Raw genomic sequence first — 58,854 nt, forward strand, 5'->3', positions numbered from 1 at the left:
TGTGTATGTGTATTTGTGTGTCTGTATTTGTACTTTTCTGTGCCATCCTTTCACTAGACCCTCAGAGAACTTCACGTAAGAGATCTTTTCAGTTGTTGGTAGCCTTAGCACCTGGACTTATCTCATCAATCATCCCTATGTGCCTTTATTTTAAAATTTGTCTTCTGTTTACCCTCTTTAGTGTCGTGCCAAGGCCCTACTCCACTTTCCTTTGTTCCCATCAAGACACATCCCATCAAATATTTATACGCGTAGACAGGTAGCTGTAGGATAACTTCCAGACATTTGACTTGGATAACCAGAAGGATATGGTGTAGTGGATATTTATTTGTCATTATTTCAGATGTATGGCAACTGAGCCACTTTCCTCTGCTGAGGCTGTTCTTCGCCACACGAGTCCAGAAGGCAGGTAAGCCTTTCTCCATTGTAGAAACTAAAAAGGTTTCCCTTTCCCAGCTTCCCCTGGAACTGAGGATGCTGAGGAGCATGTGGGATATACCCAGTTAGAGGCACCCTAGTCAGATCTTGAGTAGGGAGATATTTATGCTCAGAAGCATTGGATATGAGGAAGTCAGTCTGGGGTAGGGGTGGGATCATAAATATTTAGATTACAGAGTATTCATGGAGTCAAAAGTGTTTCCATTGGTGCTAGCAGTTTCTTCTTGCAGCACCTGAGATCAGAAATTCAGAAAGAACATAGTTGAATAATAGAACTAATTCATTTTGGGGCACATTGGCATTAAAGTTCCTCTGAACATCTAAGTAAAATTGTCTAGTAGGCATTGGTATACACAATTTCAGATTGTAGGGAAGCAATAAAGCTAAAGGTTTGACATTGTCCATATATATGAGGCAATAGAAACCATAGTTGAATTTTTAAAACAAAACATATTCATCTCTTTTAAATTTTATTTTTTTTAAATTTCTTTTCAGTGTTCCAGAATTCATTGTTTATGCACCACACCCAATGCTCCATGCAGTACGTGCCCCCCCCCCCAAATATTCACCAGGCTCACCCAACCTTCTACCCCTCTCCCCTCTAAAACTCTCTGTTCCTCAGAGTCCACAGTCTCTCATGATTCGTCTCCCCCTCCAACTTCCCCCAACTCCCTTCTCCTCTCCATCTCCCCATGTCCTCCATGTTGTTCCTTATGCTCCACAAATAAGCAAATCCATATGATAATTGACTCTCTCTGCTTGACTTATTTCACTCAGCGTAATCTCTTCCAGTCCCGCCCATGTTGATACAAAACTTCAGAATTCATCCTTTCTGGTGGAGGCATAATACTCCATAGTATATATGGACCACATCTTCTTTATCCATTCGTCCATTGAAGGGCATCTTGGTTCTTTCCACAGTTCGGCAACCGTGGCCATTGCTGCTATGAATATTGGGGTACAGATGGCCCTTCTTTTCACTACATTTGTATCTTTGGTAAATACCTAGTAGTGCAATTGCAGGGTCATAGGGTAGCTCTATATTTAATTTTTTTTTTTAAATCATTTTTTAAAATTTATTTTCAACATAACAGTATTCATTGTTTTTGTACCACACCCAGTGCTCCATGCAATCTGTGCCCTCTCTAATACTCACCACCTGGTTCCCCCAACCTCCCACCCCCCACCTCTTCAAAGCCTTCAGATTGTTTTTCAGAGTCCACAGTCTCTCATTGCTCACCTCCCCTTCCAATTTCCCCCATCTCCCTTCTCCTAACTCCCCATGTCCTCCATGCTATTTGTTATGTTCCACAAATAAGTGAAACCATATGGTAAGTGACTCTCTCTGCTTGACTTATTTCACTCAGCATAATCTCTTCCAGTCCCATCCATGTTGCTACAAAAGTTGGGTATTCATCCTTTCTGATGGAGGCATAATACTCCATTGTGTATATGGACCACATCTTCCTTATCCATTCATCCATTGAAGGGCATCTTGGTTCTTTCCACAGTTTGGCAACCGTGGCCATTGCTACTATAAACATTGGGGTACAGATGGCCCTTCTTTTCACTACATCTGTATCTTTGGGGTAAATACCCAGTAGTGCAATTGCAGGGTCATAGGGAAGCTCTATTTTTAATTTCTTGAGGAATCTCCACACTGTTCTCCAACAAGGTATATTTAATTTCTTAAGGAATCTCCACACTGTTTTCCAAAGTGGCTGCACCAACTTGCATTCCCACCAACAGTGTAAGAGGGTTCCCCTTTCTCCACATCCTCTCCAACACTTGTTGTTTACTGTCTTGTTAATTTTGGCCATTCTAATTGGTGTAAGTGGTATCTCAAAGTGGTTTTGATTTGAATCTCCCTGATGGCTAGTGATGATGAACATTCTTTTATGTGTCTGTTAGCCATTTGTATGTCTTCATTGGAGAAGTGTCTGTTCATATCTTCTGCCCATTTTTTGATGTGATTATCTGTTTTGTGTGTGTTGAGTTCGAGGAGATCTTTATAGACCTCAGATATCAGCCCTTTGTCTGTAGTGTCAGTTGTGAATATCTTCTCCCATTCTGTGGGTTGCCTCTTTGTTTTGTTGACTTTTTCCTTCTCTGTGCAGAAGCTTTTGATCTTGATGAAGTCCCAAAAGTTCATTTTCACTTTTGTTTCTTTTGCCTTTGGAGACATATCATGAAAGAAGTTGCTGTGGCCATTGTCGAAGAGGTTACTGCTTATGTTTTCCTCTAGGATTCTGATGGATTCTTGCCTCACATTGAGGTCTTTTATCCATTTCGAGTTTATCTTTGTGTATGGTATAAGAGAATGGTAGTGTTTCATTCTTCTACATGTAGCTGTCTAATTTTCCCCAGCACCATTTATTGAAGAGACTGTCTTTTTTCCACTGTATATTTTTTCCTGCTTTGTCAAAATTTAGTTGTCCATAAAGTTGAGGGTCCATATCTGGTCTCTCTACTCTGTTCCACTGGTCTATGTGTTTGTTCTTCTGCCAGTACCATGCTATCTTGGTCATCACAGCTTTGTAGTAAAGCTTGAAATCAGGCAACGTGATGCCCCCAGTTTTGTTTTTCTTTTTCAACATTTCCTTAGCAATTAGGGGTCTCTTCTGATTCCATACAAATTTTAGGATTGTTTGCTCTAGCTCTTTGAAAAATGCCAGTGGAATTTTGATTGGAATGGGATTTAAAGTGTAGATTGTTCTAGGCAGTATAGATATTTTAACAATGTTTATTCTTCCAATCCATGAGCAGGGAATGTTCTTCCATTTTTTAGTGTCTTCTGCAATTTCTTTCGTGGGTGTTCTGTAGTTCCTTGAGTACAGATCCTTTACCTCTTTGGTTAGGTTTATTCCCAGGTATCTTACGATTCTTGGGGCTATACTAAATGGAACCGATTCTCTAATTTCCCTTTCTGTATTTTCATTGTATAAGAAAGCAACTGATTTCTGTACATTGATTTTGTATCCTGCCACATTACTGAATTGCTGTGTGAGTTCTAGTAGTTTGGGGGTGGAGTCTTTTGGGTTTTCCATATAAAGTATCATGTCATCTGTGAAGAGAGAGAGTTTGACTTCTTTATTGCCAATTTGAATACCTTTTTTCCCTCTTTGTTGTCTAATTGCTATTGCTAGGACTTCTAACCTATGTTGAATAAGAGTGATGAGACAAGGTGCATCCTTGTCGTGTTCCTGATCTCAAAGGAAGGCTATCAGCTTTTCCCCATTAAGGATGATATTCACTGTGGGTTTTTCATAGATAGATTTTATGATGTTGAGGAATGTTCCCACTATCCCTATACTTTGAAGTGTTTTAATTGGGAATGGATGCTCTATCTTGTCAAATGCTTTTTCTGCATCAACTGAGAATACCATGTGGTTCTTCCCTCTTCTCTTATTGATTTGTTCTATCACATTGATTTGCGAATGTTGAACCACACTTGCAACCCAGGGATAAATCCCACCTGGTCATGGTGTATAATCTTTTTAATGTACTGTTGGATCCTATTAGCTAGGATCTTGTTGAGAAACTTAGCTTCCATATTCATCAGGGATATTGGTCTGAAATTCTCCTTTTTGGTGGGGTCTTTGCCTGGTTTGGGGATCAGGATAATGCTGGCTTCATAGAAAGAGTCTGGAAGTTTTCCTCCTGCTTCAATTTTTTGAAACAGCTTCAGGAGAATAAGTATTATTTCTTCTTTGAAAGTTTGGTAGAATTTCCCAAGGAATCCATCAGGTCCTGGGTTCTCGTGTTTTGGGAAGTTTTTGATCACTGCTTTAATCTTGTTACTAGATATTGTTCTATTCAGGTTGTCAATTTCTTCTTGATTCAGTTTTGGAAGTTTATAGATTTCTAGGAATGCATCCATTTCATCTAGGTTGCTTAACTTATTGACATATAACTGATGATAATAATTTCTCATGATCGTTTCTATTTCCTTGGTGTTAGTCGTGATCTCTCCCTTTTCATTCATAATTTTATTATTTGGGGTCTTCTCTCTTTTCTTTTGGGTTAGTTTGGCCAATTGTTTATCAATCTTATTGATTCTTTCAAAAAACCAGCTTCTAGTTTTGTTGATGCGTTCTACTGTATCTCTAGTTTCTATCTCACTGATCTCTGCTCTAATTTTGATTATTTCCCTTCTTGTGTGTGGGGTTGGCTTAATTTGTTGTTGATTCTCCAGTTCTTCAAGGTGTAAAGATAGCTGGTGTATTCTGGATTTTTAAAATTTTTTTGAGGGAGTCTTGGATGGCTATGTATTTCCCCCTTAGGACTGCCTCTGATGTATCCCATAGGTTTTGGACCAAAGTGTTTCATTCTCATTGGTTTCCAAGAATTGTTTAAGTTCTTCTTTGATTTTCTGGTTGATCCAAGCATTCTTAAGCAAGTTGGTCTTTAGCTTCCAGGTGTTTGAATTCTTTCCAAACTTTCTCTTGTGGTTGAGTTCCAGTTTCAAAGCACTGTGATCTGAGAATACGCAGGGAATAATCTCAGTCTTTTGGTATCAGTTGAGTCCTGATTTGTGACCCAGTATGTGGTCTATTCTGGAGAAAGTTCCATGTGCACTCGAGAAGAATGAGTATTCTGTTGTTTTAGGGTGGAAAGTTCTGTATATATCTATGAGGTCCATCTGGTCCAATGTGTTGTTCAATGTTCTTATTTCTTTATTGATTTTCTGCATAGTTGATGTTTGAACAACTTGTTAAAATTGCATGGGTTCACTTATATGTGGATTTTTTGGATAAATGATATAGTACAATACTATAAATATGTTTTCTCTTATGATCTTCTTAACATTTTTCTTTTCTCTAGCTTGCTTCATTGTGAGAATACAGTATATTATACATATACTTTTTATGTTTATCAGTAAGGCTCCTGGTCAACAGCTGGCTAGTAGTAGTTGAGTTTGAGAGGAATCAAATGTAAACTGGATTTTTGACTGTGCAGTGGGTCAATACCCTTGACCACCATTATTGTCCAAGGGTCAACTATACATACAGATAATGTATGGAGTAAGAATACATATAAAGGATGAATAAAATTTTTATATAGGGATATCATATTATTCATGATATTTTATAATTGACTCTTTTTTCAAAAACTTTGCTTCATTCTTAAAAGAATATTCTTCATACACTTTCCCTAATATATTGCAGAGACTTATTCTTTTGTCTATTTTTCTTCATTCTTCCTGTTTTTTTTAGGCAATGTGGCTTCCTTCTTTCTTGTGGAACCTGGGTCCCAGACCAAAGCTCACCTCCACTCAGCAACAATTCAATTCAGTTCAGTTATTTGTACAAATTGAGTCGTTCTTTATAAATAAATTGAGCCAACTGCTAAGAAGAGCAAATATCTTATTATTACATTTGTATTTGTGGGTGCTGTGGATTCTTTCAAAACAATAGCATATAATGAAAGTTTAATCCTCATTGAGAAAAGTCAATTTCCACTTTGCAATATAACAAATATAACCTCTTCATTTTGATAGAATATTTGTAATTTTGTGTCTTTAACAAAAGTTATATATTTACTTATTAATGTGGAATTAATTATTTGTATAGATGAAATTTTTCTAATTTTAACTTTTACTTTAAGAATCAACATATATATAAATAAATGTCTCATGTGCAATTTTGTAAAGGTAAGATCTACTGCACTGCATTTCAAACTTCAATATAGAATGTGAAATAATTAATTTTTTCTTTTAGCCTCAAATTTATATTTATGAGTACTAATTTTTCTTTCCCTTAGCTTAGTGTTAAGACATTTGATATGTGGAGGGCTATTTGCTAATTCACCTCCACTAGATTGCTTGATTGACATAGTTGAAAACAGACAAAAACTAGTTTAATTTTTATTTATTTATTTTTAAAAAGATTGTATTTATTTATTTATTTATTTGGGGGCGGGGAGAGGGAGAAAATCCCAAGCAGACTCCACATTGAACACAAGCCCTACAAGGGGTTTGATTTCATGACCCTGAGATCATGACCTGAGCCAAAAACAAGAGTCTGACCCGTAACTGACTGAGACAGCCAGGTGCCTCTCATTTTTATTTTTAATGTGTTTATTTTCTCATTACAAAAGTACATGAGATATTACCTCTTTAGTACAGGTGCTGTGCGTTCCTTTCTTGATGACATTGATCTCTGGGTAATTCAGGATCCAATCTTCTATTTTTGTGATTGGAGATGCAAGAATGGGGCATGTGAGTTCTGAATCATTGTGAGAGGGGGAGGTGTTGTCTACACATGGAGTTTGTGTCAGCTGGCATTATTCTACCAGATAATTTATACTGTTGGCAAAGAAAATACAGACATATGAGTTCTTCATGGAAAATAACCAGCACTTTTGCCCTTCTTGCTATTTCCATCACCTTGAGCTTCTTCATACCTTGCCTCTGGGCCAAGGGTATAGCAGATGAATGTCTTTTCCTTTCCCAGAACCTGTTTTCACCAGTATCTTGGTGTCCCCAGATTCAGGCACTGACGTGCATCTTGGAGGGACAGGGTAGGGTTAAGACTCTGCTCTGGTGGGGCCTTCATTTGCTGTTGCAGTTTTTCTTTGTTATCCCATTTCCATTTTTTCCTGAGGGGAGCAGATCTTAGCCATGGATCATAATTTATCACCTTCTCTAAAATAATTGCTCTTCTAATCCAGACCTAGGCAAATATCACAGCCCCCTCCTTTTGGAATAATTATGGTTATGTCTTTTTTAATTAATAGAAAAGTGAGAGGCCCAGTTGGATTGCAAGTTTACATTGAGAAGTGGTCAATATTATTAGAGGAATAAGATGGTCCAGATGCCGACAGGGTTTCCAAAAACAGTGAAAAGATTCTCACACCTGTACTTTTTTCTTTTCTTTCTTTCTTTTTTTTTTTTTTTGTCTTTTGTGAATTTTGTTTTATTTCTTCCATCTTCCTCTTTTCCAAAAAGGAAGAAAGTTTGAGGTAAAAGTGTGGCATGTAACCCAAAACCTAACAAAAATTTGTCAAAGTTTTAGAAAAATACAAATTGTTTTCCCATACATATTTGATCCTCATGAAACTTCTGTGTTTTATAGGTAGAACATTTTTTTTAAAGATTTTATTTATTTATTTGACAGACAGAGACCACAAGTAGGCAGAGAGGCAGGCAGAGAGAGAGGAGGAAGCAGGCTCCCTGCAGAGCGGAGAGCCCGACGCGGGGCTCGATCCCAGGACCCTGGGATCATGACCTGAGCTGAAGGCAGAGGCTTTAACCCACTGAGCCACCCAGGCACCCCAGAACATTTTTTTATGATACACATTTTGTAGGTCAGGAATCAAAAGATTAAACTACTTGGTATGACACAGCTAAACATATGTTGTCTGATTTCAAAACTCATGTTTTTTTCCTATTGCATTTCACTTCAAAAGCCAAATTTCCTTTTGAATATTTTATATTTCCTTGGGGGAAAAAAGTCTCTGATTCAAAAGGTAAAACCTGGTGACCTATGGATGGGATTCAGTCTTTATACTTCCTTTGTTTGCATAAACAATGTTTCAGAAAAACATTGTGCCATATTAGATGACACTTGAATGTCATGAGCTGTTACACAAAAAATAAGGTTTCCCGAAATACAGGAATATATCATCATTGGGTCTATAATCATTTTTAGTAACAACCTCTGTGGGAGCTGAGGGCGAGAATGGAAGATGACAGGGTTCTCAAACCTGAATACATTAGAAACACTTCGATTTTAAAACACACAAGCCTGGGTCCCACTTGTGACCAACTCAACTGTAATCTTTGAATGGAGGCTCAATCATAGTAAATTCTATATGCAGGCACTGACATGGGGTATGAGGTGGGGTACATGCTCTTTGGTTTACCACTAAACCAGTCCTCACTTAAACTTCCATACTCACATGATCTCTTGACCTTTGTAGAAGTTTGAGTTGTCAATTCTGTATTATCACATTCTCAACTCATAACTCATCCGGCAATTTGAACTTCTGTGTTCAATAATCAAAACTTACTTCTTTTAGTTTTACTTGTTCTCAGAAAATTGTGCCATTCTCTTTCAAATGAGGGTTATCAAATTAGAAATAATCGATGCATAGTCTAAGAGTCTAAGAATGACAATACATGAACCTTTTTACTATAATCCTCTTTATAATACAAGCTGCAGAGAAGTATTTTCTGTTTGTTTTTTGTTTTTGTGGATGATTGCTAACATGAAACCTGGTTGTATCTTGTTTCCAGAATGTACCTATTACACTGAAATCTCAGGAGAATGCTATCGTATTTTTATGATATTTTTTATTTTATACTTTCCTCCTTCCACGAAATTCTTCCAGAACACCAAAATCTGTACTGTATGATCACTACATCCTACTCCTTTCCATATTATTTTGGAAAACCAGGTTCATTTTATGTTGATGTCAGGAAAGCAAGTCATTGCAAAGATAAATAGTTTTATTCCACTTTATTTTGGAATATTGATGGGCTTTGCGATATGCAGTCCTCGGATGCTGATGCTATAGGATGAGACCTCTGCAGTGTAGCTCATATTCAATCATTCTCTGAATTAGAGGGTGGGTAATATAAAGCTAATGTGCAGATTTGAAGGGAGGGCTTTTCAGACTGAGGACTCTGGTGAGAAGGTAAGTCTATTCTTGACCGAATGGTCCTTTATGAATGGAGAAGCTGTCTCTCTCAGCATTTCCCTTTTCGCTCCCATGAGAACAGGGACTTTCCAGAGAAACTGGCAGTTTCTGTCTTCCATGCAAGAAGTGAATTAGAAGTTTATGTTTTTTAATGTTTACATAATTTTTAATACTCAGCTACAGAAATTAGAAATCCATCTTTTAAAAAAATATTATTTTATTTTTTCAGTTTAATATTCAGCTACAGAAATTAGAAATCCAACCTTTAAAAAAATCTTATTTTATTTTTCAGTGTTCCAAGATTCATTGTTTATGCACCACACTCAGTGCTCCATGCAATACGTGCCCTCCATAATACCCTCCACCAGGCCCTCCCAGCTTCTCACCCCCTTACTCTCCAAAACCCTCTGTTTGAGAAATCCATTCTTTTAAACATCCCATACCATCCTATCATTTCCTCTCATTTTGAGTCCACTTTCTGGTTTAATAGAAATAAGGACATTTGGTTCAGGGATCCTTAAGTTCTTGCTACCTTATCTTATAGCTTCATGATTAGGTAATTGGATTGGTCTAAAGGACATTATTTTATTTCTTGAATAAAAAGGAACCAGTTATAACCAATATGCCAATACAATTTGTAAATTTGGAGGAAGGTTCTTTATTTTATTATACATAAGATGGACACAGAGTTGTTTCTCAATGTTATGAGATCTGAATGTTTGCAGTCCCCAAAATTTGTATGTTGAAATCTTAACACCAAGTGTAATGGTATCAGCCAGTGGGGGCTTTGGGAGTTGATTAGTTCTTGAGGGTGAGGCCCTCATGAATGGAATTAGTACCTTATAAAAGAGACCCCATACAGCTCCTGGCCCTTTCTACCATGGGAGGCTACCACTGGAGGTCCACAGCCTGGAAAAGGCTCCTCACTCACCAATGCTGGCATCCTGACCTGGACTTCTTCCATGCTCCAGAACTATGAGAAATAAATTTCATTCAGACTGTGATATTTTGTTAACAGCAGTCCTAACTGACTAAGACACTGTGTCCTGAGAATCTTCTGTGTTCCAGAGAGATGTTTCAAGACAACCATGGGCAAAGAATGAGGAGGAGGAGGAGCCACACCTAAGACATCTTGCAATCTATACCCACTTAAATCAAAGCACTTTTGTTTTTTATGCGTTATACCTATTGGTATTCCACGTGGGTTTTTGTCTCTAAACAGGATTCCGTTACTTAAAATATTCGAATATCACTGAACCAGAGGGAAATTCTAGAGGCACTAGAGGTGAAAAAAAAGGATCAAGTAAAATTTCAATCGAATTTACTACATTCTTATATCATGCAGGGTCTAAGCAAGGGATTGGAATCCACAATAAGTTGAACTGGGAAAATTTAATAAAAATATTAATAGAGGATTAAAGTTATAGGTTGTTGGTTAAAAGGAGGTAAAGAAAACTCTAAAGAATATAATATCAGACACAGGAAGCAGTCATCCACTAGTGCTTGGGCTGGGAGAGAAGATGGAAAGAAGAGCCTCCGTCCAATGCCACACTACGGATTGAAATCCTGATCTCAGCAGAGGGACACCAGCATGGCTCACCAGATGACTGGAACACTTGGAAAGGTGCCAAGTCAACAGGAATCTGCAAATATTCTGGGTAAAGTATCCACAGGAAGGTGCTACCATTAGGAGTTCACTCCAGAGCCACCAGAGCACATGGGGGGGGGGGGGGAAGTCCACCATCAGGGTTGCCCTGCTGGCACCACTCAATTTTGAAGGCACCTGAAATAGTGTCATCAAATTTTCCTAGGGGCAGGTGCTCCGTGCAGCTGGCCTTTGGGTACTGAAGAAAACCCAACTGTGTTACAGTCTGGTGAACCAAGTACACTGGAACTAGGAAGAGAAACTCCTTTGTCTTACAGAGTTCTTCCGGTACCCTCAACTGACAAAACTTAACTCTGTGCCATCTGACATGGCAGAAAAATTTACAGTCCATCTCCATGACAACAGAGCAGGTAGTGAATGATGGGTCTGGCGTGAAGTGGCAATCAATTGCTAGGCCAATTATTCATGTGAACTCTTGTGAACTAGGACTCTTCTGATAGAAACTTGAGATAAAACTGAATCCTTTGAGTTCATAGGTTGCTACCTAGACCCCAAAGAAAGGAGAGTTAGAGACTTGACTGGTGTTTCCAAGCTCCTTGAGAATGAAAATTTTGACTTCATTCACTCATTTATTAATTAATTCATTCAAATGACTACTCTGTTCATAGAATTGGGGTTGGTGGTACAGAAGAGGCAGAATATGTAGTTCCTCGAGGGACAGGAAGTGATACAGGTAAAATAAGACTCTTGGTCTTCAGTAGCCTAGACTCAAATTATTCTGGAAGATATTTTGGTGTGAATGCAAATCCAGACATCTACTAAGAGAAGAAATATCCTGGAGTTGTCTTGAACACAATAAATAAAACAAAAATAAATTTATTTCTACTAAAATTTATTTTAAAAGCTTTTGAGTTGATTTATAAAAATACATACACTTAAAGAAATATTCACTCATTATCAGGAATGAAAGAAAGGGACGAAACTTAATATACTACTGTAAAACTAGGCAAAAGCTATGATTTTTCAATACTCAATCTAACTCTGAGCTTTCTGATAGCCAGAACTAACTTTGAGATTTCAGGTAGCTAAAAGTGAGAGTGAAGCATGATTATTTATACAGTTCTCACTATTAAAATTATGGAGCATATCAATTCCTTAGGGGTTGTAAAATTAATTTTGTAGTACTCAAAAGTGTATCTCTTACATGATCTTTTCTGTATTGAGGCATATTAGATCAGAGGCAAACTTTTATTTTGTTGACACACTATTGCCAAAACACAGGTGGTTCCTTTAGAACTAAGAGAATTAATGATTGATGTTGTTAATATTTCTGGGCTAAGACATATGTGTGATGTTCATAATCAAGTTTATTTAATACTGGTCCAAGGGAGACTTCATATCATGGACAACCATGGTATTTGGTTTACAATTATAGGATTTTTGTCGCACAGGAGGTTTAAATAGAAAATACCAATACCAATTTTGAAGGGCCACCCAAGTTCGCCACAGACCCCACAGCTCTCATCTTCACTCAGCTAACTTTCCCATCTGGCTCTTAGATGCAATATAACTGAATGGTTAAACATGGACTTTGAGATCAGATTACCTGAGATTAAATTTCCACTCTATCACTTACTAGATGTGAGATTTTGTAAAATTTACTCAGATTCTCCAGAAGGATAAGTTTTTCCATCTGTAAAATGAGAATCATAACCATGCCTACCTAGCAGTTAAAAAAAAAAAAAGATTTATTTGTTTGAGAGAGAAAGAGTGGGGGTTGTGTAGGGGCAGAGGGAGAGAGAGAGGGAATCTCAAGCAGACTCCGTGCTGAGCATTGAACCCAGTGCGGGGCTCAGTCTCATGACCCTGAGATTATGACCTGAGCTGAAATCGAGAGTTGGATACTTAACTGACTGAGCCACCCATGTGCCTCTACCTAGCAGCCTTTTGATGAGGTTCAAATATATTTAAAATTCTTAAGTACCTTAGAACTATGTTCAACAAGTAGTAGCTACTATTTAAGTGGTGACTTTTTAATATTCAAGTTGGGGACCTAAGAGAGTGAGGTGTTTAAAGCAAATTTGGGATGATTTTGTATGATTACCTTCGAATTGTTCAATTTATATCAGAGATCCTGTTCATTGAAATGATCCTGTTCTAAGCATTCTGATGAAAAACTCTAAATCATACCTCTGTAGTCAATTTTTTTTCACAGAGCATCTGATTTTTAGTATTCATGTTGATCTTGTAGTGCCCTGATTTTTGTTTTCTTTTCCCCCCAACTGGTATATTTCATAGTTTCTGTCCAGATTCTGTTGCCACCGTTCTTATCAAACAGTCTGTGTCAGTTTTATGGTTCACTTCTATATTTAGAGTGGGGTGGTATGGTTCTCTGGTTAATGGAAACTGCAAAAATGAGATGTATCGATACTGATTTACTTACATGTTTTCATGTTTTCTCCCCCTCCCCCGAAATTTAAGGCTAATTTAACTATTTGATTGGGCTGTACAAGGAATCAGATGCATGGTGGAGATGAACAAAAAGTGATCTAATGATTCCTTATGAATCATAGCTCAGCTTTCAGTTTCTGGGTACAGATTTTGTTCCAAAGACATTGGTAGACAGCTTGCCTGGCTGCAGGAAACTTGAAACTTTCTTGCAGTCTCCTCCCACCCTCATTCCCTAGGAACTGCCCCCACATGTCCCTCCTGTTATTCTTGAGAATCACTGGAGACCACAAGGTGTCACTGAGCTCTGCAGAGGAGTCAGCTCTTACTTGGATATTCTTGTCTCCCTATCAATTTGTTCCTGCTGTGGTCAGGGTTTTCTCTCATTCCCTAAGTTTGTTGTATGGTGTCTACTAATTGCATTTTTTTCTTTTTTCCTTTCTTATTGGTAAGCGGCAGTAAGTCAGTCAGTTACTGATGTGAGTAGTTGCTGTCAGTATCCCAGAAGACCATAGAGAAAAAGGGCGAAGTTTTCTGGTTCCATCTGCTGGAGAGAGTCTGTACTGCTTGTTTTTGTTACTAGATAAAGTTGTCTGAGATAAGCTAGAAAAGATCCCAGGTACAGCTGGACATTTTTCAGGAATTTGGCCTAAAGATAAAACTACTGTTAGCAGCATTGTGAGGGACTGAGTAGAGGGAAATTCTGGATTTTCAGCATGCAAAATGTCTTTTGTTAAAGTTGAGGGCATCAATTGGGAAAGACTGGGATCTTGAAAACAGGAATGGGGACATATGGAAAGATTCTAATCAAGCAAGCTAGGGACATGGAACCCTAAATTCTATTGAGTTTCCCCCCCCCCTTTTTTTTGCTAATTAATGTAGTCATTTCACCCATCCGAAGAGGTTAACCTTGCTTTGCTTGAAGCACCTGTAATGCCCTCCCTTAAGTAGATGGATTCTAGGTCAAGTGAACAGAAGTCTAACCTGAATTCTATAAATAAGAGATCATGTCCCTTCAGTCAATTTCCTGACTTGAAACATTGTACAGGCCCAGAATTTCTTTAATTAAAACTGGGAGGCAAGCTTTTGAGAAAGAACTCTATGAAACAAGAAAACAAATTATATAGTTAATTTTTCCCCATTCTTCCCCAAAAGGATCTATGACCATTATCCTGAATGACTATGCATTAAGGAAAGGGAAATAATTAGACTTTTGAGGAGTTGCTGGGCAGTGGCTCTGAATGGACACTAATTTCAGGAGACCCAAACCGTCATTGTATTATACTGATCAGAGTGGGGGCATAAGGAGTTCAAATGATGATTGAAGTTGTGGCTTAGGTCTGCTCATAGGTCAGCCTATTTTCTTCATCCATCAGAGACTTCTTTCTGGGAAGACCCTTCAGCTAAGCCCGTAGATGTCGGTAGCTTCTATCTCCTGAAGACTATAATCCAAGAACTCCTGGAGATATATATGTGTGTGTGTGTGTGTGTGTGTGTGTGTGTGTGTGTGTGTGTGTGTGTGTGTGTGATACATATATATGTGTGTGTCTATATATATAAATACATATATATATGAATATATATAGGAATGGACTTCCAAATTTGAGTGAAGAAAGAAAGTAAGGGATCATTCCCAAAATATCTGAGGCAAGATTAGCAAACTAATTATTCTGGGACCACCAAAGAATCACTTGCTAGACTCCACCCTAGAATCACATGAGTGGAAAACACCCCACCCCATGCCCTTTAGTGAAAGAATGTGAACCAGAATACCTGCAGTCATCAGCAGTGTCTGAATTCCAAGACCTTTGTAGACCACTTGCAGCATAAAGTGTTAGGTATTTTTTTTAAAAGATTTTATTTGTTTATTTAGAGGGGGCAGGTGCAGAGGGAGAAGCATACTCCTGCTGAGCAGGGAGCCCGATGTGGGGCTCGATCCTAGGACCTCAGGATCATGAACCGAGCAGAAGCCAGCTTCTTAACAGACTGAGCCACCCAGGCATCCCAAATGTTAGGTATTTTTGTGTCTATCCCTTGTACAAAGCAAGGCCTTGGTGATTATTGTGCCTTGAAATATTTTGTGTTTTCAAGTAGTTTAGTCTGAAAATCAGGCAAATACGTATTCTTATAGTTTTATAAACATTATTGTGCTCATATGATAAAACTTTTTTTTTTTTTTTGCTGGAATGCAGTGCCAACATACCACAATACAAAAGTTTTACCCATCAGTTTATATAACTGTCCAACTCAACATACACAAGTTGGTTTGTCGTTGTTATGATATGATGTGCAAGAAAACGTGTAAGTTTGTGATCACCATAAAGAGGGGAACATAAACATCACAAATAAAGTTTGTCTCTGAAGCATTTAACCGTTCACATAAACTTCCTTGGCATTTGTACGATTCTCTTTCAATATCAGTCTCCCATGCAGAATAATTCTTCAGTTTTCCCTGGCACAGAATGACTTACCAATTGATTCTCTGTTGTCGGGAGTCTCTGTTTCTTTTCCAGCCTGTCTCCCCAGCCACACATCAGTATTTTACTTCTGCGATCGCTTAGAGAAAACTTAATATACTAATATACTTAATATACTAAATTGTCTTTTGAGGATTTATTATGTGCTCGACAATTTAAAAGACACTAGAAATACAAAAACAGATATGGAAACCTTATGTAATTTACAGTCAGGTGAGGGTGGAGGGTGGAGAACATTAATCAAATATTCACTCAAAGATTGATATATGTAAGACCAAAAATGTGGTAAGTATTGGGGAAAGGACTATAATGTTGGGATATTCGACCTTGTTATGGAACTCAAGAAATTCTTAAAAATTCAGCTTATATACAAAGGATGTTTGAGAGTTCACCCAATGGAGAAGAGAGAAAAGAGAATTCAAGATATAGGGAAAATGTCTGTAATGCAGTCTGGTGAAATTCTGTATGAGTTCTTGAGATTTTGTCTAATGTGGCTGTGGTGTTGGGACTTTGGGTAAGTTTTGTGTAGACAGACACTGACTAAGTAAGCAAGGATGAGACCTAATGAGGGATTTCTAAGCTGTGTTACAGAGTTTGGTGTTATTTCAAGAAAGATGTTGAAGTGTTTTTCAAAAGAAAGTGTGAACTGTCAGTATATGTATTTTTTAAGTATCACCTAGGTTGCATGACAGAGAGTAACTGAAACGGGTTAGGAGTAGAACAGGAAGACCCTGTTACGGCAGTTATTTAACATTTTAATTCTTTGTTATTAAGATTGTGAAAACAGTGAAGAGAAGAGGTCAGATTTGAGAGATATTAGTAAAAAAAAAACAGGTGACAAGACTTGGTTTTGTGAGAAGTAGAGTGGAGAGCAGCCCGGAAGTGTGGGCCAGAGAGAAAGTGGTAACGAGACAGCCAGTTTATAGGTTGTGTAATTTCTTATATGTTGTGCCATTGACTGAGAGGCTAAGTACTGGAGGGTTTTTCCTTTTGTGAGGAAAGTTAATGAATTATTTTTATACATTGAGTTTGAAATGCCTTTGAGATTTTAGATTTGATAGGTTAAATAAGCACTAGGGTGATCAGGGAAAGACTGGGCCAGAGATGTAAATTTGAGAGGAATTGCTTTGTACGTCGTGGTCATTAAAGTTGGAAGAATGTAAGGATATTGTAGAGGCAAGATGTAGAGAAGACTGAAGTTCCAAAAATACAGGCAAAGAGAGTCATTGGTCATTGATTATGCAGATGAAAAATATATTCATTCTATCTACTCAGTTTCTATGACATTTCATTTCCTCTATTAGCCTTCCTACATCTCTGAGAAATAGTACTATACCCACACGAATGAACATATGTGTGTGTGTGTGTGTGTGCGTGTGCACACAGATAGAGCCCTCTGGACTCTGATATGGTCTGACATCAAACTTCATGTGGTGTCATGTGTCTTTTAGTCAGAGAAATGTTGACTGATTTTCTGCAGTGCGGATTAGAGTTGACAAATCCACTGGTCATTTTGCTCACAGTTTTGGTTGGTAACCTTCCTACAAGACACCTGGGCACATTTCATGCTCCGGGTTATCCGTTTTTCTTCTATTGGAAACCTATAAAGAAAGAAAATGCTTATCTTTACATCAGTATATGTCCAGAGACTCAAGAAAGCTTCAGAAAATACTTTCTAATTTTTAAAATAAAAATATGATCATGAAAACAACGTAAACAATACATAGTATGATGGGTAAAGTAATTCTTCCCACCCTCAGTTTTATTTCTCAAGAGAAGTTAATAGCTAATGATGGTTAGTCAGAGATGTGTATGGATGTTGCCAAAAGGGCACCTCTGGTTTGCTTATTTAGAAATTATTGAAATGAGCATAAATATATATTTTGTAAACTAAACTTGTGCTCTTATAAGAGATTTTACATTTTTCCATTTACCTCTTGAATAAGGTGATAAAATAAAAAGGCACCATTGGCAAGCCCTATTTCACACCTAAATCTTCTGAGTGGGTCGAGCGAGATTTCTTTTGTTTCTCAACTTTCCAACTAGACCATTTTATACATGTATTTATCAGGTCATGAGTCAGTCAGGAAATTTATACCTGTTTCTAACAACATCAGACGACTCTTTCTTGTCACACAATATGGGATTCGGACTGCAAGAAAGCTAAAAAACAATAAACTCACAAATGGGAGTCAAAAGGTTTGTTGTCTACCCAGGTCCATGACTGCCCTCCAGGTGGAATAGATAGTCCAATCCAGTAAAACACTGAGGTATTGAGGTACCGCCACAGGAAACTCTAAAGAGAATCGGAAATGTTACATGAAACAACTGACTGATCCTTACAGATACAAAAAACTATATATCTCTAGTGAAGCTCCTATGTGTTTGGCCCCGTGCTAGAAGCAGGAAAGGGGCAGGTAAGACATATCTCACATTTTTCTTTTCTTTTTTTTTTTTCAAAAAAGATTTTATTTATTTGAGAGAGAAAATGAGTTGAGGGGAGAGGCAGAAGGAGAGGGAGAAATGGGGATGGATCCCAGGACCCTGGGATCATGACCTAGCTGAAGTCAGACACTTAACCGACTGAGCCACCCAGGTGCGCCTACTTCACATTTTTCTAACAGATCAGAGCAGAGGGACAAACTACTGCCATGCCATGTGGCAACAATAAGGTGGAATTATGTATGGTTGCAGGAGATACTAAGGCTGTGAGGTCAAACTTCCAAATGCGTGTCCCGTCTCTACTGTTTACTACCATGCATCTCTGCAGTTATTAAATTTTTTACTTGTTTTCCCCAATCTCTGCAACTCAGATTATTATAGTACCTATCTCAAAGAGCTACCATTGTTTTGCTATTAAATAATATTATGATATAATGCCTGGCACATAATAAATTCTCATTACATAAATGTTAGTGGTTATTGTTAAGTACGAGTATGAAATAATATATAGAAGGAGGGGAATATACAGGGAAAATTAAAGAAAGCAAGCAATGTCTGAGCTGGTGTGAGACATACTGTTCATAGTTTCTGAATATCTCTTATTCTTTTTTTTTAAACATTCTTTTTTTTTTTAAGATTTTATTTATTTATTTGACAGATAGAGATCACAAGTAGGTAGAGAGGCAGGCAGAGAGAGAGGAGGAAGCAGGCTCCTCACTGAGCAGAGAGCCTGATGTGGGGCTCAATCCCAGGACCCTGGGATCATGACCCGAGCTGAAGGCAGAGGCTTTAACCCACTGAGCCACCCAGGCGCCCCATGAATATCTCTTATTCTATAGGAATATAACCCCTGAGCCATATATATGGCCAGATTAATGAAGGCTGTATTTCTAAGGCTCCCTTTTGGCTTAGCGTGACAATGTGACTGACCTAATTTCTGGCTAGTGAATTAGCCAGATACTGAAATTCTAATCACACATTTAAAAGCTAGGGCTATATCCTTCCATTTGTCATTTTCCTCTTTTCTGATGGCTAGCACATGGATATGGTGTAAATCAACCGGAAATAGGTAGACACAGAGAGCACCCTACTGTTGAGCCCAGAAATCCATAGCTATACGGACTACAATGTGGTTGACATGACCTATTGCATATATGAATAGACAGATTTCCCTCCTATTTTAACACTTTGAAATTGGAAACATCAGTCTATAGCTTGTAGCAGTTTAATTGGGAGCTTTGTTTTTGCTTTTTAATTGTGCTAATGCTTTTAAGTGTACTAATGTTACCTCTTATAATTAAAAGTGTTTTAGATTCAATAAACAAAGTACACAACTACCTTGTTTAAGCTCCAGTGATTTTGGTTCTCCCCCACCTGCAGCCAAACTCATATGCCAAATGTCATAACTATTTGTAGGAACATAAATAGTCATTGGCATACAAGAGAGGGAATAGTGTTTTTCCATTGAATTATCTTTGCACTATGGCCAAAAAATCAGTTGACTAAATTCTGGTAGGCCTGTTTCTAGTGTCTCTGTTCAGTTTCACTGATCTACATATCTCTCCTCTGCCAATTCTATACTATATTAATTAATTTTGCTTTCTAGGAACACTTGCATTTAGTAATGTACATTTTCCATTCTTCTGCTTGCTTTGGGTCTAGTTTTCTCTTTTTCTAGCCTTTTTTTTTTTTTAAAGAGAAGTTTAGATGATTGATTCTACATTATCTTCTTCTCAAATGTAAACACTCAATGCTATAAATTTCCTTCTAAGCTCTTTCTTAAGCAGAAACGTGTGACTTTTGATGTTAAAATGTTGTTTTCATTCAATTCATCATATAATTTAAAAATTTTCCTCTGATCACTACTTCTTTGACCCATACATTATTTAAAAGTGTATTGTTTAATTTTCAAATATTTGGGAATTTTCCAAATACTACTCCATTTCTAATTTCCAGTTTAATTTTGTTATGGTCTGACACATGTTTTGGATAATATCTGTATTTGTAATGTTTTAAAGTTTACTGGGTCTCCAAATATGGTCTGTCTTCGTGAAAGTTCTAGGTGTATTGAAAAAAAAGTGCAACCTGCTTTTATTGGATATAGTTTTCTATAAGATTAATTAGGTCAAGGATGTTGGCAGGGATGCCGAGAAAGGGAACCCTCCTATGCTGTTGGTGGGAATGCAAGCTGGTGCAGCCACTCTGGAAAACAGCATGGATGTTCCTCAAAAAGTTGAAAATAGAGCTACCCTATAACCCAGCAATTGCACTACTGGGTGTTTACCCTAAAGATACAAATGTAGTTATCCGAAGGGGCATGTGCACCTGAATATTTATAGGAACAATGTCTACAATAGCCAAACTATGGAAAGAACCTAGATGTCCATCAACAGATGAATAGACAAAGAAGATGTGGTGTATATATACAATGGAATGCTATGGAGCCTTCAAAAGAAATGAAATCTTGCCATTTGCAACAACATGGCTGGAACTAGAGGGTATTATGCTATGTGAAATAAGTCAACCAGAGAAAGACAATTATCATATGATCTCTCTGACATGAAGAATTTGAGAAGCAAGGCAGGGGGTCATGGAGGGAAGGGAGGGAAAAAATGGAAACAAGATGGGACTGGGGAGGGAGATAAACCATAAGAGACTCTTAATCTCAGGAAACAAACAGCATTGCGGGGGGGGGGAGGAAAAGCGTGGTTGGGTTATGGACATTGGAGAGGGTAAGTGCTAAGGTGAGTGCCATGAAATGTGTAAACCCAATGATTGACAGACCTGTACTCCTGGGGCAAATAATACATTATATGTTAATAAAAATAATTTTTAAAAAGATTAATTAGGTTGAATTGGTTGAAAGCATTGTTCAGGTTATTTATTTATTTATTTATGAGACTTGTTTTTTCAGTTACTCAAAGAGGAGTGTTGACAACTCCAACTGTAATTGTGAATTTCTCCATTTCCTTTTTTAGTTCTATCAGTGTTAACCTTGCTGCATATACATATATAATTGACCCCTGCTATGAGATTCAGGGGACAGAGTGGGGTAATATTATGGACTGAATTGTGTCTCTCTAAAATTCCTATGTTGCAGTCTTAACCCCAGTACCTCAAAATATGATTGCATTTAAAGTCACAGCCTTTAACGAGGTCATGAAGCTAAAGTAGGGCTATTAGAATGGGTCTTAATTAAGTCTGATTGGTGGCCTTATAAGAAAAATTTGGACGCACAGACACAGATGCACATACACAGAGGAAAGATCATGTGAGCACACAGTAGAAAGGTGGCCAGCTGAAAGCCAAGGAGAGAGTCATCATGAGAAATGAAACCTGCCAATATCTTGATCTTGGACTTGCAACCTTCAGAACCTGGAGAAATTAATCTTTATTGCCTAAGTCATTAAATTTGTAGTACTCTGTTATGGCAGCCCTGGCAAACTCATACAATCCCTTTATCATTGTGCAATAGTTCTCCTTGTTCTTGGGAGGGTCTTGTTTCTTCTTCTTCTTCCTCCTCCTCTTCCTCTTCTTCTTCTTCTTCTCCTTTTCCTTCTCCTCCCCCTCCCCCCACCCCCTCCTCCTTCCTCTTTTTATACCTCCTACTTGATTGTTGAAAGCTGTCTAGCATGTGGCGACTGAGTTAAATAGTTTTGTGGATAGAAATGAACACAGTTCCTTCTCCTGTGTCTTCAATGTGGGGTTTAAGTTTATCATTACGGGGGTGAGTGTGCGAATTATTGCTATCCTCAATGCACCACAGGTTTCCAATTCCTGTAATGTCTCGTGTTTCCTGGTTTTTGTTTGTTTGTTTGCCAGAGAAATGTCTGCTTGACCGGAGCATTTCAGTTTCCCTTTGCACCATGCCTCAGAGAAGATCTCTCTGCATGTTCTTCCTCCTCCCCTGCCCCTCTCGCAGCAGTGTTCTTCTCTACTTCCTGTTTGAAATCTGTTAGCGTGACAGTTAGAGGCAGTGGACGCAGTGGTCTTGTTTGTTCTGATTATGCCTCAGTCTTAGGCAGTCACTCATCCCTGTTTCTTCTCTGTGTGGCTTTCTCCCTTCTGCCACCCCTACCCTGCCTGTAACTGTGATCCCATCCAGTATTCTCGCCCCTCCCCATCCTCTTTCGCACGTGCAGCGGTGTTTCGCACCAGTTCCCCAAGGGCACTTGTTCTTCTCACCAACACATGCATGAAAGCTGTTGTTCCATAGTGCACAGGGCAGACTGGGGACAAGGATCTTGGCGGAATTCCTTGCCATTTCAACATTGCTGTTTTCTTCTCCCGAGTCTGGACCGCGAAGGACACATTCTTATGGTTCTTTCTAATCTTGAGAACCAGTGGCATTTACAGAAAAAAATAGCCTTCAAGGGGTTGTAGAATCCCCCAGTTTCTGCCAAGCCCAGGAGCTTCATTCACATTGTTTTTGCCCACTCGCACTCAGACTTAACTCATTTTTCAATTACTCTGACAGAACTCCCCTTTCTGATGTTTGGTGTCTGATTTGTGTGTTCCAAGTAAGTGAGGACGTGTCTTCTCTCCCACAGGTACCTGTTTCAGCAGAGATTTTGGCTCTGCAAACTTAACTTTCCAATGAATTTGAAACAAGCTGGCAATTTAAAGTTAATTGACTCTTTCTCATTTAAAAATTGTAGTAACATTTCAAGATCTTTGCATCATTGTGAAAGCTATAAACCTCCTTTCTTTTCCTGGTTTTTTTTTTTTGTTGTTGTTGTTGTTGTTTATCTCTTTTTCTCACTCTCTTCTTCTTACTCCCTTTTCCCCTCCTCTTTCTACTTTTCTTTCTTTTTTCTTTTTTTTTGCCATATGATGGCACAAGGGAATTCTAGATGGACTGATAATTCTCTTTGTTTCATTTTATTCTTCACTTATTTGAGAGCTAGAAAAGTATTTGCTAGAAAATTATTTTCTGGTTTTTGGAGGAATTATTTTTTCTAATATATATTTTATTTATTTATTTATTTATTTATTTATATTTCTTTTCAGTGTAACAGAATTCATTGTTTTTGCACCACACCCAGTTCTCCATGCAATATGTGCCCTCTTTAATACCCACCACCTGGCTCCCCTAACCTCCCAACCCCCGCCCCTTCAAAACCCTCAGGTTGTTTTTCAGAGTCCATAGTCTCTCATGGTTCACCTCCCCTTCCAATTTCCCTCAACTTCCTTCTCCTCTCCATCTCCCTATGTCCTCCATGCTATTTGTTATGCTCCACAAATAAGTGAAACCATATGATAATTGACTCTCTCTGCTTGATTTATTTCACTCAGCATAATCTCTTCCAGTCCCGTCCATGTTGCTACAAAAGTTGGGTATTCATCCTTTCTGATGGAGGCATAATACCCCATAGTGTATATGGACCACATCTTCCTTATCCATTCGTCCGTTGAAGGGCATCTTGGTTCTTTCCACAGTTTGGCAACCGTGGCCATTGCTGCTATAAACATTGGGGTACAGATGGCCCTTCTTTTCACTACATCTGTATTTTTGGGGTAAATACCCAGTAGTGCAATTGCAGGGTCATAGGGAAGCTCTATTTTTAATTTCTTAAGGAATCTCCACACTGTTCTCCAAAGTGGCTGCACCAACTTGCATTCCCACCAACTCTAATACATGTCTTTTTTGGAAAAGAAATATGTGTGCATAAATCCTATGCTGATTCCATTCAGATTCTTTATTTATCCATGAAAGAGAACAATTATATCTGGCCCATTGATTTGCTTAGGAATAATGTGAGAGAGGTAATCTGAACAGGAAGAAGAAAGTTTCTAAACAAACTGAGGGTTGCTGGAGGGGAGTGGGGTGGGGAGATAGGGTAACTGGATGATGGACATTAAGGAGGACACATGATGTAATGAGCACTTGGTGTTATACACAGTTGGTGAATCACTAAATTCTATCCCTGAAACTAATAATATACTGTATGTTAACTAAATTGAATTTAAATAAAAAATTTTAAAAAAAGTTGTCTCAGTTTACTGGTCTCCCTAGTCTGGTTAATCAATTGCCTAGAAGACATGTCTTTTCTGCATTTCAGCATCCTTCCCTTTGATGGTGAGCAGGAAATAGATGGGTTTCTGAGTGAAATCTTTTGTTGCATAATTTCTCCATGAAATGATTTATTATTTATCCCTTTCAGAGCATTCTCACGAAATGCTTTTCAGTTGATATCTGCTTCCCCTTTTTTGTCTTAAAATTACCTCTTGGAGAAGAAAATAGATCTCTTTTCAGCTCTTAATCTATCCTGAATTTGGCTCATATTTGAATCAATTTGAACTGCATCTGATAGACAGTCTGACAGTTTGAGATTTGGGGTTACTCTGGTTACAGCGAGACGATAGTTTACTTCTGCTCTTGTTTTTCTTGTTGTGGTGGATTCCTCTCAAACGCAGGAGACTTTTTTTTCTCTTCAGAAGTTTCAACAGCTGTGCTATCCACCCCCGATGGCTATGACTCAACCAGGGTAGTACAGCACTTCTGGTCACTGGATTTTCAGAACCAGAAGCTTTGACATAACTTGTTATGACAATATACTAATCCTCATGCTGATTATCCTTATTTGATGCTTGCTAATTAACATCTACATTGGCCTTATTAATTAAAGGTTTTGTGTCTGACATTCATGGAATAGAACTCCCATTTAAATTAAACCAGAGTTAACAAAGTATTCTGCTCAAGAGAGAATGAAATGTTAGTGACGACTATTCTATATTTCCTTTCTCTCAGTTATCATCTTAATTTTAGCTGCCATGATATCTGACTGCAGCCTTTGGGAACATTGCAATAAACATGAGAGAGGAGGTAAAATACTTACTGTCTTATATTTTAAAATGGAATCTAGTTAGCAGTGGGGATCTCTTGTGGAGGAGAACTTAGTTGTACAGTACCAAATGAATTCCTTCAATCCATAGCCCACCCCCCCCCAAAAGCCAAAAATAATCCTGTAGTTCAATGATTCATTCAAACAGTATTTGTGTAGTTAATAGCAATGAAGTTTAGAATTTATTTCATAGAAATTTTCAAATATGTGGGACGCCTGGGTGACTCAGTAGATTAAGCGTCTGCCTTTGGCTCAAGTCATGGTCCTAGGTTCCTGGATCGAATGCTGCCTCAGGTTCCCTGGTCAGGAGGGAGCCTGCTTCTCCCTCTGTGTGCTCTGCCTGCCACTTTCCCTGCTTGGGCTCTCTCTGACACATAAATAAATAATCTTTAAAAAAATAAATTTTCAAATATGTAGCCCAATGACTGTCTTGAAAATGTGAAAGATGCTATAATCTCTAAGTTTGATATCTCACCATATCAATGAAGTCTCGAATCACCAGGAGATGTGAATTTTTCATGGCGCAGTCATTTTTGCTTTCATCCCAAGATTTCTTATCTTCAGCAATCCAGTAACATTTCCCTCCATGTAGCTTCCAGTCTTTAGAGGGGCATGATTTGTGAGCAGTGGAGAAATTGAAAGAAACTAGAAGGAACAAGGATAAGTAATTAAAAGAAACCGTATCCCTAATATCATATACTGATGAAGTTAAGTGTCTGCCCTGGGTCATGATCCCAGGGTCCTAGAATCTAATCCTGCATCGGACTCCTTGCTCAGTGGGGAAACTGCTTCTCCCTCTGCCTGCTGCTCCCCCTGCTTTTGCTTTCTTTCTCTCTGACAAATAAAGAAATAAGACCTTTAAAAAAATGTAAGAAAAAAAAAAGAAATTGAAGTCTTAGAACTAGATGAAGGAGAAAATAAAGGGAAAAAAGGATAATAACTAAAACTTCTCTAACGTATTTAAATTTATAAATTTATACTTTCAAGAAACTCATCAAGCCCTAAGCAGGATAAATATGAGGAAAATCATATGTAAAAATAAAACAAACTGCTTAAAACCAAAGATAGAGGAAAATCTTGAAAGCAGAGAAAAACTGTGTGCCATTTATAAGAATACAACTATTTAAAAAGAAAAAATCCCTCATTCTCATCATGCATTGAGGGGAACTGAACATAGTGAAAAATATCTTCAAATTTTTGAAGGGAACTAAGAAACAGACTCTTAACTAGAGAGAGCAAACTGAGAGGAGGTGGATGGGGAATGAGTGACGTAGGAGATGGGGATTAAGAAGGGGGCTTGCTGTGATAAGCACTGGGTGTTGTATGGGACTATTGAATCACTGTATTGCATATCCAAAACTAATATTACACTGTACATCGACTAACTGGAATTTAAATAAAAACCTTAAAAAATTGTTTAAGGGAAAAAAAATCAACAAAATATTTCACATCCAATGAAAATATCTTTCTAAAAGCATGGCAAATTTAAGACACTTTCAGATAAAAGAAAACTAAAAGGATCCATTATCAAATAGTCACTACAATGAATATCAGAGGAAATTCTTCGGACCAATGGGAAATGTTTCTAACTGGAAACTTTCGTATCGGAGAGAGAACAACATCAGAAATGGCAAGCATATAGGTAAAAATAAAAGTGGAAGGTGAGCAATGTATATTCAAAGGATCCTTGCTCTTGCTTTCAATATTAAGTCCCCACACTTGTCTCAGTTGTACAGTTTTTCTTTAGATTGATATAATACACCAAATCCAAACCTTTCCAGGTAATAATGCCAAATATATGCTGTGATTATAGTTAAAGACAGCAACCACGCAACTGGGACTTTTAAGAACATATTTAATAAGAAACTACTATATTTTCACTTCTATATTTCTGATAGTAGATAATTTGACTAGATAGTATGAAGCAGGATTTCCCAACCATTTTTTAAAATGATTTTATTTATTTATTTGACAGAGATCACAAGTAGGCAGAGAGGCAGGCAGAGAGAGAGGAATGGAAGCAGGCTCCCTGTTGAGCAGAGATCTCGATATGGGACTCTATCCCAGGACCCCAAGAGCGTGACCTGAGCTGAACGCAGAGGCTTAACCCACTGAGCCACCCAGGTGCCCCAATATATACCTTTTTTAAAGGTATATATATTATTTTTTAAAAAAGAGAAAACTCTGATCATTGAAATTAGATTCCATGAATGAGTCCGTTGCTTGGACACAGGAAGAGAGGGACCTTGTAAGCTGCAGGATACACCTGGAAACATTGCCTTCAGCACAAATCGACAAGGAAGACAAAAATGGGATGGTAACTGAAATGGGGGAGCATAAGCCTATTGTACATCTAAATTCTAGATTTAGATTCTAGAAAGAAAATAGAGAGAAGGTTAACAAAGCATTAGAAATGATGGCTGAATAGATCAATTAAGTTTTACTTCACATATTTTAAAAGTTTTATTGTTTTTCTTTCCTGATGAATTGATCTAAGGCTCTAGGAGCGGTGGCTTACACATTTATAAGAATAGGATGAGGATTAGAAAACAGGTTTGGGGGGCCTGGGTGACTCAGTTGGTTAAGTGTGCTTTTGGCTCAGGTCAGGATCCCAGGGTGCTGGGTAGAGTCCTGCATCAAGTTCCTTGCTCAGTGGGGAGCCTGCTTTTCTCTCTGCCTGCCACTCCCCATGCTTGTGCTCTCTCCCTGTGTGACAAATAAAGAATAAAATCATAAAAAAAAAAAAAAAAAGAAAACAGGTTTGTCAGAATTTAAAGCTAGAGCTTTATTTAATACCACTGCTACTGCCTCTGTATTGGTAATAGTATACTGCAGTGCTTTTTCTCTGGGGATAGCATCTCATAAAATATGCCCTCAGAGTCACACAAGTTAAAAAAAGAAGAAGAACATATGGTGTATCAGATAGTTTTAAGAATGTGGTGAAGGGGACTTGGAAATATCAAAGTCCAATTTAATGTTTTAATGCATTCCCAGAATTTGTATGTACACGACATTATGGACTAGTAGGTCTTTCTAATAGAATTATACCTGGATGTTCAAAAGAAGAATGATATATAGTTTTTCAATATGGAGTTAAGAATTAAATTAACCAATTTTTTAAATACCCTCCCCAATGTCCATCGCCCAGTCACCCTATCCCTACACCCCCAACCCCAGCAACTCTCAGTTTGTTTCCTGATATTAAGAGTCTCTTATGGTTTGTCTCCCTTCCCAGTCCCATCTTGTTTCACTTTTTCACTCCCTTCTCCCCGTGACCCCCCTGCCCTGCCTCTCAAATTCCTCATATCAGAGAGATCATATGACCGTTGTCTTTTCTGATTGACTTTAAGAAATTTAAAGATGTAATAAAACCACTGGAAAAAAATGCAGAAAGGCTGAATAATTGTTTTCTTGACTTTTAAAAGTGTGCAAATATGAAAGAGCAAGAGAAAGATTAACATAACATTACCATTTACAATAATTTTGCATGTAATAACATTACCTAGTAAAAAAAATGAATATGTCATGAACTTTAAGAATGAAAATAGGGGTGCCTGGGTGTCTCAGTCATTAAGTGTCTGCCTTTGGCTCAGGTCATGATCCCAGGGTCCTGGAATGGAGCCCCTCATTGAGCTTCCTGCTCAGCGGGAGACTGCTTCTCCCTCTCCCACTCCCCCTGCTTGTGTTCCCTCTCTCGCTGTTTCTCTCTCTGTCAAATAAACAAATAAAATCTTAAAAAAAATAAGAATGAAAATATTTTGACTACATTCTGCACTTGTGTATGTGTATGTCCCAATTGAAATAAAAATGATAAAATGCAATCATTTCCATGAAATACCTTTTCATTAATCTAGAACTCTTTATAAGCTCATTTTCCTCATTTGTCTTGGATCCTTGAATATTTTTGTCATAGACTATAACGGATCCATAAAAAACAATGACCTTAACCATCCCTCTATAGGGTAGAGGAATCTCTCTTTTCAAATATATTCTGGTAAAACCGATGTTACTGTCCATGTCTCTGGAATTAGACAACATAAAATTATGTTACCTGTTGAGGTGATTGTTCCAGATTTATTTTTACCAGTACAAAATTTCTCTTTTGATTCATTTTCCACTGCATTATGTCTTGCATATTTCAACTGGATAACTGATGAAAGAAGAAACATATTTTCCTAATTAAATACAAGCATAAAACTATTGGGTTCTAGTGACTCTCTAATGTAGAAATTCTATTGTAAGTTAAATAATTAAAAACTTAAGGAGACAAACAACACTATTTTTCTAAGGCTTGATCTTTTCTTTGCATTCTTATTACTTTTATTAACATATTAATAAAATATGATCTGGGAGAGGAGGGTTAGTCACCTAATTTTTTTCTTGGAGTTTTCATATTTATTTTAATGAACACAAAATAACCAGCTGTGGTCATAAGCTTCATTTGTATAGCTTGGGTTTGGTGAGATATTGTTAAATTATGTCCAGTGTCACCTGATTCAGAGGGAAGATTTTATATGTTTTGGTTTGGTTCATAATTCTGGTTCTTTCAGGATTTTGCATGTAAATGCTACATAGAGAAGGGTAGGGCGAGCCCAGAGTAGTTTTTCTCCAATGAGGAAGGTATCTTTTTTTTTTTTTTTTTGAGGGCCATTTAACCGAGCTTACTTTTGGTAACTTCTAATTTCATAATATTGTGTATTATGCAATTAAATCTTTAAAATCTATTTTAGTAATGAATCTATTAGTAACAAAAATATTTTATTAAAAAACTGCTATGCTAGTAACAAACAAATCTATTAACTTAACAAAAAATATATAGAAGAGATTTTATTTTTGCTTCCCTCTGCCCTAATTTTTCAGCTGCAATTAGCTGTAAAATTAAAGCTTTTATTAAAGCTGTAAAATTAAATAGCTTTCTGGGGCTTAAGGTTTGTATGCATTGGCCTGTTCTAGGATTTCATCTGAAAGCCTGAATTCCTTGGAATATATATAATCTGTATATTACCTTTGTTCTATAGATATATGTGAAGAACTTTTCTCCAAACATTTATTCAATAATTAAAATATTTGCTATCTGAATATTGAATTATGCTCTTATGTCCAAAGTACGAGTACAATTTTTAAATACTCAAGTTAGTTGATTAATTGTAGGCAGATTTCTCACTTATTGATACAAGATTGATAGTGGCCAGGAGGAGCTAATATGAATAAACTTATATAGAAATATACTACATAATTTAATTTCCTTTCACCTGAATGTAGTTTTAGAGAAGCTTGTGTATAACTCACTATCAACCCACATTGTGTGATTTGATCACAAAATATAAACATATTCTTGACTTCTCTTTCCTTTATCAGTGAAATGAATCCATAATGACATCACATGCTGAAGGTCTATGAAAAAATCTCTAATTTTAATTTTTTCAAATTTCATATATTCTGTGAAGTTGTCCTGTATTGTTCAGGAAACACTTGAACAGCAAACACAATTACAACAGGTCATTAAAGAAAAATGCTTTAGGATAAATGAATAATCTTGATTAATTACTTACTCAAAATGCTCAGCACAATTACTGTTACAAATAGGGTGATGATCATTGCACATCCAACTTTCAGGAAAATGCCATGATGGTGAGAATCTACAATATTGGATAGATTGGACAGATAGAATTTGATCATAAGACCAGCAGTTAAATCCTTATATAGTTAGAGGTAAGAGAGAGCTAAATAAACTTTCTTGGTTATCAAGCTTCTAAGTTAATTTCCTTTGAAATACATAGACCCAGCTTCTTTTTGCTCATGTTCACACACACAGAGAACATATTTGGCTTTCCGGTTTGTGAAGAGGAGACTTATAAAACTGTGAATGGATATGAGTTTTTCTTTGTGGGTTCATCATACATGTTTCACAGCATTAATCTTACAGTGATCTGCTCTCTGCAGTCCTATGTTTTTATATAAGACTGAGAACCTCCAGATTCTCTTGTAAGTTTGTTGACAACACCCACCTATTTGGATCAATCCATTCTTTTCTCTCTTATGTAATATGCCTACTTTACATAGTGATACATAACAGTAATTGCATACATTTCACTCATTTTTATTTTAAAATAAAAGTACTTTTAGGGATTACCTTGTCCAATGTCTACATATTTATGTGGATATTCAAGTCCACAATTACAGTTATTTGAAAAGAGAGCTGAGATCAAGCCTCGGCTCTCTTGACTACCCAAACAGTGGCTGGTTTGCTGTCCATACTACCTCATTGTCTTTGGAGTACTCAAAAGATAAAAATAAATCAGGAAAAGAAGCAAGAATTATTAGCTTTGGCTGATGGTTAAACCAACAATCTCTAATCCAAAATAATTGCAGTATATCAATGCCACTAGATACATGACATATGCAAACATATATACAATACATTGAGAAAGTCATGAAATAACTGATGTTGAAATATAACCAATTATAAAGTCAAGCATCAAGACCGATTAACCTGAATTCTTATCTATTACTACAGAGAACTTTGCTCTATGTTCAAATGACTATTGTTGTTGAATAAAACATCTTTCATGGAAGCTTATTAATTCTCAGAGCATAAAATATCCATGTATTTTCATGTATCATGTAAAACAATGCAAATTGTGCCCATCAAGGCAATTGCAAGAAGAAGGGGATTGTATCCCTACATATGTTTTTAATATAAACAGCTAGGTGTGTGGACCTAAAAACTTACAGAATAAAATTTCAGATTTCATTAGAACACTGACATAAGGGTTATTAGGTCATTCTTTCAGGCCCCAAAGTAAGATTTATGAAAAGCACGAATTTCTCAATGTTTGCCTGGGATATTCCCAGTGGAATCATACTTTCCCACTAGTAATCTGCTCAATTTTATCATGACAGTCTCTTTGTTTTATCTTAAAGAACAAATGAATATGAAGATTAAGAGAATAAGGAAAGGGTCTCAACACATGCGAGGCTCTGAAGTGGTAAGGCATATGTAACTTCAAGGAGGAAAGAGGACAACAGCCAGAGCAAAATAAGTAAAACATAGGGAGTTAGAAGAGGAAAACTAAGACCATGTCATATCATATGTAGGGCTCTGAAGAACATGACAATAAAGTTTATCAAATAATTCTTTCCATTTACAATGATATGACACATGAGAACAGAAGTTTTATTTATCCTACCCTAGGGATATGCAGTGAAGTAATAAAATATTTGGCTTCTAGTCACAAGCACCATTGTGAGTAGGTAACTTAATCTTTATATATTTAGGTGTTCTCTTTTTAATATTAGCAGACTGGACCAGATAGCATTAAAATGGTATCCCCAAATCTCTAAACCAGGAAGGAAGTAAAGTTCTATCTGTAAACAAAAAGGAGATCAAACCCTGGAATGCAGAATTGAAAATACTAGTTTTGTTCCTTGAACTGAGCTAAAATAACTTCTGGGAAATTGGACTAATAGTATGAGAGTTTTTCTGGGTGGAAGAATAAGAAGGCAACTCTAGTCCACATTATTTTTAAAATTAAGTTCTATCTTGTCATTGAAAATGAAAGCACCCAGACTAGGGAAAAAAGAAAGCAGATAAGCTTTTATCGGACAAGGTCAGAGAGGTAATGTTTAAAAATAAGGAATAATATGTGTTCGCAATCAGAGAAAACCACACCTCAGATTTATTTAGTAACAGCAAATTAAAAAATATAAAAGAAGAAATACATTATTTGGAAATATAGTAAAGCAAAACATTATATTCATTACACAGTACAAATGCAATGAGACTGAAATTATGTAAATATTTTATATAAACTTTATAATATAACAAATTCTTACCCTAGAGAAAAGAACAGAAATGCAACACGAAAGTTTCCCTAATACTTTAGAGGATGAAAAAACGCACTGGATATGAAAATCTACCACCCTTTGCGGTGGCTTGTGTTTAAGGTACAATGTTATCCTTAGTTATGTACCTTACTCTTCGTATTCCACAAATATTCTATTACTCAGAGTTTCATTAATTCTAAACTTCATGAAATACCAGCATTTCATGTCCTCTTAGTTTAGTTTAACATTGTTATCCTAACATTTTGCAAATTTCAAAAAGATAATTAACAATGTGAATTATAGCCAAGTACTTTTTTCCTTTGTTTAAGAGAATTTATATTATAGTCAAAGGACAGATTTAATCAGAGGTACATGAAACTGTAAAGAAAGGGGGTCATAAATATAGAAGTCACTGTATAAATGTTCACTGTAAGAAATAAAAAGAATAGAAAGGCTATGAAAATCAAAAGCAAAGTTCAACTCATCCCCCTGCTCACCCTCCTTTCAGGAATCCTCAGTTTGTTCCATGCAGTTAAGAGTCTGTTTTTTGGTTTGCCTCTCTGTTTTTTTCTTCCTATATTCATTTGTTTAGTCTTTTAAATTCCATATATGGGTGAAATCATATGGTATTTGTCTTTCTCTGAATGACTTATTTCATTTAGCATAATACTCTCTAGCTGCACCCACAGTGTTATATGTAAATGATGAATCACTAAATTCTATACCTGAAACTAATATTACACTGTAGGTTAACTAACTGGAATTAAAAAAAAAAACTTGAAAAAGAAAAGAAAAAAAATTACAATTAATTTTGTCTGATTAAAAACATTCACTCTTATTCTTTTTTATTTTTATTTTTATTATTTTATTTTATTTATTTTAGTTTTCTTACACTTATTTTATTTTTTAAATTATTAACATATAATGTATTATTTGCCCCTGTGGTACATGTTTGTGAATCATCAGGCTTACACATTTTACAGCACTCACCATAGCACATACCCTCCCCAATGTCCATCACCTAGTCACTCTTATTCTTGCATTCAATCAACTTTTCTTGGAATCCAGCCTGCTAACTATTTAAGACATATACAAATGCAGGATAGAAATAAAGGAGATTAAAAGTAAAATATTAATTTTAAAAGGACACCTAAAGCCAACTTACCAGATTTCTGAAGTGACGATGAATTTTCTAAAGAAAAAGTCCTATCAATTTTAATATCAGCATAGACTATATCTCCAGCCATTGCACATTTAAAAAGAGAGAGAAGACCAAAAATGACATTCTACTGAAGGGAGTCTCATAGTTCTGCAAATAAACTTTCGGTAAGTCAAATAAATGGAGATGGACAATTTTCTTCTGCTCTCTCAAATTTGGTGGATTTCCTCTATGAATATAGGACAAAAACAATGTGTTCAGTCTTACCAATCAAGGAATAGATTTTTGAACACTTCATGATATGGAAGAAAACTACTATTCTTATAGCAGTTTTCTTGCTCTACAGTTAGTTTTCTAAGTTTGGAATAATTCTAACACCACAGAAGATATCATACCCTTTTTTCCCCTTCTATAAACCACTTCCTCTTTTAGTTCAGACATATATTCTCTGGCAGAAGCTCTGATCTTTCAACATTTTCTCCAACGTGGAATAGCAATTTGGAAGGAGGATGAAGAAAAAGAGATTTTATTATGGAGGTGATAGAAATAATTGATAGACTTCTCATCTTGAAATACATTGCATTTACCTAGCTAATACTTTTTTTTTTAACACCTAGGTAAAAATTCCCTTAAACCTCTTATTCTCTCATGTGCTTTATAATATTAGCATCAAACTGAGTTAAAGCATGGATTCTGCAGAGAATTTCCAAACTGGAAAATTATGTTTAAGAGGCAGAAATAAACTCTCAGTCAAAATAACTCAAGGTTGTGTCATAAAGAAAAGTAAATCTTATGTTTAAAAAAGGTTCATAGAATTTTCCTTTTGAGCACAATATAGAAAACATAGATTTTAATCTCCTGGTTCTTCTAAACCTCCATTAAAATTATATTAAAGGAATAAAAATTTAAAAGCCTCAAACAATAATGAAAAAGAAGTGAGTTCTGGCAGCTAAGGAAAAAAAATCAGCCAATTTCTGAAAGATAGAGATATAATCATGGATGAAACAAAGCAGAAGGAAGTGAAGTCTAGAATAAGCAGAGGGAAATACCTGAGGAGGGACCAACCACCTGCGAAACCCTCATAAGACTCAGAGCTCAGAAATATCAGATATGAAAAAATGACAGGAGGCATTAGTATAACCATTAGATTAGTCGGAATTCTGTGCATGAAAGAGTTGATTCCCTCAACACTCATCCAAATACATTGTGTAGAATTATTTAAAATGTAATCATCCTCACTACCTTGGATCCAAGGAATTTTATCTATGTTAATCAAATAGCTGGAGAACAGACCTTGGTTTTCTGGCATTGAGGGTTCCCTCAGTATAATGACTAACCTACAAGGCTTCTGACATAGAGTGAATATGGGAGGACCTCTGTCTCTCAAGATGGCTGAGACACTCTCTGTTTCCTGGGTTGTCTAACACTTTATATGTTGATCTGTATTTTTTACATGAAAAACTGACTTTGAGAGGTTATATGCAAATTTTTGCATGAACAGTACATTTTCAGAGTGAACTCCTATCAAACAGTCCAAAGCCCACACTGTGATGTGATAATGCTTTCTAGATTTTGAGAGTGAGAATCACATTCTATTATTCTTATCTGTTATATTCATCACTCAATCTATGCCTGAAACACAACAGATACTTGTTAATTGTATGTTGGGTTACCAAAACAGTTAATGTTATGTTGAATTTTATTACCGTACTCTTAACATTTTTCCAGAATGAGAGCAATGATTTTTGACTAAAAAGTAGACTTCTATTCATATGAAAAATACTATTGAGAGTTCAATCATATAAAATTAAAAAAATACTAGCATGTAGAGAATCTGCTATAAGTTAGGTAGTAAATCCTTGGGATATCCACATTTAATATTAATAATCTCTGTCTCCTCTCTATGTCCAAAGTAAATAACCAAAGAATGAGTTATGAAGTAATCTCTAACTTTGTTGAGCTTTAACTTTGATTGAGTGTCATGATTCTCGTAGGTAGGGCTCCTTCAGCCAGAAAGACCATTTTATAGACAGTCAACAGATGGGTTAGTTAAATAGTGAGATATTAAAAATAGTGGTGGCTTGCAATGTGTGTCATTACATAATAGAAATAAAATATGTCCAGAAACAAGGTAGAACTGTTCAGCTAAGTACCCTAGATTCATCTAATATTCATCAGATGTATATGACAGCTTAAAATGGTATTCTCAAATTTGGTGACAACTTTCCCAGTCTATAACTTTTTATATATTGAGTTCAATTTTTAAATATTGAGTTCAGTTAAGCATTAGTGATTAAAATATATGGTGTTGGGGTGCCTGGGTGGCTCTGCCTTCAGCTCAGGTCATGATCCCAGGGTCGTGGGATTGAGCCTGCATTGGACTCTCTGCTCAGCAGGGAGCCTGCTTCCTCCTCTCTCTCTCTGCCTGCCTCTCTGCCTACTTGTGATCTCTGTCTGTTATATACATAAATAAAATCTTTAAAATATGTGGTGTTATCACTATTGATGGATACCAGATCTAACTAAATAGTATGCATTTGAAATGTGTCTTATCCTTAATTTTAATCATTTTATTAATTGTGTTTCTATGCATGGATTCCAAGTGGAATCCTCAATCTTGGCATATTTTCTGGAGTAAAAGTTCTAAATTCCAACTGCCTTCCAATACCTCAGACTCAAAATAATCAAAAGTAATCCAATTTCTCCTCTCCTTCCACTGTGTCGCCCCTTTTTTTCAGTTGCCTCATTACCTTTGCAGAAACTCAGGCTTAATATCCCTCCTTTGTATACCTCCTGTCATATTCCAAAATGTATGTGTGGGTGAGTGATGGACAGTAGCATATAATAATTTATTCATTTGAGATGGAGTCCTTTTCAATTTAGAGGAGCATTTGATTGAGAACAGGCTCAGAGAAAGATAATGCCATGTGGGGTGAGGAAGGAAAATACAGAGAATGATTAAAGGTTTACCAATCATGTAAGTAAACTCTTTCTGTAATGGTAAGCATGTGAAGTAGAAAAATGTACTTCTTTGTATACTTTGAAGGGAAAAAAGTTTTGTTTTGCAGATTGGCTAGACCTTGGGTAGTGGGAAAGAATTATTAGTCCTGTGATATATTTGTATCCATTTGTGTGTGTGTGTGTGTGCGCTTCCGTGTGTATGTATGTATGTGCATAGAGATTTTTAAGGTTAATGATATATGAGATCTCTATCTATCTATCCAGACATAAACACTTTATAAAGTGTGTGAAAATTTTTAAAAGTTTTTAAAATTTTTTCATTTGAAAGAGAGAGAAAGATAGCACAAGCAGGGGTAGGGGCAGGGGGAGAGGGAGAAGCAGACTCCTCACTGAGCCAGGAACCTGACTTGGGGCTCGATCTCAGGACCCTGAGATCATGACCTGAGCCAAAGGCAGATGCTTAACCATCTGAGCCACTCAGGTACCCCAGCTGTAAGAAATATTTAATTTTATATGGAAATGATATTGTTTGCCTTTTTTCGGTAATGTATAACTCTCTTAATTATCTAATTATTCTGGATTAGTTGTTTTCAACCTTGACTGGACATTGAAATCTTTTGGAGACCATTAGAAAAAGGATGTGGGGAAACAGGAACACTTTTGCGCTGTTGGTGGGAATATAAATTTGTGCAAAACAGTTCCTCAAGGAATTAAAAATGAAAATGCCCTATGATTCAGTAATTTGGTATTTACAAAAAGAAAACAAAAACAGTAATCTGAAAAGATATATGCACCCCTATGCTTATTGCAGCATTATTTACAATAGCCAAGATATGGAAGCAGCCTGTGTCCATCAACAGATGAACGGATAAAGAAGATACACCATTTCCATCAACACGGATAGACCTAACGAGCATTACGCTAAGTGAAATAAGTAAGAAAAAGAAAGACAAGTAGCATGCGATTTCACTTATATGTGGAATCTAAAGAACAAAACAAAAAGATGAAAGACAGAAACATACCTGTAAGTACAGAGAACAAACTTTTGCTGCCAGAGGGAGGGGGTTTGTGGGATGAACAAAATGGGTGAAAGGGAGTGAAAGATACAGGCTTCCAGTTATGGAATGAGTAAGTCCCAGGGATGAAAAGGCACATTATAGGGAATGTAGTATTGTAATAGTGTTGTATGCTGACAGATGGTGGCTACACTTGTGGTGATCACAGCATAATGCTTAGACTTATCAAATTACTGTTGTATACCCGAAATGTAGCAGTGTGTGTTACTTATGCTCCAATAAAAGATAAATTGAAATAAAAATAAGTTTAAAGATAAATAACAATAAATAAAGTTATTGCCCAAAAAAAGCCTTCAGTCAATCCCACTCCTGTCAGTAAAGTGAGAAATAAAAGACAAGAAAGAAAAAAGAATAAATATGTCATAGGGATGTAATGCCTAGAGTGGTGATTACAGTGATAATACTGTATTGTATATTTAAAAGTGGCTAAAATAGTTAATCTGAAAAGTTTTCCTCACAAGAAAAATAATTTCTGGTACTATGTATGGTAATAATGTTAACTAGACTTATTGTGACAATGGTTTTCCAAGATATATACAAATACCGAGGGACGCCTGGGTGGCTCAGGTGGTTAAGCCACTGCCTTCGGCTCAGGTCATGACCCCAGGATCCTGGGATTGAGTCCTACATTGCGCTCCTTCGTGGCAGGGAGCCTGCTTCTCTCGCTGCCTCTGCCTGCCACTCTGCCTGCTTGTGTGTACTCTCTCTTTCCCTGACAAATAAATAAATAAAATCTTTAAAAAAAAAACCAAAAAAACAAAAAACAAATACTGAATCATTCTGTTGCGCACCTGAAACTACTATGTCAATTACACGTTATTTTAAGAGAGAAAAAAAAATGATGTATGGACTTTACATGAGGAATTTCAATTTTCATTTGGGTTGTGTCCTGAACATTAGAATTTTAAAAATTTCCTTTATATGTGATTCCAAGGTTGAAAACTGTCAAACTCTCACTTGTGAGTTTGGAGTGAGGTACAGATTTTGCAAAAAGAAGAAGAAAAAATCAGACAGCTGTGACAGAAGCAGAAATAGCAGCACCACTGACAAAGAAGAGACCAGAATCCTATACACCAAAGTACCCATGAAAACAAGGTTAGTAACTTTCCCAAACTGGCGAAATGTCTTAGTAATAGACACCAAACCCAAGGAGAACATGTGACTCTCCTAAGTTAGCTTTGGTTTCTTTTTCAAAACAGAGCCCATGACTCAGTGTGAACTAACTGAAATGCATCCATGGATTGCTTTTGATCCATGGGCCTCCCCCCGTTGTCTTTATGCCCTGTAGAATGAGTCTTGGAAATGCTTCCTACAGAAATAAAACAACTAAGGGAGTGTGCGTGGATATAACCCTTTGCCTTCTAGCAGAGAGGTATGATGTTGCCTGTTCCTGCTCCTAGGTTTGCATATTCTAAACTTAGCAGAAGTGCAGGATAGTCAGCATTCTGTTATTCCAGCCACAACCAATTTGCCATCTGTTGTAGCAAAGCATCTTTTTTGGAGCTATCTGATGACCTGCTTACTTGCATGGAGACTTAAGGACCAGAAAAGATCCAGATGTTTTAACTGTTGCTTGTGTCTGGAGGACTTCACTATGATCCCCAAATAAGGAGGGCTAAAACCCAGCGCATCCTCCTTGAAAGAGGGGGGGAAACATAGAAGCCATCTAAGAGATCTATCCTCATGCAGCTAGAAAGTTTTACATTCATTAAAACAGAAGGGACAAAGTTCTGACAACAAAAAAGTTGGTTGGAACAAAGAAAAGGAGACAATAAATGAGGGCCAGAGCACTAGGAAAAAAATTCATTCTTCGAGATATTTCCCAAATATCTTCTACTATGTATGTTCTGCCTGAAAAGGTAAAACTTACTTTAGATACAACCAGAAAACACAAAGACTTCAAAAGAACAAGATACTTAGTTTTGGTTTTCAACATAAGAAATTCCCAGAAATCAAATAAAACTGTAGATTTCTGAAGTTTTAAGTGATTTTTCCATAAAAATTGGGAGCCAGTGAACAAAGAGTCTATGGCTCCTTAATGATTAAAATATTCCCTAGTCCAGAACCAGCAACATCAAGAAGTGTGGCTCCTAATTCCAGGTAGGAAATACAATGATTTAGAACAATGGACAAGGAAATTCCTCCCAGGGGAAGGTTACTGGGGGCAGCCAGTTGGACTGTTTTTATGGAACACTTTTATATTGATACAATTTTTATAACGTGCCTATCTGGACATTTCATACGTGGTCTTTTGTTTCTGGTTATTTCACTGAATGTTCTCAAAGTTCATTGAGGTTGTCACATGTATCAGTACCTCATTTTCTTTTATGGCAGAATACTATTCCACTGTGTGAGGATATCACATTTGTGGATACATTCATCAGTTAATGGACATTTGTGTTGTTTCCACTTTATGGCTTTTATTAATAATGCTGCAACGAACATTCATGCAGAAGTTTTGGTGTGAATGTGCGTTCAGTTCTTCTAGGTCTATACCTCAAAATGGAATTGTTAGGTCATTAGGTAACTATTTTTAAACTTTTGAGAAATTGTTAAATTGTCTACTACAGAAGGCTCTACCATTTTACATTCTCATCAACAATGTATGAGTATTCAATTTCCTCCATATTCTTAGGGACACTTGTTACTTTTCACCTTTTTGATCATAGCTATTCTACTGGTATAACTTACATTTCTTTTATTAAATTTATTCTGAAGTATTTTATTCTTTTTAGTGCAATTATAAATGAAAACGGTTAAAATTTTATTTCAGAATTATTCATTGTTAGGGTATAGAAATACAATCGAATTTTGTATATTGATTTTGTGTCCTGTAATCTTGACAAATTTGTTTATTTTTTAAAGCTCTAATTGTTGTTTTAGTGGATTCCTTAGGATTTTCTGTGTACAAGATCGTGTCAACTACAAATATAGATTTTTTTTCTTCTTCCTTTCCTACTTGGGTGTAGTGTTTTGTTTTCCTTCCTTCCTTCCTTCCTTCCTTCCTTCCTTCCTTCCTTCCTCTTTTCCTCTTCCTCTTCCTCTCTATTTTATTGTCCCAGCAAGAACCCTCAGTACAACAAACCAAGTCCATCATTCTTGCCAACATTATCATCAGGTTGAATTATTAAAGACTTGCATCCCACATCGGGCAAGGAGTCATTATTATTTACAATATAGAGACTTAGTCTATCGATTGGAAACCACTAAAGTTTGTTTTGAAACAGCTCTTTTAGATATGAGTTTTTAACAAGGTCATCCTATTTATTTTCTCTTGATGCTAGAAGTGCTCAAATTACAATTCAAATGTACATCAACGGCCCACAAGTTATACACAAATCTGACTTGGAGACATATACATAGTTTTGACATCCTAGAGATGAAGATAAATACAGTAATTGCATCAAACTATTTCTCTTAGTGGAAGGGCTATATGCTTTATGATGTGTACATTTCCATTTGTGGTTGTGGTATTTTTGGCATAAAATACTATTCCTTTGTATAGAGGGATGACATTTTGTTTATACATTCATCTGTTGACGGACACTTGGGTTGTTAAGTTTTTGAAAGGAAGGATTTTTATGGTTAGTGCAAAAAGAAGGCTGCTCACATGGCCTAAGTATTTTAATGTGATTATAATAGTTATTGCAAAAATTTTGTATGCTAGTTGTATCATTTGCCATTTCAGGATATATTTTTATTTACATAGTTACTTGTTATTGTTCACATTTCCTGTTTCTTGACATGATAGGTAAAATCTGATTAGATGTGGGAAAATGTGACTTCATGGTTATGGTCATCTGGTTTTCTGGGCTTTGTTTAAAGAATGTTAGGTTTCTTGGGACACCTGGGTGGCTGGGTTGAGTGCCTGACTCTTGGTTTTGGCTAAGGTCCTGATCTCATGGGTGGTGAGATGTAGTCCTAGAATGGGCTCCACACTAAACAAAGAGCCTACTTGAAGATTCTCTCTCTCCCTCTGCCCTTCCCCCTCTTGCACGCACATATTCACTCTCTCTCTCTCTCTCTAAAATAAATCTTAAAAAGAAAAAGAACCTTATGTTTCTTGTCTTCATTGAGAATGTCAGATAGTTAAGCCACCTGCAGGTTAAGTTAACATTGTGAAACTTGTGCCTTCACTGAAGCGATAGTCTACTCCTACTGCTAAGGTCTGATAACTTCTGTAAAGATGTAAATACTAATGACTCTCCATTTTGGCTAGTAAGAGCTTGCATGTCTCCCCACCCTGTTTGGGCTCTGAGAATTGGTCTGCAGGTAACTACTTTGTTGATATTTACCCAGCTTTGTACATTTTTATTCTACATATAAGCATTGGAGAATTCAGCAGAATCAAAGGAGCTTCTTTTTTGAAATTCTGCCCACAACTTCCAGCTGCCCCAAACTCCTAAAATTTTTCTTTGTCTCCTCAATTTCAGTGAGGCTGCTATCTTCTTTGGATGCTCTTTCCTGTTCCTGCATTATGGAAAATTATTCCCAGTAAAATCCAGGGTCACCTTAGTGTCCACCTTACTTGTTTTCCTTTTCTGAAGGGTCAAAGTTCTGTGCTGTCTGTTGTATAATTTCTGAAATCATTTTTTTATGTATTTGTTGAATTTTATAGTTGATTATTATAGGAAGTTAAGAATGATTTTTTTTAAAGATTTTAATTGTTTATTTGACAGAGAGAGAGTGATGATAAGTAGGCAGAGAGGCAGGCAGAGAGAGGCAGGGTGGGGGGTAAGCAGACTCCTTGCTGAGCAGAGAGCTCGATGTGGGGCTTGATCTCAGGACCCTGAGATCATGACCTGAGCTGAAGGCAGAGTCTTAACCCACTGAACCACCCAGGTGCTCCAAGAATGATCATTGTTAATCCATCATGACTAGTGGTGCTGTATATTTTAAACATATTTTCATTCATATTATATTTTATAATCAAATATTTTTAAAAGATGAATATTATATTGCTAATTGTTTTGGTTTCATTTTTTCTATATTATTTGGTTTTGACTTTCTATCATAACCCTTATAAGATACTGAATTTGGAATTCACAACACCTGGGCTTGAATTCTGACTTCGAAGTGTTGGACCTAGACAACTTTGGGCAAATTTATCTATTTAATGGAAATGTTCCAATTTACAACAGATATACAGTAATATTAAACCACTATTGTAACACATGGGACATTGTAACCTTTAATAAACTATACAAATATTATTGTTTATCTCTTCTTTACCACTGTGAGGAAGGAAAAATTTTCCTCTACCTTTTAAGCATCTTCCAGCTAGACTAAGAATTAAATTGACCTGAGACAGTTTAACAAGAGAATAAAACCCCAAAGTTTAATTACGTACACACCGAAGACCAATAATGAAATTGAGACCCAAAGAAATGACCAAAGCAGGAAGTTTTGATACATCTTAGAAAAAGAGACAAAAATTTGTGAGGAATTGATAGGACAAAGAGTGTTATGTTTGGGAGCTTCAATTAATAAGGAATTCTAAACAGAATTTTGGCTAAGGTAGTAAATTAATAAAAAGTAACAAGGTTTGTTTATATAACTTTCCTGGCTCTAAATCCCCTAGCTGGTGATAAGGATGCCTCTTGACTTCCTGGTCCAGGGAGGGTAAATTTCACATGAAAAATGTATTTCCATTTGCAGAGAGGCAAAAGAGGGTCAGCGTGTCCTTCTTGCACTGGCTATTTCTTAAGTAGCTTTAATTCAAAGTAATCAATATGCCTTTGGGGCAAATTCTGGAGCTGCCTGCGTGAGTCCTTACAACTGACTTTCTGTGACATTTACTCAAGTAGTTTTTTTAAAGCCCTTTCTCAAGCTCCAAGGCTGTATTTCATTTTGCCTGTTCCATTAATCTGGTGTTTTCAAAGAGGCATTTTTGTGTTTAGAAAAAAGACAGTATAGTAATGTTTAAGTAATAAAAAATTGTACACATTCTTAAGAATTTGTAAAGTTCCCTTTCTCCATCAGTATCAATAAAGTACAAGGCAGAAAAATAAGATACAACATTGCAATAAAAGATTAAATGTCTACAGTGTTACAATGTAAAAGACAAAGAACAGAAAAATAGTGTGTTAAGTAATTAACCACATTTGGGGGAAGTCTGAGAAAAGAGAAGTTGTGAGATCAGGAGTGTTCGTTACAAAAAGAGGAAATATGTTCTAAAATAAAGAGTAAAATTTTAGCTTAAGAGAAATCATAGAATCATAGAATCATTAATTTCAATTGTGGATAAGAAATTAGGTTTAATCAAAGGCGAAAGGTCCAATATTCTTCAACTAGTCAGTGATGTCAAAAGTAACTCAAAGACATCTACATCTCAGCACAGAAATTTGTTCACATACAGTTAAGAGATTTTTGTCCAGTATGAGATACATATGAAAGAGAAAAAGAGAAAGAGATTAGAGTTTCCAGTAATTTGTCTGAAATAGATTTTTATTATACTTGTGAACAAGAAGTACAGTTTGGATGTTATGTTAAGTAATCGTGTTTTCTCTGAATTTTAGTGGCACTTTCTGTAAGACAACATATTGTTATTGAAAAATACATTATCATTCCAATTTCTGATTCTGTCTGTGGCCTAATTTTTCTACTTGGAAACTTTAAGAATCTTCAATTTCTCCCTGCAATTCTGAAATTCTGAACTTTTAAAAACAACAATAAGAAAAAGAACTCATGGATACAGAGAACAGATTGGTGGTTGCCCAAAGGGGAGCTTCATGGTGGAAATAACAGGTGAAGGTGATCCAAAGGTACAAACTTCCAGTTATAAAATAAATAAGTTCCAACAATGTAATTTACAGCATAGGGACTATAATTAATAATCCTGTTGTATATTTGAAAGTTGCTAATAGAAGATCTTAAAAATTCTCATTACAAGAAGAAAGGTAACTATATGTGCTAAAGAATGTCAACTAGATATTACGATGCTTTCACAATATATACATATATCAAATCATTATGTTGTAAACCTAAAACTAATATATATTATGTGCCAATTACACTTCAATTGAAAAAAAGAAAAAAACCAATTCTCTCGTTTTTGGCCTGGGTGATGTAAGCCAGTCTCTTAAGATCCTGAAGCTAATTAAAATATAGTCAGAGTCTCTGATCTCATTAACTATAATTCCAGTTAATTTCTCTCTTTTTAATAAAATGCTTCCTCCTTTAGTGTTTCCTAAAGACTCCCAATCTGAATTCAGATTTCTTTTTGGTTTAGTCATGCCAGCCAGTAAACTTCCAATTTTCTACAGAGATGTCAACTTGCACTTTGGTTGTTGAAGGTGGAAAGGATCTCAAGAGATTAAAATGTTCCTTGTTATGTATTTTCAACTAATACTCTAGTTTTTCCCCTTATTTTCCCTCTATTGTATTAGTTTTCTATTTCTGACCAACAAATCACCATACATTTAGTAGTTTAAAATAATTTTACTTATTATCTCACTTTATGTGCGCTAGGAGTCTAGACATGACATATACATATATAATGTGTATAATTATATATATATAAATTCCATTACACTTTAGAAATAACATAGACATGTTACTCTTTTTATGTATATATATTTTATATATTATATTACATATATGTATTTTTATACATATGTATTTTTAAAAATAGATATTACATATACATTATAATATATTATACATTATACTATATTATTATACATTGTATGTATTTTATATTATAAATCTAAATACATTATATGTATTTATATTTATATTATACATATATGCATCATATATATTATATATGTATTATATATTTATATGTATATACATTATATGTATATACTATTACACATTATATGTATTTTTATATGTTTGTGTTATATGTATTATATATGTAATATATATAAAAAGAGTAATGGATTTTTTTGTTGTTGAACGAAGATTACTTAAAAATTCAGTAGGGGACATTCAGATGCCCTTGTAATATTAAATAGCTGTATTTGTTTCTGCTTTCTTCAAGAACTCCATTAAAACAACATTCATTGAAAAATAAATTTAATGGAATAAAAAGGATTAGGAGGAAATGAACACAAAAGATAAATGTTCACACATTTTAGAATAATATATCAAGTGACTTAAGCCACAGAACTCCGGATGCTAAGGAATTAGAGAGAGCATGCACTTCTAAGCTGGATGTGGTGGAAAAACTGTATGACCGCCCCCCAAGCCCTCTGTTCTGGTCCTCCTTCCATTGTATGATCCCCTCTCCTTAAGTGTGGGTGGAACCCAGGACTTGCTTTGAACCCACAAAATGCAGGAAATATAATACATTATCTCCAGTGTTATTATTGTTGTCTCTGGAAGCAAAACAGTTGTCACTGACATCTTGGACAAACACCTACAGGAATTAGAGAAAGACTAGATGGTTTTTTACAAAGTCTAATTTGAAGTCAACTAGGCAAGCTTTAGTAGTAAGCGGGGGCAAGCTGGTGGAAGAGAAGATGTTTTGCCATTAGGGGGCCCTCTGTGATTAACTTCAACAGCAATGAAACTTGCTCCTTAGTTTGAAACATTCTTTATTTTTATATGCCAAAATAAGTCATGTTTTCCCAAAGTGTCAGATTGCCTCCATCTAAAATTTTAAGGTCTGGGGCAAAGAACTTACTTTCTTTGTAACTTGGTTTCCTTATATATAAAGTAAGATATTAGTAACACCTAAGTCATAGGACCGTTGTGAGGAATCAGTGAATTAATTATCTGTAACGTGTTTAGTCTCTGACATATAGAAGCACTATGTAGTGTTGGTTATAATTATTGCTATATTTTATTATCCTTTTCAATAGTCGTATCATCCATCATTCAATACAAACTTTTGTTACTTTTTTTTTTTTTTTTTTTGGTGCTTTGAATAATACAGGGAGCAAATGTCCTTGCATTTAGCAAAGCACATGGATTAAAAGCTGTACCATGTGGAAGCAGGTATAAATCAGCAACATGTGATTAATGGAGCACAAGTTTTTAAGTGCTCCCTGAGCCTGTGCATTACCCAGAAGAGGAGATTTCTTTCTTTCTTTTTTTTTTTTAAAGATTTTATTTACTTATTTGACAGACAGAGATCACAAGTAGGCAGAGAAGCAGGCAGAGAGAGAGGTGGAAGCAGGCTCCCCGCTGAGCAGAGAGCCAGATGCGGGGCTTGACCAGGACACTGGGATCACGACCCGAGCCAAAGGCAGAGGCTTTAACCCACTGAGCCACCCAGGCACCCCCAGAAGAGGAGATTTCTTAAAGGTAGGATGAGACTTCAAGTACTTTTTTTTTTTTTTTTTTGACTCTTCAAAGGAGCAAGGAAAAATCACTCACTAGGTAATACCAACCCTCTCTCCACCAAGGACAACCTGTAAAGCTAGCAAAATATTTGAAATATATTAAAGACATTGGCGAGGGACACCTGGGTGGCTGAGTTGGTTAGGCGTCCAACACTTCATTTTGGCTCAGGTCATGAACTTGGGGTCATGAGATTAAACCCCACAATAGGTTCCACATTCAAATTGGGGTTCAATCTCTCCCTTTACCCCTCCCCCCCACTCACATGCTCTCTCTCTCTCTCTCAAAATATAATAAATAAATAAACAAACAAATAAATAAATAAATAAAGGCACTGGTGAGATAACAAATTCGTGAATAAAGCAATGCAAGTCCAAAAGAAAGCTGAAACCCGGAAAGAAGAGTTATCTTTCCTACATAAGTTTCTCAAAGTCAGAAGGAGAAACAGGACCAGAGCAAGGCTTTTGGCAATCTAAGAGCTAAGGTGGTTCCAGTCCTCAAGCAGAGATAGAGAGACTGAAAAATCAATATATCTGGTTGCTTCACCAAAAAGCTACACCTCAGGGCAAGATTTTCCAACTTTGACACTATGGACATTTTGAGTCACATGTTTGTTTTAGGAGTTGTCTTGTGTGCCCTGGATAGTTTAAAATAATCTCTTACTTTTACCATCTAGAAGCCAATATCAAGCCTTTCCCAATGTTGGCTGCTCACCATGTTCGATAATCAAAAATATCTGTAGGGGCACCTGGGTGGCTCAGTGGGTTAAAGCCTCTGCCTTCCGCTCAGGCCATGATCCCAGGGTCCTGGGATCGAGCCCCGCATCGGGCTCTCTGCTCAGCGGGGAGCCTGCTTTCTCCTCTCTCTCTGCCTCTCTGCCTCCTTGTGATCTCTGTCTGTCAAATAAATAAATAAATATTAAAAAAAAATCTGTAAACACTGCTAAATATCCTTTGAGGGGCAAAATCATCCCAGGTTGAAAAACACTGCCCATGGAGTAAGGCTGACGAAGAGAGACCAGTTTTTGAAGGAGATGGAGCTCAACTTCGAAACTTTCCATCGATAAAATTGAAGGGAAATGATCCCAGATTGCTAGTGTTGAGGAAGGAGAAATATGCTTCTTCCTTCTCTCCCAGGGTTATTTTCACTATATAGGAATTAAATTGTTATGAGACAGATTAATAGGGGGAAAAAGGGACAAAGTTTTATGAAATGCGCATGGAAACCCAATAATGAAATTGAGCCCAAAAGAAATGACCAAGGCAGGCAGTTTTGATACATTTTAGACAAAGAGACAATAAATTTGTGAGGAATTGACAGGATTTAAAAAAAAAACAGGTTTTTGGGAACTGTAATTAGCAAGGAATTCTAAGCAGAATTTGGGCTGAGGTAGTAGATTGTAGTAAAAAAGTAATCAAGTTTTTTCTACAGCTTTCTCAACTTCAAAGACCCTGTTTCTGATGATAAGGATGTCTTTTTACTTTCTGTGATGGGGAGGACATTTTTCACAGGGAGATTTTTTTCCTGCTTTCAGGGGGACATAGGAGGGTGTGTCTTTGTATTCTTTTTTTTTTTTCCCAAATAGCTTCAATTCAAAATAATCAATATGCCATTGTAGCATATTTGGGGATGGCTTGCTCTGGCCCCCTTCAGTTCTTGGCTCTGAAACTTCCCTGGAAACGTCAACATTAAAAGCTGAGCTGGTGACCGTGGAGAGAGAAAGTGAATTAGTAAATGCTTGGTAAGAGATCGGCAAAGAGTAAAAAGATGATAGATTAGAATGAGGATGAATAAACAGAAAAGAACAAATCAGAGCACATTTCCCACATCCCATTAAGCCAGTGGAATATAATGTCTGTGCTTCTTTCAGCTGATGAAAAATATTAATTATTTCTTTTAACTGGTGTAAGTTAGATCTCCTTTGTTCCGTTTGGTTTACACAGAAGTGACATTTTTCACTGAGGATTGCCGTGTTCCTTCTTTGCTGAGTAGTCAGTGTATCTAGAGCATAAGGATGTTGGTGTACCATAGAGGCTAACCTGTGAATTTCTGAGTTTCTTGTTTTTGGTTTCTTTGTTTTGTTTTGGTGCAAAAAAGGTGGTTTTATTAAAAGTTTACTTTGTGGGGGCGCCCGGGTAGCTCAGTTGGTTAAGCGGCTGCCTCCAGCTCCGGTCATGATTCCAGGGTCCTGGGATCAAGCCCTGCATCGGGCTCCCTGATCAGCAGAGAGCCTGCTTCTCTCTCTCCCCCTCTCCCTGCCGCTCTGCCTACTTGTGCTCTCTCTCTAGCCCTCTGTCAAATAAACAAATAAAATATTTTTAAAAAAAAGTTTACTTTGTGGTTTGAACTTCTGTCCCATTACCATGGAGAGATGTAGGATTGCTTTTCTTATTCATTATCTCCCAAACTTGACTAATGAGACGCTTACTGAGGAATAGAATTTGGAGTTGCGCTATACTGGGGAATTTTTCTATGATTTCTTGATGGACATGTTCACGTGGCACGAGTTTGTAATTTGGCTGGCATTTAGGGCGGAGCACTTAGTGACAAAAAGGAGCCAGGTATCCAAGATCACATTGTGCTGACCGTGTAAGAGGGAAGCCCATTTATATTTTGTTGCCTCATAAAATAGAAAGACCAGTGTGGTTTAGAGACAAGATTAAGTTGGAAACCTGAAATATTCAAAAGTCTGGATTATTTCATGAGCTCAACCACCGATAATGTTAACATCCATATGCTTCCATTTTTCATGAGGTCCTGTCAGTCTGTGAGAACAGAACAGGTTGAAAAATAAATGATAGAATATGCCTGTAGCTTGGTTCTGGCAGCTAGTATGCTTAGGGGTTTTTGTTTTTGGTTTTTTAGATTTTATTTATTTATTTATTTGACAGAGAGAGAGAGAGAGAGAGAAAGAAGAGAACAAGCGGGTGGAAGGGCAGGCAGAGGGAGAGGGAGAGGAGACTCCCCACTGAGCGGAGAGCCTGACTCAGAGCTCCATCCCAGGATTCTGGGATCATGACCTGAGCCGAAGGCAGACGTTTATCCGACTGAGCCATCCAGGTGCCCCAGAGAGCTTAGTTTTGTCACCCAGCCAAGGAAGTCTAGATTTTGGTTCCACTCACATACAGCTTGTGGTATTAGGTGATCTAACATGCTGGGCAGCCCACATTGTACCTGCCTGATCTGTAAAACATTTGGTGATTTGGCACACCTCTATGGTAGAATTGTTTTTGATCTCCTTGTCACACCTGAGAATGCCATTTTCAACATCAGACTTCAGGGGTTGCTTGCAATACAGTCTTGCTATAACTCTCAGGAGAAGTCTAGTGGCATGTCTGAGTCCATTGCAAAGGGAAATTTTTTTCATCTCATGTTTTTATGATAGTGATGGAATCAGAGTGACAGAGGGATGTTCTTGTGGTTGTGGATACCATACTTTTTGTCCCTCTATCATCTGTTCTCAGCCAAATGCCTCTCTTACAAAAGGATAACTTCTATTCAGCTTTCAGAGATTCACCTGTGTCTGCTGTTTCTTAAAGAGGCATATTTCGGGGCAACAAATTCTGCTCCCCTTCACCTACCACAGATACCATTTACAAGAGCATTACTCATGTAATATACATAAGAATAAATTTAAAGAGATATACAAGATCTCTATGCCCAAATCTGCAAAATACAAAAAGAAACTAAAGAGAGAAACTAAGGAAGACTAAAATAAAAAGAGAATTATGTGATAGGCAGGGATTAAAAGATTAATAAAGATATCAATTTTTGCCAACTTGGTTTATCAACTCATTCAATCAGTTCCGCAGGTTTCTTGTGAAAATAGTGAAGATAAGTTTAAAATTTATTTGGAAAAATAACATGTCAGGAATAATCAAGATGCTCATAAAGAAAAATAAAGTAGGGAAAAGTTGCTCTATTAACTATCAAAGCTCTTATAAAGTGACAGTGGCTAAGGCAATATAGTTTGTCAGAATAATAGATAAATATATCCATGAAGGAGAACGACAACCTAAGCCTGAATACTTGACTTATGATCACAGTGGCTCTGTAGAGCAGTAGAGAAAGGATAACTCACCAAATGGTGTTGTTGCAACTAGATATTCATTTGAGAAAAAGTACAAATTGACCCATACCTTATACCTCACACACTAAAGACTAATTTCAATTGGATTATACATGCAAATACGAATGAATCATAAAACAATAAGGCTTCTGGAAGATAACAGAAAACACACAGTTGCAGTGTAGGAAAACGTCTCTTTGGAAAGCATATTTGTACATATTACCTAATACCTGTATAAACATTTTTACATGTATTATTTTAATTAGATTTATCATTTACCATAAAAGATATTTAGAAACATGGTTGGGTGAAGTCTTATCAGGGATTAAGTTGTCCTTTTCGAGGTTGCAGATATTTCCTTTCGTAACTAGAAAAAAAATTAAAATGTATTGTTGAGAGAGTGATGACCACTACTGCTTTCATTCATGAATCTGAGAAGGAGGCATTACTGAAACCAAGCATCATTACCACACACACAGAAAAGAACCAAGATGTCTTTTCCATGTCTTTTCACAGCGAGCTACTTAAAAAAAACAAAAACAAAAACAAAAACAAAAAACATGCATTCTTCTTTGGAGAAATGTCTATTCAAGTCTTTTGCCCATTTTAAAATCACATTGTTACTATTATTTTTTTCCATGGAATTTTAAGAATTTCTTATATAATTTTAAAATTAACACTTTATCCAGATATATGGTTTGCAAATATTCTCTCTTGTTCAGTAGGTTACCTTTTTATTCTTCCATTTCCTCTGCTACGTAAGAGCTTTTAGTTGATACAATCCCACTTTTCTATTTTTGTTTTTGCTGCCTGTTCTTTTTGTGTCATTCAAGAAATCATTGTGGAGGTACCTGGGTGACTCATTGTCCAAGCATCTGACTCTTGATTTCAGCTCAGGTCATGATTTCAGGGTTGTGGGATTAAGCCCTGGGCTCCAGGCTCAGTGAAGTGCCTGCTTAAAATTCTCTCTTTCTCTCAAATAAAATAAAATCATTAAAAAAGAAGAAATTATTGTGGAAAGCAACATCAAGAAGATTTTTCCCCATGTTTTTCTTTCTTGGATTTTTATAGTTTCAAATCTTACTTTCAAGTCTTTAATCCATTTTGAGCTAATTTTTATGTATGGTGAAAGATAAGGATCCGATTTCATTCTTTTGGATGTGGATATTCAGTTTTTCCAACACCATTTATTCAAGAGACGATTCTTTCTCTGCTGTGTATTTTTATACCCTTGTCAAAGACCAACTGTCTGTGTATGCATTTTTTTTTCTGGACTTTCTTTTTAGTTCCACTGGTCTACATGTCAATTTTCATGCCAGTACCAAACTGTTTGGTTATTTAGGCTTTCTAATATATTTTGAAATCAGGAAGTGTGAAGCCTCTAGTTTTGTTCTTTTTCAAGGTTACTTTGCCTATTTGGGGTCTTTTGTGGTTCCATATGAATTTTGGGATTTTTTCCCCTTCTATTTCTATACAAATGTCTTTAGGATTTTGATAGGAATTGCACTGTATTTGTAGATTGCTTTGGGTAGTATAGACCTTTTAACAATATTAATTCTTACAATCCATGAACACAAAATATATTTGTATGTGCTCTAATTTATTCCATCAGTGTTTATAAGTTCTCAATTATTATCAAGTTATTCACTTTTATGGTTAGATTTATTTCTAAGTTTTTAAAAATTATTTTTGAGGCTATTGTAAATGGGATTGTTTTCTTAATTTCCTTTTGCTTGTTGTTGGTGTGTAAAAACACAAGTGATATATGTATGTTGATTTTGTATCCTACAACTTTATTGAATCCATTAAGAGGTTAGATTTCATGTTGTAATCTTGCAGCACAAACAAACAAACAAATCCTAAAAGAACACAAGCAAACTTTTGGAGATGATGGATATGTTTATCATCTGGATTGTGGCAATGGGAGCATGAGTGTGCCCAAACTCACCAAATTGTATACATTAATTATGTGCAGGTGTTTTTGTATACTATTTGTACCTGAAATCAATCTGGAAAACAAAACAAACGGAGACATAAAGATACATGTTAGGTATTATTATTTGCAGTGTAGGTCATTTCCTTGGTTTGTACTGTGGGGCAGAAACCAGATGCAGTGTCTTTCTAACAAAACACGTAAACCTTATTATACTACCCACGACTTTAAACTGTATTTAAACTATATTTAAAAAGAAAAACAAAACTATATTTTTTCCTCAGGTTAAATAGATCTCGTGGACCAAGAAACAAAAGAAAACAAAACTGTAGTGATTTTGTCCAGTCACTAGGTGGCACTGCAGCTTGTGGCTGCCGTAGCATTGGGGGAACTCGAGTTTTTTTTAGGGTAGAGGAGATTTTTGAAACAAACTCATTTTGGTCTTTTTCTTTATTGAAATATGGTGTCAAATATATTATTCATTTCAGGTGTACAACATAGTGTTTGGACAACTCAGTATTTTGCGTGGTGCTCACCACAAATGTAGCTACCTGTGGCTACCATCTGTCACCGCACAGCGCACAGCGTTAGCACATTATCATTGATTATATTCCCTGTGCTGCGCGTTTCCTCCCTCTGACTTATCCATTTCAGAGATGGAAGCCTGTAACTCCCACTCCCCTTCACCCATTTGCCCATCCCACCGCCCCCTCCCCTCTTCAACCATTAGTTTGTTCTCTTATTTCTGGGTCTGCTTCAAAGCAAACTGATTTTTAATATTTGTAATTGGTCACTAGAAAATAGAGTTGTATTTTAAATAATAAAACAATTCTTTAATGATATTATATTTGGGTTTATTTTAAATATAATTTTTTATAGAGTATCTTGAAACTATAAAGGAACATATGAAGAAAAGAAATGCTATCTTTACTCTTATTACTCTGGGAAAACCATTGTGCTTACCTTCATAGTTTTCTTTTTAAGCATATAGAAACACAAAGCATATCTATTTTCCTTTTATTTCTATTTAATATTTAACAGGATAGAATCTTGCTGGCTATATTATTTTACCTGGTTTAACAATAATAGTGTGTATGTTCCCCCATATACCTAAACATTCTTTTTACTGTTATCTTTCATTGTTGTCAAATTATTTCATCATGTAGTAGAATCATACTTATTTAACCAAATCTTTAATTTTGATTTCCAATTTATCACTAGTAAAAATAGTTCTTTGATAAACATTTTTGTGGTTATGTCTTGAACATCAGAGATTATTCCTTTAGTGTCCTTCTTCCTCCCCCCCCAAAATTATCACATCAAAAGAAATATGGAATCTTTTTAGGGCTTTTGATAAGTGTTTTAAAACTGTATTCTAAAGGTCAAACTATACCAATTTATGTGATCATCTGCAATATTTCTGGTCATGTGTTTTCCCACATTTTCTCTAGAATTTTATTAGCATTTTAATCTCAGTTATGATAGATTTTCATGTGTTCAAATCTAGTCAAAATTATGAAAATTGAGAACAAGTTTAGAAAGATAATTTCTACAATAGTATCATAAAAATTTTGAATCAATTCAATACTGGCTCAAGGACCTAACACATCAATGGCATTTGATCATTTGAAAAATGTTTTTAACTTTATTGAATCCTTATATTTCTGTGAAATAAGCAGGAGTTATTACCCTTTTTAGAGGAGGGAATTGCAATTATGTTGCAAAAGCCAAATAAAACACAGACAACTGCTACTTACCTTCAGTACATATTAACATAATTATCTGGGGTGAATATAGTCTATAAATTCAACATTTTGAAAATTAGCTAAAAGCTTGCACACAGGAGCAAATCAAGTATATATCTGTAATATACTTCCACAGCCCCCTACACTTTCCCTACTATACACTTCATCATTACCCTAATGTAATTGTTTACTTTACTGTTTGTTTTACAAATAGCCTCTTCAAAAAGAAAGACAGGCTATGCAGAAGTTACATGTTATGTAGAAATGCTGCTTTATGCCAATACTGCAAACTTAATGACATCATGTGTCCATTTATAACAATCATCACTAAAAGTTAATACATTACTTTGAGCCAGGTACTATTCTAAGCTCATTTTAATGTATTAATTAATTTAATTTCTACCCAATTTGGGGGCAATTTCTCACTAACACTAACTAAAATAGCTGGGCAACTAGCTAGTGGCAAAGATGAAACAGTATTTCTCTTGTGCTCTGGTTTTTAGTGACCCTTTCCATTTACACATTTCATAACGCATAAATTAAGAGACATTGTCACATGTTTTCTCATGTGACTCAGGAGCATATTGTTGTTACTAATAATAGGATATTAGGAGGCCATTTGTTTCATTTTACAGCTGTGGGAACTGAAGCACATGCAGATGAAGGAACCTCTATATTTTGTATCACTAAACAATGTCTGGAATCCACATTTTTTTTTTTCAGTATGCTATACTAAGGACAACAGTTTAGAGATCTCAGAATAGCATTCAGAGAAGCTTTCAGAGAAGAATACTGTGAAATACATTCACAGAACATTTTTGAAAGTAACAGAATATTTCCTTACTGAAGTATCTCATAGAAATGAACACAAAGCCTTGTATCTCCTTCATGGATTACTTTGGGTAAATTACTAAATTATGCCGGGGGCTTCAAAATTGAATAAGATGCTTTCAGACCATCAGTTACAAGGACCAGTTAAACTTTTATTGGAGAGAAGGTGAGCTTTATAAACAGGTCCTCCCAAGATGACTCTAGGGGTCTCCTAATTTCCTATGCCCCTTTAGTATGAGGGTGATGAATAATAACAGAAAGGAAGAAAATAGTAGAGTTTAAAAAAAAAAACCTTAAATGACATATATTCTTCCCAAGTCAATTAGAACATTCACTGAGCATCAGGTATACAGAAAAATATAGTTCTTTTGGAAATGCATATGAAAACAGTTCAAAAAGTACAAATTTATAAAGCTAAGGATTTACTATAGATAAGTTTTAAAAATTATAGTATTTTGTTTTCTTTTTTTAGAATGATATATGATTTTTAGTGTATTCCAAGAAATGAACATTTCTTAGAAACCAATTGGCAATTCTACTTTTATTTTAACATACATATAATCAGCTTATAATGGCACTGAATACAAAAGACAAACAAAGAAACACTATTGCACTCAGAAAATACTTCATAAGAAGCATTGCACATGGTAGAATTGATTAGGAAAGGTACACATTTATAGTCAGGTTAAGACTATTATTATTCCAAGTTTGAATAATACGGAAGTTTTTCTGATAGGAATTTGCCACATCACATATTGCACATTTTCCAATACTTTCATCCATTTCACAAATATTCCTCATATTTGTTTTTGTCTGTATCTCTGTAAAATGCTACATGTAAGATTCTTAAGACAGCGAATTATGTATCATTGAAAAAGATGAGTTACACAGAAGTAAAAACAACAATATAAATACATGATCACCCCACACTTTTCGTGGGAAAATGATTCGGTAACCTGGCAAACTTCTCTAAAAAGAGAGAAATACCACAAAGCTTAGTTTCGTAAGCATTTGTCTACTTACACATGTTCTCTGATTTAAAAAAAAAAATGCATTTAGGCTAAATGTCCGTGTGACCAGTTAAAATTTCTTATGTTTACATTCGGTTTTTAATACCACCACCTAACATTTTCAAATAGTGCAAATACACGAAGCACACTCAGTTTTGGTAGTCATCTAACAATAAATAATAACTCTAAGCCTAGTTACTTTATTATTTCTAGATTCTAAAAAAATATAAAGTGCATCCATAAGGTTTAAAGTTGTTCTTCTCATTCTTGGATGTAACGATCAGTCAACCTATGACTTTTTCAGCTCATGGCAGGAGTGTTCCACACTGCAGATATTCCTGGAGTTTCCCTTTCTTTTTTCCATAGTCTTGTTTGGAAGAAGGTTTCCAAAATAAGACAAAGTTTTTCACCAAGTCTTTGTGGAAAATTTCTGACCGTGGAGCAGCATTGATTAACACAAATTTTCTCGAGTTCGTGTTATAATAGTCTAAAGGCAAATAGGTTTCCTTGTTATTTAGCGGCTTTGCTGCATATCAAGTGTAAATTCTTTTCACAGGCTGTGCTGCTGACTCCCATACTATTCAGATATGCACAGTTTTCAGATCCTGTGAGGTTGAACCTGTCAAAGGATAAAGGAACTTAGAATTATTTTCAGTTCATCCTTTCCATTCAGTTACATGAGAATGAACTTTGTGAGGGTAGCCTCTGATTTCTTTTTTGCTTGGTAGGAATTCATGAAGCAAGTCAGGTGATCAAGTGACCATAAACTAATCTATAGAGACACTAAACAAAAATTGAGTGAAAGGGTCTGTGGAAGGAAGATAAAAAGCTAAGAGTAAAGACTTCCAATTATCTGGGCGGCATAGAGGACTGACTCCTGGCTGTTTCTCAGCTAAACCCCTGGAGAAACAGTTCCCAGAAAGTTTACACATTCAACTGTTAGGCATACAATGTTAGAGGGTGGAAGGCCCCTGAAGCCAATCTGCATGTAAAGAACCATAGGACACATATGAAGAATGCCTTTTCTAGAAATTTGAATTTATTTTCCATATCGGGAATCATCATAAACCTATTTAGAAGGCAAGAAATTTATTCAGTTCTGGGTTTTCAGATGGCAAACATTAACACTGACTATACAAAATGTTCTTCAAACTTCAAAATGTACATCAATTACAGGTAATAAAATTAAAGTCAGCATCTTCTGTTCTGGGGCCAGTTTTCTGTCAGGTTCATAGAAGCTTCTAATTTGCTATTAGAAATATTGTGCTTTATTCCTCTGAAGATGACAACTGGGAAAGAGTAAAAGGGAATTATAAAAAGTCAGCTTATCAGGAAAAAATGTATATGAGATTGTCAGTGTTCTGTGTTTCTTTTTGCCTCATCATAATTATTTATGGACTATGTTGAGTCTATTATTCACACTAAAATTTGCTGAGACAAAGTTACTAGAAGCATTTATTGTATGACTTCCAAGTAGATAAAAAGAAAAAAATAGCAATATTAAAACCCTTCTTTAAAGAATTCAAAGGAGTATAAGCATGTAAATCAGATTGATAATGCTCTGCTCATAAGGACACAACCATCATATCCAACAGTGCTTTGAAAGAAAAATGGCTTCCCTGAGTTGCCACGCTGGGGAAGATAAAGAGACGTCTTGATCCTATACTGTTGGTGGGAATGCAAGCTGGTGCAGCCACTCTGGAAAACAACATGGAGGTTCCTCAAAAAGTTGAAAATAGAGCTACCCTATGACCCAGCAATCGCACTACTGGGTATTTACCCTAAAGATACAAATGTAGTGATCCGAAGGGGCCCGTGCACCCGAATGTTTATAGCAGCAATGTCCACAATAGACAAACTATGGAAAGAACCTAGATGTCCATCAACAGATGAGTGGATAAAGAAGATGTGGTGTGTGTGTTTGTGTGTATGTGTGTGTGCGTGCACGCGCACACACACACACACACACACACACACACACACACAATGGAATACTATGCAGCCATCAAAAGAAATGAAATCTTGCCATTTGCAATGACGTGGATGGAACTAG

At 36.2% G+C, this 58,854-nt stretch overlaps 2 protein-coding genes across 2 annotated transcripts in view; both read right to left on the reverse strand.

Moving 5' to 3' along the window:
* Positions 1-15,829: 15,829 nt before the first annotated feature.
* Positions 15,830-34,181, reverse strand: LOC111142183 (killer cell lectin-like receptor subfamily B member 1B allele B). The gene is made up of 6 exons (XM_022495193.1): positions 33,892-34,181; positions 30,452-30,538; positions 28,951-29,049; positions 25,375-25,544; positions 17,796-17,908; positions 15,830-17,213 (listed from the first exon to the last, which is right to left on the reverse strand). Exons 1-6 carry the CDS (start codon positions 33,971-33,973, stop codon positions 17,099-17,101), a joined length of 666 nt encoding a protein of 221 aa, XP_022350901.1. The 5' UTR covers positions 33,974-34,181; the 3' UTR covers positions 15,830-17,098.
* A 21,741-nt stretch (positions 34,182-55,922) lies between these two features.
* LOC111142219 (CD69 molecule) overlaps positions 55,923-58,854 on the reverse strand; it is a 10,056-nt gene continuing 7,124 nt past the window's right edge. Inside the window, exon 5 of the mRNA XM_022495249.1 lies at positions 55,923-57,420. Within this exon, the coding sequence (XP_022350957.1) occupies positions 57,312-57,420 (109 nt within the window). The 3' untranslated portion in view covers positions 55,923-57,311. The remainder of the gene's footprint in view (positions 57,421-58,854) is intronic.

This window comes from Enhydra lutris, unplaced genomic scaffold (genome assembly GCF_002288905.1).
Source record: "Enhydra lutris kenyoni isolate GAN:26980312 unplaced genomic scaffold, ASM228890v2 scaffoldscaffold7, whole genome shotgun sequence".
In the NCBI taxonomy this organism is placed as follows: domain Eukaryota; kingdom Metazoa; phylum Chordata; class Mammalia; order Carnivora; family Mustelidae; genus Enhydra; species Enhydra lutris.

What these genes read in the sequence shown, in the direction of transcription:
- LOC111142183 (XM_022495193.1), bottom strand. Translation starts at nt 33,973, where the DNA reads ATGGCTGGAGATATAGTCTATGCTGATATTAAAATTGATAGGACTTTT. An exon ending in TGGAACAATCACCTCAACAG is followed by an intron (nt 25,545 to 28,950) that starts GTAACATAATTT and finishes TGTTCCTTCTAG; the next exon opens with TTTCTTTCAATTTCTCCACT. An exon ending in TTCGAGACTTCATTGATATG is followed by an intron (nt 17,909 to 25,374) that starts GTGAGATATCAA and finishes GATTCTCTTTAG; the next exon opens with AGTTTCCTGTGGCGGTACCT.